At 37.9% G+C, this 72,089-nt stretch overlaps 1 long non-coding RNA gene across 1 annotated transcript; it reads right to left on the reverse strand.

Moving 5' to 3' along the window:
* Positions 1 to 14,972: 14,972 nt before the first annotated feature.
* Positions 14,973 to 17,382, reverse strand: LOC133225833 (uncharacterized). Its single transcript, XR_009729296.1, has 3 exons — positions 17,289 to 17,382; positions 16,164 to 16,275; positions 14,973 to 15,103 (listed from the first exon to the last, which is right to left on the reverse strand). It is a non-coding gene; the product is annotated as an uncharacterized LOC133225833 (long non-coding RNA).
* Positions 17,383 to 72,089: the final 54,707 nt, after the last annotated feature.

A 72,089-nucleotide genomic window follows, 5' to 3' on the forward strand; every position in this document is an offset into this window, starting at 1 on the left:
CCAGGATGTTATAACATCTCAGGAAATCCTGATATTCTATTTCCTTCACAGCTTACTACTTCTGGAATTTTTGAAGGTAACACATTTGTGAAAAGAATTTTTTCTTCTTGTCTTTTTTTTTTTTTTTTTTGGTAGCCTGTCTGTCTTGTAGCTGAACTTGGATTCTTTGGGATTTAACAGCTGAAGATATTTATTCTTGGAAAAGTCTGTCCTTTGTGAAGCAGCAGAGCATATGGATTTGTTAAGATAAAACAGTACAGCAACTGGCAAATTCGGAATTGAATAGAGTGTTAAACCTTAAAACTCAAAAGGATTTTGAAGTCTCATGCTGACAAACTTTGATGCAACAGGCCAATTCCAGTTCTAGTTGTGGGAACTGAATTACTGTGGGAACTCCCTGTCCCTCTCCATCCACAGCAGAATTGGTCTTCTTATGGCAATAAAACTTTCTGGGGTTCTGGTCTTCATTAGGTATATCGTTGCCACAGTGGAGACCCTTGAGTTTCCAGCTTTCATTTTCCTTATCCTCTCATCTTTCCTTTCTGCTTGACTTCATGGGTGTATCTCTTCTGTGAGTTAGTCACCCTCAATTCCTGTTGCACCTAATGGAAAGAAATGGGTATTTTGGGGCTGTGATTCATCAGGGACCTTTAAGATGTCTGACTGAGGTTTAGATGAATCAGGACTGAACGTAACTGACCAGGACTTTGTTGACAGTAACAGGAATACAGAATTATTAGCTGGAGATGTCCAAATTACAGACATCACTGCTCAGCCTGCTGAAACTCACCCTTTTTCTTCATGGGGGAAATTAACGCTGATATTAAAGAGCTATTTCTGTGGTACTCTAAGGGGTTTCCTGGGGGTCTAATGACTTCTGAGCCTTCCGTGATTCAGGCTGCCTGTCAGATCAGGAACTTCGTATGAGTTTGTCTGAAATTTGCTTTTGGAAGTTTTCAGCATATCTGAGAGGGTGAGGCATTTACTCTAACTTTCTTGCTTTTAAAGGACAGTTTAATCTGGCTGTACAATGCAAGACCCATAAATTCAGTTAGCAGAGTGCAGCAAATATGCCCCATTTCAGGCTTTTTAGAAGCTCTTGTTTCCTTTGCTTTCTTCATCTCTTCTTCTAATGAGGTTCACACAGATCTTTATCTCTTGCTTTCTACGAAAAAAATTCCTCTACCCTTTGTTCTTTTTGACCATGTCCCAACCAGTCAAGAGGTCTCACAGTGACAGCTTGAAACTCCCTGGCCACAAGACTACTTCCCCAGCTACAGACCTTTGCTAGCAACTAAGCCAGCTCTTCCCTGAGGAGTGGTTGAACAATCAGAGGAAGTCAAATCCAAAGCCTTTATATTTCTCGTGTTGTCTTCCCATCCTCCACTATCCACCCACCTCCCCTCTCCTTCTCCCTGTTTTGTAAGATTAACATTGTTTCTTCCCTTGCTCATTACTTCTAGCTTGTACATCATGTAATTAGTACAGTTGTTGACTGGAGTGTGGACCATGGTCCATGCCTCTTCTCCAGCCCTTGATCGCTGTTCAATCCTAGCACATTTTTCCTGAAGCGGACCCAGTTGTCTATGGGTAGGATGTGAGGAGGATGTTGACAGGATTAACTGGCTTCCCACTATTCCCATTCTGTACTGACTTCTCTGTCAGCTCAGATGAGAATAGCTTTTGCTTTTTACAAGAAGCACTGGGTCATCTGTGAACAATCCACTCGGTACCAGGCCCATAAGCTTGAAGCCTGGTGAGTGAACCACACAAAGGACCCTCTCGATTCATCATGTCTTCTTTCTCTGCAAACACTATTTTCAGAGTGTATCACACTGTTTTCTGAAAAAACAGAGCAAGAAATAAAAAATAGGCTTTGGAGACTGCACAGCCACTGGCTCACCACCTTCCACAGCAGAAAGCAAATAATCTCAGATTACTCCTCACAAATAAATACATCATAATCAGGCAGAGAATTTTGTGGACACTCAAAACATGCACAGTACAAGCCACTACAAATCAACTTCCACCACTAAAGGAAAACAGTCTTCCAGTCAAATGCTCTGTGGGGAAATGTTTTTCTCATGCATGGAGTGTTTGGAGTGGTAGTTTCAATCTAGGACACTATGCAATAACCTTGGGAAAAAAAAAAAAAACCTACTGCATTTTAGCGCAATCTTTGACTTCGATTGACCTCAAAGTCTATATAGATGATTAGGAGACTGCTCTAAGACACAGGAACTTCTGGATTCAGCTTTTTTTTCTGTAAAAGAAAATAAACTTAGTCCAACATTGTCATGAAACTTCCTTCAGACAGTGACCTCGGCAGAGAAGATGAAACAATATATGTTTTTATTTGAAGATGGTTTAGTATGATATCATTTTAGTTTAATAACTGATGATTTATAATAGCTCCACTGAAGGTAAAAGCATTACTCCTGATTTATGCCAGAAGACAGAACCGAATTTAGCTCCCTCTTTCTGACAGTGATCATTTCATAAATAGCACAGCACTTTGAAATTTGTGGTGGGTCCTTTTTGTTTGTGTGTGTGTCCATATCTGTTTTGGGAGCCTGCAATAATCTTGCTATAATCTGAAGTCCCAAAATACCACAAGAAAGACTGTCTTACAGTGTCTCCAGCCTAGCCAACAATAAATAATTCCTAGGAATACCACAAGGAAGTTGATTTATGGTTTGATTTCTAAAACAAAGAGCTCTGGACAAGGTTCAGATAAGCAAGTAATCTTATGGATGCTTATCTGGAATAAACTGGTATATCTCTGGGGCTTCACTCAAGACCAAATTGACCACAAGATAGAAAGCAGAGAAACTAAAAAATGTATCTCATATGAAAGTACTGAAGGGGTTTAGAATCAGACATGTTTCTTTTCAGGTCACCAGCACATTTCAAAAAACTTAATTCATTTTAGTGTGTTTAATTGTTGTCTGTTCCCCTCCCTCTCATTTTTAATTTCTCCTTTATATGGCTTATGAGCCAAGAGTTTTTAAGACTGTAAGCTTAACCCTGAGTGCATGGAATGTATAAACCAACTTTTCAGCAGTAGGATTTATATGAGGGGGAGAATGCGGGATTTGCCAGGTGCAGACAGATGTAGATGATGCCTGCAGAGCTTTAATACCCTGATGATGGTAACTGTAAACCTGAGAATACAGAGAGACAGTGAAAAAGGGCAAAGCGCAGCACCAATCTGAGCCTTCAGGATTTACAAGTGACAGAATGACAATTTGCTTCATGTTGCATCAATCTACTGTCTTAACCTCTGGTTCTGACTAGGCATAAAAGGAAAATGGTTCTTGTTTGCCCATGAAGCTTAGTTCTGCCTCAGCTAGCATAGGTGCTGTCAATTAATTTGAAACTGGTTTAATTTTATGGCCTAGATTCCACCCATTGCTTTTCAAGGGTAACAATTACTTGTTTGAATCTGAGTAATCTTAGGGCAACTGGGAGCATACATTAACTGGAATGAACGACATTGTGTTTGGATACTGTGCTGTAGAGCAAACCATGGGGAGTGTTGGGACACTTACTAATGGGCTGCAGGGGTTGGAGGGGCTGAGGGAGCAGCTGGGCTAGAGAGGGGTGGGGCAAAGCCACCGTAACTCTTAAAAAAGTTCAGGATAGGTAGCATGGATGCATCACGGCAGCCTTGCCTAAAAATCTGTGTTTGAGGACCTGGTAGCTAGAAGTGGTAATCAGCATATCTTTGAGTTCTTGTTCCTAAGTCCATCTGTAAGGCATATTATATTTTGTATGGATATTTATCTGTACTAAGTATGCAGTAGAGAAACAACCAGAGAATGTTTTGACTTAGTGCAGCATAGGACACATGGCATTTTGATCGAATTCCTAGCAGCAAATGCGGGTGTGTGCATCTCAGGGGTGCCTTTATAATTAAAGTGAAGCTTTGAATGCTCACATCTAGGCCACAGACTAGACCATATGCCAGTCATACATGTTATTCTTCCAGCTGAAACCACAGCACCTAAGGCTTAATGTCTTACTAGACAAAACAGGAAAAACTAATCCTGGTTTTGCAAGAAGGGGCTTGAAAAATAATTCCTTAGAAATAGCCACATTTATTCAAGAGTTTAAAAACAGTCCATGCAGTGTGCTGTACAGGGAGTGAAGAGTGGTGTGGTGAAAAGATTTTGCTTCCATTTGATATGATCTGTATAATTCATTTAGGGCTGTGTTTCCTGTGATTAATCTTATGATCCAGTATGAATGACAGCAAAATTCTTCTGCTGCATGACATAATAATGCAATTCATAGTCCAAATGGAACTAAAGGTCATTTTTATTGTGGTACAAACAGCAAGATGATATTATAAGATCAATATTAACCTGAAAAGTAAAAAAAATGAAAGCTGGGAGAGAACACCTTAGTTAGGTGTCCTTTAATATATGTAGTATAATTTTTAATTTTGTGACTGCACAACATTTTTTCCATCCAGTGCAAAGAACAGGCAGTTCTTATTTACTTAGCTATTTCAGTGGGGGCTTTATTTCCCACTGTGTCTATTATTTATGTTCTCTTAGGCTTTTCTATGTGCTCACAACTCTATAACATGCAATTACTTTACAAATACTATTTAGTGTATCTTCAGAACTTCCCTAGGGCATGGTATATATTGTCCCTGCTTCGCATACAAGGAAATGAGACTTGCACAGAGAAAGGTCAGAAGTACTCACTAATTTCAGATGCCAAGTTTGAGGAATCTAGGACCTAAAAGTTCCTTTAAAAAAAACCCAAACACACAAAAAAGCCCACTAGAAATTACAGGAAAGTAAATAAACAATTATCTTTTCTTGTCCACTGCCAGATGGGTGCCTCTGTCCAAAGTCTTTCAGTTGAGACATGATGAAGAGAGAGAGAGGGAAAATTTTTTTTCCTAAGATTTATTAATTACTGGAAAAGAAAACATGTTACTAGAACTATTACTTTCAGGTGTCTGGGGACTAAAAAATACCTATCTTCTGGCCTCTCCTTAGTCTCAAACAGGATTACAGGAAACTCATTCCAATGTGCTGCCAATGTCTCCTGCCCATGAGCAGGACTTGTATTCCCCTCACCTGTATGGATATGTTTGAGGATAATTGTATTAAAGATTAGAAAGTATTATGCTGATACTGCAGTCACACAGATCACAGAAAACAGGAGGGCTTTGAATTATGCAATTTCTCAATGTTCCTTACATTCACATGATTTGAACATTTGCAATACTCATATTACATGGACATTAATATATTAAAATCTCATAGTAGATATCTTTAACATCTAGAGACATATAAAAAGCTATCCTTTGGTTTCAGTGGGAGGTGTAACTAGATTTGAGGCACTTTTTCAAATAAAATAATAAGTTCATTTCCTCCATTTGACTTCTAAAACTCGAATTTGAGGGTGTATGTTTCCTAGGACATGAATAGCATAATAACTGAAGTGGGATTCTTCCTTCTACACAGGTATAAAATACGTAGCAACAGATGAGGTTTCAGTCACTACAAGATAAAAACAACAGAAGCCTGAACTCAGATCTTGAAAGAACTTACAATATTTGCAAATAAATTTTATGTTTTGTAGTGACATATTTAATTAAGCTTTTGATAACTTCATCCAGAGGGGTCACAGCTTGATAAATGGGTATAATACAGACCCATTCAACAGAGAAGTTGAGGCCGAAATTTGGCAGCTGTTTAATAACTGCAGGAATGGTTGGGTTGACTACTTTCTATGAAAAAAATGTTCTACATGATATATAACTGATGAAGCAGAAAGAACAACAGAATCTGGGCTTTTTCAGTTCTTGGCACCAAAGATGAACTGGGTAGAACAAGAGATTGCTGAACACATTATCTGAACTACAAAAAGCTTCCGGATTCATAAGTATTTTGGAAGCATTTTTCTCAGATTCTTCATTTTCCATTACTCCTTATTTCTGTACAATAAACAGTAAATGACTGATAATGGTTGAAATAACAATCATCATAATCTTACCACACGGAAAAAGAACAAAACACTTTGCTTATACTAAGATATGGAACCAATAAAAAAAAAGTGTTCATGAGAGTCAGATGGAAATTAGATTTCACTCAGTATTCTGTTTCAGTCTCTGATTTTCCCTATGTAAATATGAACTCATTACCTTTCCATCAGAGAAAGTTATTATTGTTATCATACCTGGAAGCAATTCTTATCTCTAATGTACCAGGTCTCAACATCAATACCAGTACAGTCATATGCTGGTCATTCTGTCTAACAAAAAGGAGATTTCTCTTTTAAAGATCTACTGCAGTTGTGAAAACAGGAAGACATGCAAGAAGTAGCATAGGAAGAAAGTGTGGGGTTTTTTTCTAAGTACGTGACTTGGCTAAGCCGGAATAAGTGTGTTGTGTGATATTGTACCCGCTGAAACTCAGCTTCAAAAGAACTGAAAATCCAGGCATGGATTTCACAAAGAAAAAAAAAAAAAAAAGAAAAAAAAAATTCATCCCTCGGGGCAGAAATGAGCCCTTGAACCACTTTGAATCCCCATATCTCAAACAGGTACTTCATTCCAGATTGGAACCAGAAAAGGACACCACAGACAGTGATATTACAGTGTCCCCTGAAGTCACAACAGAAATGGAATAGTGTGTTTGCCTAAAGAATTATCTCACCTGTGTTTTAGTATATGAAGCAATGGTAATATAAATCTGTTCTGAGGACGATTAATAGCTGAAGTGGAGTAGGAGCTGTTAATAAGTCTGAAAGATCAATTATTAAAACTAGGCTCTACTTTAAAAAGTTTTCATACTGAATGAAATGTGCCATACTGTGCAAAGGACCAGGTCTAAGGATTTCTTAAGTCTTTAAATCTCTACTGCAGGGCATGTCTGTTTCTTATAGATCCCATAGGCTTACAGAAAAAGGATGAATTTCATGAGACAAGGGCAGACCAGTCTTTAACAGTACTGCAGAGAGCAACAAACTATGTAAGAGGTAGTGATTTGTTCTCAGACTTGTATTTCTAGAACGTTTCTACTCAACTGTAGTGAAGAAAATCTGCCGTGTCATGGCTTTTCACTGAAGTGAAATGAATATCCTTCAGTTTCTAAGAGAAGCAGCCAAAAAAATGCAAACAGTATGCATAGCTAAGCTGTCAGTTTCAACAAGCAAAATAAAACACAAAATAGGAAGTGAAGTCAATGTTGTTTCTTGCTTACTGCTTTCATCAGAGACCATACCTACAATGGAAAAAAAAATTGAAGAAAAAAACATTTTCTGTTCATTTGTGTCACCTCAGAGTGAAATACATATCAGGAAAGCACGTATATGTTAGAATGAAAAAGCTTGAAATAGTGCAGTATCTCGTGTTACCACTCTGAGAATAAGAATGAGCAAGACAGCATATTTTATGAGGCATCAGCTTCTTCTACTTAATTTGCTTTCCTAGTGCCTCATAGGACAAAAAGAATAAGACAATATGCAGCTTTACAAAAGCACAGCACCCTAGTTGTCCAGGAGATCATGACTACATTATATTTACTATTTCTATATCCTCCTGAAGCTCTCCTTTTACCTTCAGTAATGCCTAGTTTATGACAGAAAAACTGAGCACAGGAAAGAAAGTTTTTTTAATATTTATTTATATTTATACTTCTCTATTGAACAATGCTCATAGCTGTCATTGACTTTGTCTTGGGTCCACACAGAAAGTCAATACAACTCAAGTGAGGCAAAAGACACTTAGTAGAGAGACCCTGACAGATGCTGGGAAAACTCAGTGTAAACAGGTCAGTTCAGAATCAAGGTTTAACGGACTGCATGTCTGAAAGACCAAGTTTGGCCTTTCAGTTGCAAAGCACCAGTTGAGTGGCAAAGGGATCAAAAGTGTCAACCTGAGAGGAAGCAGAGAAAAGTCTTCAGGGCTTCTGGAAAAACTTTTCATATGTGACTTCTTACATACTTTGAGAAAAACTAGCTACCTGCTTTTCATTTTGTCTGTGTTTAGGGAAATAGGATTGTGCATGACTTGTTTGTACATAAACATTATGATTATTTTTCCTAAGCCTGTAAGATCCTGAATTTTGGCTAACCACTTGGCTGTACATGCAAAAAAACCCCATCACAGGTAAAAGCAATGGACCACATGAAAACTAATACTGAGAGGTAGTTAATTGGAATGTGGTAAATTGGGCTCCAACTGTATCATGGAAAAGGGGATTTTCTGCAGCCGAATAACCACAGATGAGATAATATAACTGCAAGGCCTCCTTAACGTCTGTGTAGACAGAAAATAAAAATCTTCTTCAAACATTCTGGTAGATCACAATACAGGCAAAGGGAAATTATTAAAGGTGCCCACAGTATTAATTTACACTTGGAAGTTAAAAAATTATGCAGACAGACAGACAGACTTCTGTAGACAGACTATGGAAAACAAGACTAGGGTCCAGATGATTAATTAGGGCATGCATTCCAGTTTAAGGACACACCTGCAGTATAGCATCCATGCTGCTAGGATGTCCAGTCTCATGAAAACTCAGTGCAGTGTGGTGACAAGAGGTGAACAAAACTTCTAAAGCTGAAGTCAGAAAAGCAGCCAATACACTGGTCCTTGTCCTGTAAGACTTGACTGAAGAGACTCAGTGTGACACTTTTTTTAACAGCCTGAGCTGAGAAGTAGAGCCTGCTCAGTCCAGTTATTCTGAAAAAACGAGAGGTTTTTTGCCCTTCTGATCAGTTGCTTTTATTTTAGCTTTGGCCAAACACAAGAAGTACAAGAGTTTTGGGACTGGGATTTCGTTTTCTTGTGAAATGCTTATTTAAAGCAAAAATAGTAAGCTTTATCTTTTCCCACCATCTCTTTTCCCATTTGGACTGATTTGAGTTTTATAGGGTGAACTGCATTGGTGCTTGTTCACTCAGACTTGTTCACATCTCTAATTTTCCATTAGCCTGTGGAGACATCAGTCTTGTGGCCTCAAGCTGGATCTGTGCATTCATGTTAGCTGACCATGCAAAATAGATAATTGCAATCCACAAACCTTGTTTGTGTATGCAATTACTCATTTTGTAGCTGTAGATGTTGTCTGGTTCACCTCCAGTCCTGATACTAGAAATGTAAATATTTCTCAACTGTTTATAATATGCAGAGCTGCGGTTAGCGGTTAATAAATTAATCATGATGTACTTCAAGTAGCTTATTTGGGTTAGGTTGCACCTAATTTGCCTGCCTCATATATCCAAAACATAGTTGTTAATACTTTGTAAATATATTTTTTTTCTGTGTTCAATGAGCCTGGTCTTATAATCACTATATAATGAACAAAGTACACTGTTGACCACAGACATGATATGTGTACTTTGGGCATGTTATCATGCTAAATGGCCTTATGACCAATAATAAAGTGGAAGTGAAATTTCTAAAGCCCTAAATTTAGGGCTAAATCCCCCTAAAAGTTGCTGTTCCCTTGCCTTAATCATACCATTCTACTGATTGTCATTTTGCACTCTGAATTAATCAGAACAATAGAAGTCACAGTAAATGTTCCCCATCAGGCATCAACATATGTTATCCAGAGTTCCTCTTAAGTCGTGTTTTCTGGATTGACATGGAGAAACAGAATAACCAGAAACATTGTTATGAATGCATAACTCCAGCATCTGAGCATGTGCATATATGATATTTTCAATCTCATTGCCTAGCCCATCATCTTACTAATAACCTTATATCTAATAATTTCATAGTGAGCTGTAAATAGAACCTATTAATTTCTCAAATGTCTGAGAAGGTGATAAATGGCCTGAAACTTCAGGTGCCAGTCAAAGGCTCTGAGACTTGAACATAAGAGACATTTGAGCGCAAAGATCCAGTTGCTCACCAGTGTTTTTCTTGAGAAGTATTGAAGGATTGATCTAAATGCTTAACCGTACACATCATTAATTACTGCAAAGCTGAATTGCATGCAGGGCAAAATAGCCATTTAATGTAATTTCTCTCTTAAAGTAGACATGCTTTCTCCAAGAAGCCTGGAGACACCAAAAAAAGGAAAGAGAATGAGTATCCCAAATGACCCCTGTATTGACATGACTTTGAAACCATCTTTTCAACAGAACGAAATAGTGCCCTCTGGTGTTCTTTCTTTTCATCATTTTCCCGCAAAGCGATTTTTATGTAACAGAAGTGGCTTGCACTTCAATTAGGTAATTTAAGTCTCCTTGCTTAGAGGAAGTGTCTAGAGGAACGCGGTCATGTACTTTGTGTAGCTCAGGTATCAGACATGCAATATGCCTTTCCTTGAATTTCTGACATAAAAATTACATCCTCCCTTTTCCTGGTGGAATCAAAACTAAGACTTGCTCCTTTAAGCCTTAGAAGTCTCTCCAAAGACACAGTGTTCATCACTTCTGCCTGCAGTTGAGACAGGATCACTGATAGTAGAAAGGGCAATTACACAGTGGCTGGATCAGTGTTGTTTGTTTGCATGTATATCTCCCTGAATTCTCTCAGGAGAGGGTTCCTGGCAGGAAACACTTCAGTATAATTTTTTGCACATCAGTGCTTTTACACTGCACTGCATGTCTTCTTATTTGCGTATTATCTGCCTGTATCTGACAGTGCTGTCTATGTCAGCTGAGTAACAAAGACACAAATGACTGAGGGGACAAGATGTACCATTTTTGAGAAAAATAATCTCTGTTAAGAGAAAACCACAGTTAAAATGCTAACTATTTGTAACTCGCTCTGGAGTTGACCCATAATATGGATCCTGTTTTTCTAGTAAGCCACTGCCAGGACATAAGCAGGGTCACTGCATTCAGTTGTCTATTGGCAAATCATAAACGACTAGTTAAAAGCAGGGTGTTCCATTGCTACTATGAGACACAGACTGATGTTCTGTGGCTATCCATCCTGTCTTGTTTGACCTAGTCAACCATTTTCAAGATTAACCATTGATGGCAATTCTGACTGAGTAATTCTGAAGTTAGTTTACCTTCTCTTTTACTCTGTGTGGTATCACAGTGGATCTGTAAATAACCTGAATATACACAGATTTGGGAGCTACTTTCTTACCTGTTAATGAGAGATTATCTTGGTCATTCCTGTTTCTCAGCCATGAGAAACCATTAATGTAAACAGGTTAAAAAATCCTGCAAAGTTCTGAAAATATTTCAAGAGCTGCAGATCTGACCCATGCCACATTGCAGAGATCCTAACAAGTTGTCATGGCTTCTAGTTTGCCTGAAGTATGGCTCAAGTGAGCTGGCACCCACATGAAGCCCATCACATAGACATGTGTGGCCTCAAGGACATGCTACTTAGCACACATTGGCCTTGTGCTGACTGAAGGCTTGTAGGGCCTTATCCTGTCAGAATGTGATACTTCATATATTAAGCAGGTGAAAATGACCTTTGTCAGGGTTGAAAATTAGTAACTTTCATACAGATTCATGTCAGGCTCTGCTGCACAGCTTCCCAAATGTCTCCACCTATGCCTTCCTCATTTGAATTGCCATTGTTGTCCCACCACAGGCACCCACTGCCTCACCACAGCTCCCTATCTTCCTATTTCACCCCACAATCTCATCCTTTCAGTTTTTCCCTGATTTGGTTTAAGCTGATGTACCCCCCTCCTATTGTCGACATCTGCTGCTGTCTTCTCTGCGGGCTGCTGATGGCCATCCTGTTGTGTTTCTTCCACAACTGACAGTCCCAGCCCCTTGGGCAGGGGTCCAGGAAGCAGAAAGCAAACAAACATGCCAACATCAAAGCAGACCCTCGGCAATATGCCCCCACCCCCAGCTTCCCATTCCCATCTGCTGACAATGAACGGAGCTTCCTCCAAGGGAAAGCAAGGGCTTCTGAGCTTTACCCCCTGTGGCTGGGTAGCTGTGCTTTCTGAGCCCCTGTTTTTTCTTCCTTCTTTTCCTCTCAAGGGAAATAGAAGGAGAAGAAAAGATGGAGACATTTTGTTGGAAAACCAGGGCTTTGACTTTGCAGCCATGGCCTGAGTCCCACTGCCAAATGTGAGTTCTAAATGCTGTGTGCCAGCCCAATAAGAGACCTAAAACCATGAACCTGGAGGCAAGTCAACACTAGGCCATTCAACAAAAAATCACAGCACTTAAAATTCCTACTAAACTGCTAATTGTGGTGATGTGGGGGCACCACAGACACAGCCTCATGAAATGTCGCTCCCTGGCAGCCTACAGCTGTGCACCCCCAGGACAACTGCAGACCTAACAGCTCCAAGAGGCCCCTGACCCACCTCATGGTCTGGCCTGACTGAGAGCTAGGAAATATGTTTTGCTCTAGGCTAGGGAATTCAACACACTCAGGAAAATTTCCAGATGCTGTGGCAAACCAACACATGTTGAAGCTCATAAACTTTCTAGGATCCAAAGCCCTGTGGAGGTAGGAAAACTGCATGTTGGGAATGGTCCTTCAGATTCTTGCATTCCTGAGCTATGGGTAGGGGTATTTCTGGGCACCACTAGTCTGCCCAATCCACACCTGTGGTAGAAATTGTCTTAACAGCTTAACTGTACACCTAGTTGACTAGGAGCATTTCACAGCTTGTTTCATTTATTAATGCAGAAGTGGTGAATGCATTCCAGACCCCAGGTCACCTGCTGGCCTTTGCTTGGTACCCACCCAGGAACTTATCAAGCAAAGCATTCAGCCCCAGCAGATGTTCTTGTCTTTGCTAATTTCTTTTTAATAGCATAATCTTGTTTTATATAAGAATGTCATGTATGTTCACAGTGTTGCATGGGTACATCTGCAGATGTAAAAGAATTGGAATTCTAATTTCCCAGCTCCCAGGACAAGTCCTTTTTCAGGTTAAGTGGGAATTGTGATGGCTGGTAGAGCTGATATTTACAGCTCTTGCACAGAAAAGAAATACTGATTAGTGCAATCAAAAAGGACAACAGAGGAGAAAGCGAAAGAATATGATGGGAAATTCCTGTGGCCTTCTTCCTGCTGCTCATATAATTTTTTGTATTTTGCTTTAAGCAACAGCCACTGTAAACACTGAGCTATCATAGAAAATAAAAGAGCAACCTGACTACATCATATCATACTTTACAGGAAAAGGTGTAAGAAATGGCTCAGATTTCCAAGACAGCAGAGACATTCCCATGCAGCTTTCAGGATGCTCCTGCATGCTGGAATTTTAAATATCCTACTCAAAGCGTCTGATAGGCATGCACCTAGTGTGCATGGTGTCATTAAGTTTTGAGCCCACTGGGAATCATCAGAGTCTATTCAAATTCTGTAGGAAGATAGCTTCTGATTTAATTTATATTATATTGCTATAGTCCTGGTTAAGTGCTCAGATATTCAGCATTACAACACAATAGGTCTCTGAAGGATCTAGCCCTCAATCCATAGTACAAATTAGGGCCAGATTCCATTCTCATTTAATACTGGAATAGCAGCAGTTTCTTCTTATTTACTGAGATTATAATCTGGCCTTCTGTATTTTCATGACTCTACTGTACTGCATATTGTAATTTTAGCTCATTAAGTTTAAATAAACATCAACTTAATGCTTAGCAAACCAGCTCTAAGGGAATAGCATTGATTTGCAGCCCAGCTCGTGGCTTTATTCTCTATGTACTTGGCACCTCACCAAGCCTAGAAGGTTATGGTTAAATATAAAGAAAGAAAAACAAAATTTAAACAGCGCCAAAATGGGAGCTCCTATAAAGAAGCTCCCATGAAATAATTCTATATTTTAGTGTTAGCTTTTCCCTCTCAAATAAATAAATAAACCTGCTCCTTCAATCTGCTAAGTTTAAATGATATGGCACACTGTACTTTTAAGGCAGAATTGCTGAGATCACAAGGTAAAAACATGGCTATTGCCCCTTCGAACAGGAAAATGCAACAATGTTTAGGTGGTAAACACTAGTGTTTAGATGGTAAACTCAGACATGAACAAAGTAGAGAGAGAGGAGGCAGAGGGGACTTTTCTCTCCTTAGTTCCCCACCGTTAAATCTTTTCATAGGTCAGCCTCAGTCAGTGGTAGAGTGAGCACCACTTGAGAGTTTCAAATCCCAAAGTGCTAATATCAGGCCTACACCAATTTCAATGTTTTTTTACTGGTGTTGCTTCTTATAGACAGGCTGGAATCTCCCATGGAGGAACAAGACAAAATGGGATCAACGCAGCCCAACATAACTGAAGGCCAAATGTAAGTCAGACAGAACAGGAACTTTTGTTTGGACTTTCTACCTCACAGGCTATACTTCACCCCCAGTGCTGATAGCCATAGGCCAGGATTACTTTCTTGCGTCCTCATTTTTTAATTGATCTTGACATCATTCTACATTTTTTGGTTTTACCCCATTGCAGAAGGAACAAAAACAGGCCCTCAAAAAAATCAATGATTTTTTCTTTCTGAAGTAGGATCCTTGTTACCAGGGCAGCTTCCAGAAACGGGTTTCTGAACACGATACAAACCTATGCAATGTATGTCAACAAGAATTGTAGCTACAGATCAAGCTGGAAGACAGGTAAAATGTGATTCTCTTACAGATTTTCATTAAGGCTGAAAAGGGTCAGCAGTATTTCCTCCCTCCCTCCCCCATTTTTAGGTTCTTCTTATACTGATGTACTTGAGGTTGAAAGAAAAGAAACAAGACAGCAAACACCCAAACCCAAACCCTAGCATGCATGTCAGTATTTTAGCTTTCAATAAAACAATAGAAAAGATAATAACTGCAATACAAGTAGAAACACACAGTCAGCAAGACCCACACAGTGGACCATAACCCAAACACTGGTTTTGCGTAGGGTTAGAATGCTAAACTAGCAGCAGCGCCTGTGCTCAGCCTAGCAATAAATAAACCAATTCTGCCACCTACCGGTTGCTTGAGGTGAATATGGCGAAAACCTGGTTAATAAATGTGACAAGAATGAAGCAGACTGTGCTTCAGTGTATTCAGAAATTCCATCAGGAAAGAAAACAAGCTGCTCGGAATTGTTCTCAGCTTGTCACCATATTTTTTTTCGCTATATAATTAACAAAATGAAAATTTAATGTCGTTTATTTCAGGTATCACCTGATGTTTCCAGCAAAGGTAAAACTGGAATAAAAAATAAAATCAGTTTGATTATATTAAAATATTTATGTTTAAAAAAAAATTTCCTCTCTTACAATTTTGGTTCAGTTGCCAAGTTCCTAAACCCCTTTATTAAGAAAACTCTCTTCTCTCAATATTCCATAAGGTTTATTACCTTCTTGTAACTTCTATTTTTTTTCAGTTTACAAGACATATTGCATTTTCTTTAGCAGAATTTCCTCTGTAAAATATGGGACATCCCATGACAACACTTTCTTAGCCCACATCCAGTAGCAGTGATGCTCTTCCTTTTACTTTTAGATAAAGAGCAACTTTTCTTTCTAGATTTTGCTGTATTTTCAATTAAGATGTGGAAAGGCTGGCTGATGCTTATGCAAATTAAATGCTTCAGAAGCCACTAGAATTGCTGAGGTACCTCAAAGGCTTGTAAGAGCTACACAACTTAGAAGTTTGATCCAGAAAACATCAGTCTTTTGAGTGGGAATTGTACTTGGGAAGGGTAGTCAAGGCAAACCTCAGACGGGGTCACTGATCCAATTTGGAGCAGTTCTTGCTAATCCTGCTCTCAGAGCCACTTTGCAGCCTTGTTTCCTTAACATAAGAGGCTTTTACATCAGTGGCTGGAATAGTTTGAGGGATTGTTGGCAGCATACAGTAGTATTTTTGCTGATACAAACCAACTAAGATGGCTTTTATCCATGTTAGTTTTGGTCCCTTTAATAATATCTTCTCAAACCCACAAAACCTGTGGGTTGAAGGTCTGAATTTAAACTAATATTTACTGGAGAGTACTTACTGAAATCAAATCATGGATATACTGTAGCAACAACTTATTTTAAGATGCTAAACTTCCAAAACCTGAGGGCATCAGTTCTGCACCCAAGATTTAACTATGATAGGTCTTTTAATGCAGAAGAGACCCTCTGATGCCCATATAACCTATGACTCCTTTTCATGTGAAAAATAGATGGGACCACCCATCGTTCTGGCAGTGATTTTACTCCAGAGCCCACGTAAGCCTAACTGTATAAGAGGAGTGAGTAGGAGATTTAGCAGGACTCACTTGCACTGGATGAAATCCTGTGCACCATGCTTTTGCCAGATAGATTACCAGAGACTACATTCTGGATAAAGCAGCAGATATTTCCCCATGATTTCCTATTGTGTAGGACACACTCTGAATAGAGAGGAAGGAAACAGGCTCCTCAGTATCCTGCAGGTGCATTCAGTGAGATGTTACATTGCACTGGGGTTACAGGCAAAGTTCCCTTCTCACATGTGCACTCAGATGTACAAGCACTAACATATACACTGCAGATCCTGTAGGACTTAAAATGGGATGTTCTAATAGTCATTACACATGGCCTAACTAACACCTGGCCCTCAGAGGATGCAATCAAAGTTTCCTCTCATCAGGTATTTTATGTCTTCCGTTAACAGAGAACTTAGCACAGAATTCAAAAGCAGCAAAAGCAAACATGAAAGTTTAATAGGAACTCTAATATAGACACCAGCCATACAATTCAGGCTGAAAGTTGCCAAGGGAAAAAGAAACCACATTTTCATCAGATCTGCATCTGATGTGGATGCTCTCTGCAAGGGAAGGAGTGACACTCTTTATTGTCCTCTGTTGACTAAAGTACACTGGACAGTGACTGCTCTGATATGTAGAACCTAACTCTGAATATGGAAAATGATGTGTAAACATAACCAAGACTAGTTTTGTATCACAAAAATTAAGGCATCGAAAGTACTCCCCACAAGCAGATCTTGGTATGCCATCCTGGAGTACCCTATCACGTAAACAGCTGCGAATATGTCATTCTAACTTTATAGTCATATAGACCATGGACCTCAACAGGTCTGGATAAGGTATTTTCAGGACACCTAGCCTGTTTCTGCCTATTTTATTTTATTTATTTTATTTTATTTTAATCTTACTACCAGAAAAATCCAGTACATTGCCATTTTATCCTCCTCTGACTCATCTGTATCTCAAAAAGAAAACATGAGAGATTATAAAAATCTAAGTAGTAGTGAAGAAAAGAAGCTTGTAGCAACTCAGGCTAGTGGAGCAATTAATCTGACTATAACATTCATATTCTCATCACACACAAAATAGAGAGATGTAAGGTGACATCTATTTAGCCTGCTTCATTGGTACAAAGAAAGTCAAGACCTTTCCAACATGCTGAGTCCTGTCAGCTAACTGCCAGCTCCTGGGGGGGAAACCAGGCAATCTGCAGGTGGGACTGGATCAACTGGGATTTTCAAGCCTGTTCTTAGACAAAGAGGTGAAAAAGGAGGTTACAGTGATGGGACACAGAGATTGCAAGACCAGTTTACAACAGCCATTTAGGAAATAAGCTATGCTGCTTCAATCAGTCTCCAGCACAGCTTTAACAGCAGTAACTACTAAGTCTGTCATCTGTGTTAATTTAATATGTCATTTAGCTTTCCTGTCAAGGAAGACTAAAATGCAAAACAGGGACGTTGAGTTTGTTATAAGATACCGTGACACCAATATTTCTCATATGAGATGATTTTTAAAGTTCTGGAACAGCTTTTGGAATGTTGTAAAAGGCAAGGAGGGTAATTTAATCTGAAGAGAACATGACAAGCAATGCATATGCACTAAGATTATAGAAAGGGGTAAACCGCAAAATCATCTAAAAAGAGAAAACTTCCTTTTAATTCTGAACTTAAACCTAACAGTGCACATACATTATTACATTGATTTTCATAGCTGTTTCTAATTTGCCAACCAAAATTTTAACTCTGTCTTTTTGAGAGTGAATATATTTTCTGTTTCAAATTGATGCTGTCTGAAATGTGAGTTCAGGAAGCTCTAGCAAACACAAGATACATTTTTTCAGTATCAATATTGATAAAGAAGACAGCCAGAGCCCTTTCTGTAGTCATGTGCCCAACTGGCAGAGTCTGTTTGTCTCCATACTGCAAAATGCTCTTAGTCTCTAAACAGGTCTGAATACATGAAAATGGCTGCTGGAATTACCCATGGCCCATATACACCACCAGCTGGCTGGGAATTGCTTGTTACCTTAACCCAGCACCTAAACAGAGACTATTCTGGTAGTTCAAATACAGATAGTTAAATTGTTCAAGTGATTCCCTGACAGTGTTTAATTAACTACAATAGGCTGTGTTATCAGAATTCCCAAATCTACAAGCAGTATTACTTTTCTGAACCTTTTTGAAATCATAACTATCAAGTGAAAGTTCAGGAAACCCAGGAGTATGTTTATTTTCTACCAGTCTCCCAGGATCAGCTTGGAGATAGGCAAATGCATCTCTTGATGGTTATCGTCTGTCCTTCCAGGTGGCAGGAAGTGTAGGCACCAACCAACAATTCAGGAATCTCCCTTTTGTCAGAACACATCTCTAGCTTTTAACACTACAGTATTCAAACAGTGATATTTTTTCACAGACTATTTTTCACAGAAAGAGGACTCATCATCGTAAGTCTGAGTGGAAATTGGTAATACCTAAAAATCCATATGTATCAGAGAAAATTGACTGTTGAAGTCTTCTCAAGTACTAACTACAGAACATGAAGATGAAGCCTCCCTGGTTTTAGAAATAAGACTCATTATGTAGTCACAACAGAATTAAGAGACATTTCCTGTGATAAAGATTCATGTACATAAGGAGTAGTAGCATTCCAATCAAGCTATCTATGTCAATGGATTTCAGCTTATTTTCAGTCACCTTGCAAGTAATAAGCTTGTGAGAGCTGCATGGCACACAAATTATCAACGGTAACATAAATGTCTTGTTTGCCATGTGACCAGCTGAAGCAGATGGCTCAGTAGAGATAACATGAAAACAGGATTGCGTTATGTGTCAGCATGGTCTACCTATTGTTCCAAAGGCATATATGGAGAAGGAGCCAAAAGTTCGAGTGCTTCCTAGAAACAAATTCAAACTTCTAAATTCATAATCTAACAACCACACACTGGTGTCATCACACCAATGTCTATTCTTGAATGTTTCCAGGTCCTCCTGAATCAGAAATGGCTGCTACCAGGTGTATTTAGCTGCTTCTTTTTAAAAGCTGGGCTGAAATAAAAGGACAAAGAAATGAAGAAAAACAAGAAAGAAATTAACTGAATATTTTTAACTCAGGGGAGGTTTTGCCTGAGTTTGGGAATGTGGTTTCATTTAGTTTGAAAGAGTTTTCAGCCAAATCTAAAGAGAGTTATATTGTTGGAATTTGCACAGGAATTTTGCATAGTATTTAACCATCAGACAGTTGGTTTTTTTCATCTGGTTTACATTTGGGATTTGAGGAGGAAGGCATACAGCCTCTGCTGGTGATGTTATATATTGTAAAATCCATATTTAGAGGCAACTTTCATTATCTTGTTTTAAGTACTTTCTGGTATACACTGTTACCGAGACAGAAACTTCAAGCTGCGGAACATTTGAAGGTTATTTCACCTGTGTATTGAACATAATGAACCAGCTCTAGCAGCAGACAGAAAGACATGGAGTACTGTGAGCCCCTTAGAAACACATACTACTTTCTTTTGCTGCTGTGAAGTGCCCAGAATAGGAGTCCTCTGACACTGAAGAGCTTGCAGTATCAAACAAGGCTTTTGGGGTGACTTAAGAGGTAAAAAGCTGCTGCTCAATGAAATCCCCTCTGTATTTTTCAACCAGGAATAATTTTTGTACCTGCTCTGTAAACTCACCAATATCTGGAAGAAAATTCTGGAGCTTGTATTTAACTGGACAACCAGAATGTTTTGCCTGACAAATTCATATTGTCTTCCTACACTTCATAACCAGCCTAAGGTAGTAAAAGAACATATATGCCATGTCTCTCTTCACCTATACCTGGTAGGGGTGAAGAGAGAAAAAAATACACATATTTCACATATTTCGATACTGCAATCTAGGTTTGTGTTGCAATATATATATAAAAGTAAATGATCAAACCTAGCTATCACATACATTTTGAATGTAATCTGGTTGTTAAATGCCATTTGTCAGCTTTCTGAAACGCCGCAGAGTTGTGTGAAACGCTCTGAATTGTCCAAATTGGGATGTCTCGCTTTTTTGTGTATTAGCAAGACCATCCACCAGAGGGTGCCAGGAACACACGTGAGTGTCCTCAGCCGGTCGTGCGTGGACATGGAGGTTCACCAGCAGGGCTGCAGCCAGCCTTTCCTCAGTATAGAGTCTTTCAGGGTCAGGAAGCCAACTCTTGAGACAAATTAAGACGATAAAAGAATCACAAATTAGAAGAACAAAAAGGCATCGAAGTCAAAGACAATGCCCTAACATAGGGCAGGCTGAACTGGACAAACAGAACTGAGCTTGTGTATGTAACTTCTTTCTATGATACATAAATCTGACATAGGAGATTATTTTAAACCATTCAATTTGTATTTTGACTTTGTTAGACCCTTGAATATTTCAAGTTAATGCATAAGTTGTTTTTTCTTTTTCTATTATTGTTATTAATATTATTATTATTGTTTCTTCTACTTTAGTTCCAGCGTCTGATCTATATATATATATATATTTTTTTTTTTTTTTCAGCTCCTCTAGTGTAAAACTGAAAGAAATCCATTCACTGCAACAGAGCTGCAACTGATGTGTCCCAGAATGAGACTGGATTTGGGATCTGACTGCCAAATCTGTACACTGAAGACTGCTGACTATTGTTTTCTCTAATAAAAAAGTTAAAGTGAACAGATTAGGCATTAAGAGCATGAAGCAAAACTAAGCATGAAATGCTAAGTATGGCTGGTCTCCAGCTTTTTAAATCAAGCCCTCCCGAGTGCACTTTATTCTTTTCTGTGAAGTGGGTGAAATATCTTAACAGGATTTCTGTCTCCTTTTCTCTTTCAAGCTTTCTGCCAGTGTCTAAGGAAAGGTACTTCTTTTTAGCCTATGAAGAGAAACTGAATATCTCCACAGACACAGCAAAGATAGTGTTTTCACCATCAGCAGGTACATACACTAGCTTGCCAATAAGAGACCAAGTGCATGAAAACTCCACAGCTTTATGAGTTATGAGGCAACCTTAGGCAGCCTCCTTCACTGCAAGATTCTTCTGTTGTGAACTCACAGGGTGAGATGCTGATACTTTGTTTACCAAGAAATTCGTGTATTAAGAAAACATTTATCCGACCAAAGAGTCTGGACAATTCAAATATATCACCCAAATTATGGTCTTCCCTCAGATTTCACAGGATGAATAAAAGAAGGACACATATAGTTGCAAACTTTCCTTATTTTAGCTCATCCACCAATATATTGGATACATGCATGCTTACGGCTCCAGCTGTGTTGACTGAAGACATTATTGTTACTAGCCCATGTCAGCTGCACAGTATCACCCAAAATCACCAAGCCTGCTAATCTGCCAATCAAGGATCAAGTGTGATGAGACTCTGTTGTACTTCAGTCTGAATAAGCCAGCTGGCAGAGACACTGCATTGAAATAGCTTCAGCATTTCTGGCTTATTTTGACTGGAAAAAGCTAGGGAACACTTGTAAGAGTTATTTTGTTGAAACAGCAGTTGAAGTAGCTGGAGTCCTGGTGAGCAGTTTAAGCTGGTCTGACAGAGCAACTTCCAAGTTAAATCTAGTAAACTACATGGGTCATGAGAGACACAAGTTGCAAAGTCCATTGGACAGATGCAGTCTTAATCTGGAGAACAGACAAAAGAAAAAGAAGTCAATTTTTACCAAAAAAGCAAGCCCAGCATTTATTTGTCCTACATTTAATGCTGGGAAAAATAAATTAGTCTTTATTATGATGAAGCTTCAGAGTTCAGATTAGATGATTTCTTTTTATGCCCTTTCTTGAACTCTTAGTACAGGTGAAAGAATCAGGTTTCCCCTGGTCAAGAAGGAGTTCCCAAAGATCTAATAAAACTGAAGTCAGTTGGCCACTATGTATCAGTTCAAACTGCCAAGAAAAATAAGTGCATTTCAGTTAAAAAGAATAATGTTTGGATTAAGCAGGGAGTAGACTTTTTCAAGTTTGAGAAAAAAAGTCTCTAAAATAATTAGTTGTCATCCAGAAGTCAATATTGGATGTTTCATTAATAATTTGCATAGGGGTTATAATTGACTTAAACTGATTCGTTAATAAAGTCAGTACTAAGTTCCCGATTCTTTCTTCTTCTTAAAAACAGAAATATTAATTTTTAAAAAAGTTTCCCTCTTGATTACTGAAATGTTCAGTTTTCGTGGATCTGCCGTGTGCTCATGTGATTACAGAAAAAGGAAACACCCCCACTTCTCCCCTTCCCCCAAAAAAAAACTGAAACCAAAAAACCAAACATGATCCCAAATCCAGAAAACTAAGCACCAATAAAAAAAAATAAGATAAAATGTATATATCAAGTTAATATTATTTTGTGCCTAGATAACCCAATCTGGAGCTATTTGAACAATCAAATGACTATGAAGAGCCATTATTGTAGCATTGGAATGGCTGACCATGTGCTCTGCAGGACAAATACCGTATCTAAAAATGCCTGACAGAAACATAATGTGAATTTCTGGGATTTATGATGTTATTTCTTATTTGAGCATTTGTGTATACTTCATCCTGCATGTAACATTACCCATATAATGTAAATTTATCGTCAAAGGTTATGCTGTCACAATACATGTTCCAAATAACAGTAGGACAGCTTTTATAACAAAAATAAGCAAACACTTAAAGTATCAAGGGTTTTAATCATATCCACTCAGTCTCGTACTTTTATGCCATTTTACGTAGAATTTTTTTTTTTCCATAGTGGATTGTATCATAACTTTGGCACATGGAATAAAATCAATCAAAACTTTTCTTCAGCCTTAGAATGCTGTTTTCCCACTTGGTAAGCATTTCCACAAAGAAAATGAACAAGTGCTTAGACATAATGGAGGTGAAATCTGAACAATTCCAGGACAAAAAATACACTCGGCTTTCAGGAAATACTCTAATGCATTGTAAGAATACCCTTCAAACACTGTGAGAATGACTTCAACTCATTGAGGACATGGCATATTTGGCTTCTAACAGTAGGCTGCAAGAATACATATGAGTCAAAATCTGGGTTCTCTGACCCTGCTCTCTTATAACCTCATCAATTTGTTTCTATGTGAATGTGATCATATACACATAAGCTAACAAAAATTTTGGCCTCATCTTTAGACCAACCACAAGATTCAAAATGGGGCTGTGAGAGGAGTAGATCAGTCAGAGAATTGGGAGTAAGGATCTTGCTTCAGTTCCCACCCACTGGAGCACATTTTCCATCTGATGTTGAGCAGATGCCTGAGGGATCAGGAAAGTTTTTACCATGCTGAACAGGACTGTTAGCTGATATTATGAGTCAAGCCTACAGCTTGCTGTAACTGAAATACACTCTAAACTTCCCTTGCCTTGGCCACAGCTCCCAACCCCTTGTTTCACGTTGACCCTTAGTGCTTCTCACCCCACAGTGAGCTGTTGCAGGGAGCAACACAGGAAAATAAGTACTGACCTTTCTGCTAATGTAGGAAGGGTTCCTGCAGGGCCAGAGAGGTGTGGGTTCCTGCAAAGGGAGACTGGGGGACAGGATACAGGGGAAAGTTGGCAGGACCAACTTGCTCACAAGTTAACATATAGGCAGGCATAGCCATCTTCTGATGGAAGCCAGAGGTGCAGAAGAAGAGCAACAGAGTTATGAAGGTAGAATCTATTTTTCTACATCCAATATGGAATAAATCCAGGTCTTGTCCCTTGTAAATCCTATGACTTCCATCATAAAACCTCTATAAGATCTAAGCTTATTCCTCTGAAAGAGCTGTGCTTGTTTGGAGCATGGAAGTGACTTCCATTTCATCTCTGAGCCTATATCAGAGTTCTGTATCTTCCCTGGCCCCTGTTCTCAGGAGGTAGTTTTTCATTTCAAGATTCTTTCAGTGTTTCAAATAAACACACATTTAACAGCAAATTAGGGCAACCTTATTGAGGCCTTTTAAGGGCTGAGGAAATGCAATTCCCACAACTTCAAAATTATGGTTGAGCTAAATTTTAATTAACTTTTCCAGAATCAGTTCAAACAGAGTTTGTGAACATTTTTGGATCAGACCTAATATGAATATTTTTGCAAGTAGTGAAATTACATCTAAATCTGGATACTAGGTCATAATGCTATTCCTAAGTGAAATCTTAACATAAAAGGGATTATACTGAGTCACTGAGTTCCTCAACAGAGTGTCAGTGATCTATGTAAGTTTCATTTGACAGAGATAGAAATCAGCTTGAGAACAAAATAGTGAAAATAGTGAGTGAAAATTATGTTTATCTTTTTTTTTATGCCAAAATTCAGAATCCCTAGTGATCAAAAGCTTTATGAATTTGATGATTAAATAGGAGCTCAAGTCCTTTGTGGAAAATTTTTAAATTAAAAATGAGAAGGATACAGGCTGAGCACTCACTCAGAGTGGTCTAGGAAAATGTGATAGAGGTTTCTCTTACACAGTACTCAGCAAACTTTTGAGTGGCTGAACTTCAGAGCTGTTGAAGATGAACCAAAGAAAGACTTCAAAGTGAGAAGAGTATTAAGGGATCTATACTGAGATCAGTACCTGGAACAATCTAACATCTTTCTTACTTGACTGTGTACTCTCTGGAATAGAAGCTGAATTTATACCTAAACCTGATTTTAAAGGCTTGTGAAATATTGCAACGTTAAAATTCATAGCATGCTGGTGAAGAACTATGATAAATCTCACACTGAAGAAAAAAAAAGTTGAGAGGAAAAGAAAGGAACCATGCTAAATTCCATGAGACAACTCCGAACACAGCCAGAGAAGATCCATGTGTGAGGTCAGAATTTTTATATAAATAGTAAAAGCTGGATGCAGAGAAGTTCAGAGGTCAGAGTGCTGGCTATTGCAAATCTCACTCTTGAGCTTCTTGCTACCACTTGAAACACAGAGGGACTTCTTGTCCCCTAGTTCAGGGCTGTGGGTTTTTTGCTGGATGGATAGACATCAGAAAAAATAATTATTAAAGTACCTTGTTTTTTTTTTTCCTCTACCTATCTCCCCCTCCCACATGAAACAGCCCCAGCAAATGCTTTTGTCTGTATCTGAGCCATTTTTGCATAGTTGTGCAGAGAAAAATAACGTCAAGAAGCTGTTTCAAGCATCCCTGCCCAAACTGAATATTTTCTTAACTTTAATATACTTGCCAAGTTGTTTTAATTCTGATTTTCAACCCTATGTCCTCTATGAGACCTCTCAGCTTGGACTTTAGTCTCAATTTATCATACTTTATCTCTTTGTTTCACATTGACCTTCCAAGATGCATTCATAGCAAATGATAAGAGATTAAATGGTTCCTTCTCAAAAAATTGTTCAGCGAGGAATATAAATGATCATAAATGTTTACTTATGGAAAAACAGCAAACTGGGGACCTCTGATTTTTCTCACAGAGACCTGCTATACCTCCATTATTATATTTAATCTATTAAATTATTTTTTGAAAACACTTTAGAAGGATGTGTGTCATGATCAGCATTTGCTTCTAAATGATGAAAAATTATTAAATACCACAAGACTTCAGAACTTTAAAATGCAAATCTACTGCATTTTGGACCAAAAAGAACAAAACACATAAATTCTGTCATTACTGATACAACATATTGTTCCTAGAGACATGCAATGAAAAGTGTACTATATAGGCTGACATTTCATAATGACTTGATTTGACTGGTGTAGCCCCACCTCGAGTACTGTGTGTGCTTTTATGCTTCTCAATATAAGGACATCACACTATTAAAGTGTGTCCAAAGGAGGGCAATTAAGATGGTGAAGGGTCTCAATAGCAAGACTTAGGAGTAGAGGCTGAAGTCACTTTGTTTGCTGAGCTTGGCGAAGAGAAGGCTGAGGGGTGCCTTTTTTGCAGTCTACAACTTCCTCAAGGGGGACAGTGGAAGGGGTGATGTTGATCTCCTCCGATGACCAACGATAGGACACAAGGAAATGGAATGAAGCTGCATCAGAGGAAGTTCAGATTTGACATTAAGAAAAGATTCTTTACTGAGAGGGTGGTTGGTCATTGGAACAGAATCCCAGGGAAGTGGTCACAGCACTGAGCATTTCATAGTTCAAGGAACATCTGGATGATGCTCTGAGTCATATGGTTTAGTTTCAGGTAGGAAGAGAGAGTTCTACTCAATGGTCTTTATCTGTCCCTTCCAAATTGAGATATTCCATTATTCTAATGAACACCTTAACTTAGTACCTCAGTTTTATACAAGCAATTTTTATCTTTAACTTTTCTTTGATAATTTATAAATTAGGCAATTACCTTCTTTCCTCAAAGAAAATACCTTTTGTTTGCAGATGGTCTCCTTGGAGCAATTGCACTATTAGGAAATAGAAAAGCCTCAGGTCTTGGAAGAATAATCCACACATGATGCTGTTCATTCCATAAAACATATATAGTACTCAGTTCCAGATTGCCTTCTAATCCTTTTAAGACAGAGCTGTTGAAAAGAGTGAGAAGCTGTAAAAGGGTGATACATAACAGCCCATTTGTGCATTCTGATTTACCTTTTTCCATTATGAAAATTAAGAAGAAATCTGGTAACAGAACAATCCAACAGAATTAACTGTGAATATCTTTCATTGAACTCTTCAGCAAAAATGATTTATAGAATTCACTACTACTCAGCATATTGACTTTTGTCTTGGGCATATATTTTAAAGAGACTGATATACATTCAAATAGTAGCTCAAGACCATTTAAATTTTTTTGCAAAAGAAAAGCAACTAATCCTCATGCTTCCGAAGATAACTTGAAGTCAGTGACTCAAGTCAAGAAAATCTTCTCATCAAGGCACTCTACAGCATTACACCTTCCAGCCAATAATAGAAAAAGTGTCCTAATATTGAATCAAACCTTCCCAATTTAAGGGCTGAATAGCAGACAGAAGATCCTGGGAACCTTTTCTCAAAAACATGCAGACTTCACCTCCTCGGTTTGTATAAGCAGTCAATTCACCTAGAACTTGCCTGGGTAAAGGAACTAAGAAGTGCAATACATATAGGTTTAATTTATCCATCATATAAAAAAGTTTGAAAGAACCATGCCATTGCAAAATATGGTCTAGCAGCAAAGGAAATACTACAATGCGCATGACCTCTGGTGCTATTTGAACAGATCTTTACAATTATGATTTGAAACTGATTGAACAAATTGTACCAGTGGTTCAGTCAAGGTAAAACAGAAAACATTTTTTTACTACTTTCCATTTGAACTATACTGAATTTATACACCTCTGGAACATCAGTTCAGTTAATGTAACTTCAGTTAATGAACCTTTGTGCCATCAAATCAGTTAAACTTGTAATTTCCTACTATGCCGCTGGATTACAGTAGTGCTATCCTAACTCCACCCCACTCCTCTCCCAAGGTGAAGCTGACTGAGCACAGCAGCAAATTTTTCCTGCTGTTGTAACTTAAGGCAATCTGACACCAATAAAGGTTTGTACTGCTCTGTCTATTTGAGACTGATGTTCAGTCATGAAGATATTACACAATTGTCAAAATTAGCTTAGCATCTGTTTCAAGAATCTTGTTCTCTCTGATAGTTCAGCAGGTTTAGTTGGGCTTTTTTTCAGTAACTGGACTCATTCTCACAATTCCTTTTCCCTTAGGAGACATAGTAATCTGGTAGATAAGATTAGGGTTAGGGTTAGGGTTAGGGTTAGGGTTAGGCCCTTGAGTCCTATCCTGTCCTTTTTGGGGATATCTGTCTCACTTTTTTGCTGAACTTGTGAGTCTCAATAATTGAATTACTGAGGTCTCTTCAAAGAAATAATATGTTTACTTTTCCCTCTTAGGTACTTTTCTCAACTGCCTAAGGACAGCATTTTGTGAGTAGGTATGGAAGGATTTACTATGTACAGTAATGTAATTGTTTTCTTTCCTCTCTTTATACTTCTTTCGATTCAACTTTGTATCCAGTTTCCAGACTGCAATCTGTCAGTGATAAGAGGAAAACTAACTTATCAATCACTCTTGCAAGTGCAAGGTGATCTTGATGGTTCATGCTGTGCTGCAATTAAGTCCAGAGACATGAGCTTGTAGAATAAAAAAATAGTTATTACACCCCAGCTCTATGATGTTGAAGACAATATTATCAAACCTAGCCAGTCTCCAGGTTCCAAGGTGAATGTAGCTTTACAGTTTATTTTTCTCTTTATTTTAGAGGACTGGCTGAACTGATTGTTGAGGAGAGTACATGTACGGCTAATTTAAGGTCAAGATTAAGAGTGGCTAAGTGAGATTATCGAAAGCCTTTCTTCCTTCACTGATTAAAAGGTCCACTTGAGAACATTAATATTCACCAAACTTACGTTGTCTTTTATCAGCAAATTCCTTGGGGTTTTTTGTTAGAAATGCTACTCCTGTAACAGCTTCAGTTCATTTTCCTCTCTTTGGTTGCTGCATACATACACATATTTTGGAAGCATGTCGTCCTTTTGACAAATACTGATTCTTACTTTTAGTAACTAAGTATTTTTAGCATATTTCTAGTAAAGGATTTTCAATTCTGTTTATCTAAATTTCGAAGGCTTACTCAATATAAGAATTTCCCTTACTGAAGGTCATCAACAGGTTTCATGATTTCTGTTCTCAGATTTTGACTTTTAAGTAGAAGAATTAAATCAAATTGGGTTTGTCAAGCTCCATATCTCTGAGTATTAAGTGGCCATCCACTTTCTCTTATGACTAAATTTCAGTTCTAGAAATTGGTCTTCTTTCCATGTTACCTCACTGTTTGCATGACATATGAGCTTGTCCATTACATGAAAAAGCCACAGAAATGGTGAAAAAAATTAAAAACTTAGTGACTGGGATTGAAGACTCGGGTATGGTAGCAATAGAACAAGGGGTAATGGGTCCAAACTTAAACAGCTGAAATTCAGGTTAGATATAAGGAAGAAGTTCTTATTGTGAAAGTGATGAGGCACTGGAATAGGTTGCCCAAAGAAGTGGCGAATGCTTCGTCCCTGGCAGTGTTCAAGACCAGGTTTGACAGAGCCTTGGGCGACATGGTATAGTGTGAGGTTTCCCTGCCCATGGCAATGGGGTTGGAACTATGTGATTTTAATGTTCTTTCCAATCCTTTCTATGATTCTAAGTTGGTAACTACACAGTTTATTATGACAAGGCAAGTGGTTTAAGTCTTCCTTTAAATGAAGAATTTTTGCCCAAACTTATTTTCCAACAGCAATATTAAAATTCCTTTTCTAGCTGGCTTAAATTGATTCAGGAATAATTTAAATATTAAGATGTAGGAAGGAGTGGAAAAGGAAAAATAGACCTCCTGTCATTTCACCAAAATTAGTAGGATACATTGTATATCCTTCTATAGATCACCTTACTCCTTATTTTAGCAGAAAAGCTTTGCTGAATAAGGTATTCTGTACTGTGCATGAGTGATGGTATAATGAATTAGAAAATTAAATATTTTGTTATGCAAGTTTACTGTTAGGACAATATCATAAATTCTTTTAATTCACAACTTTAAAATTGAGTTCTCTGGAAAATTACATATTCTTTCAATATTTCTCTTTTTAATAAAAAAATAAATGAGTACTGGATTTTTTAGAAAAAAAAAATCTCCAAAATAAAATTTTTTCCTCTTTGATATATTTATACAGTCTGGGCTAAATCTGAGTTTAGACCCAAAGTTCTCTGAAATGTATTGATTTATTTTAATTGGTATTCTTGGTCTTTGGACTAGGCACCTTGAAAGCCTGCAATGCAATATTTAAAGACTGCCTAAAGTGGAACTCAAATAGATCTCCATTCTATCCTTTTTGAAAAAAATCACAAACGATATATGCTGGTCTTTCTTGGCTTATAATTCACATTTTGGATATACAGGCACTTCAGATTCACTGGTTTTGACAGTACAGATAAACAATACATTATACAAGAGTGAATTAGTAGTTTCAGTCAAAATCCATTTCAAACCTAAGTGGCCAGTAGAGGTTGCTCCAAGCTATTTCAAAACACAGAATGATCAGTTCCACTATGAATTTAAAAAACAGACATGAGGTTCTCACCAAATACATGAAGGTAAATGTGAGTTTGTTCAGACAGCAACTAGATAAAAAGCAAAAACTGTGAACTATTCAACACTTAGACACTAATATATATATATAACATGGAAGCTAGATCCCCTCAGAATGATCTTAAAATTTCCATTTACTGCAATAGCCTTGCAATTACTCATATGGGTTGTCGTTCTCCTACTGTGGACAAAGGATCATCCAAATCACATTTCATAAGCAAAGTTATGGAAGAGATACACTGGCAGCTTAAAAATGAGATTTTTTGGCAGAAACAGGTATGTTTTTTGGCTAGTCAATAAGTAATGATTTCCCATGGATAGCAATAAACACTTTCCATCACTGTCTCAGACAGTGAGGACTAGAAGTTCCTTTTCCATGTAGGCTTTTTTGCTTTATATTCTACAGATGTGTCATTAAAGAAGTCTTAACAGTATCTATAGACTTTGGCATTCATTCCTGCAGCCACATGATCTGTCATTTATTACATATTACTTTTTCCACAGATCTCTTGTCTGAATTCTTAAGTCTTTTTCAATGACAGCATGCATGAATGGTAGTTTGTCACACAGCTCTGTAGAGAAAAAGAGCTGTTCTCTGTGAACAAGTATACATTTGCTTTATTTAAAAACGTGAAAGGATCAAGTGAATTAATGGAGCAACTCCTGTTCCTTGAATTAAGTAATATGTGCCAGATGTGAGGATCAGAATTTTAGCAGGAAAACTCAAATGTAAATTCTATCTTTGAATCCCATGAGCCAATTATATTGCTACTTCTAATAAAAGTTCAAAATCCAGCATGTGTGGAGTAGGATGCCTACTTTTAAATGACAGAGCAGACATCTCAGAAGCTCAATGGAAAGAAGGTAATTACTTGAGCATTGTAATACTAGTGTGCAAATGACAAAGCAACAGCAACACAGGTTTTGCCAAAGGAGGCATAATGCTATAATTAAACATAACACAAAGTAATTTAAAACTTAGCCTTGTCAACAGATCACACAGTATCTTTACATCCTTATTTACCTGAGTAGAAAAATAATGTTAAGACTTCATATCAGGTATAGGACTCTGATGGCAGTGGTTAAAAGGAAGCAGGAGCAGCAGAAGGCTTCAGGGATCCAAAAGGCAGAATGGCTGAATGTAGTGGCAGAGTACAACACAAACAATAAGTTTTGAGCTATGCTTTCTAATTGTTTTCAGAGACGAACAGTCAAAGATGCACAAAGAAATTCTGGAAACACACTTGAGCACCACCTAGGTTCAACCAGATGTCAACAGACCCTCTATCAGGATATTACTATCAAGGATTCTCTGTAGTACTAATTGTAAAATAGAGATATCAAAAATCTCTAGGAAAATGAATTGTCTTCCACCCAACAAAAAAATCACTGTAGTAACATAAGCTTGTAGTAGGAGATCAACATAAATATGTGAAAATGTTAAAAAATTCGAAGGAGCAGTTGAGTGAAACATTTGCAAGTGGCATTGAGATTGATAATCTCAAGTTAAACGTGCATTCCTTATTTAAAAAAAAAAAAAAATAAGGTAGCACAATCAATAATTACCAAATGTAAAAAAAAAATAAAAATTAAAAAATTGAATAATGTTATTCATTAGGACTGGTAAATGACTGAAAGGTAAAAAGAAGATTCATCAACAAAAAGGCTATTTGAGATAAAACAACCAGATTTTTGTTATTATTTACAGTGAAGGAATTTAGAGACATTCCTACACTGAAGCCTTCCTTTAAAAATGGCTGTGAGGAACTACTTGCAATTGCAATGTCAGTGGAAGAAAACTCAATCAGGTAAACAGTAAGAGCTCTTGAAGACTGGAATTTGAGAAATAAGAGAAAGCAAGTGAGACAAAAGAGAATAAAAAAGAAAACTAACTAACAGAGGTACTCTTGGCCATAGAATGTGGTGGAAGCCAAAAATATCAAGAAAGGGATTAGACAGGTTTGTGAAGGTTAGACTCACTGTGGAGTCTTAAACCTGTTAGTTCAGATCCAGCCTCTGCCCCAGGAAGTCTCGAATTTGCTAATTGCCAGAAGCTGGATGTACAGGGAAAACATTACTCCCTCCTTGCCCTCTATTTAGGAAATAATTTCTCTGCTCCAGATTGAAATTTCTGATTAATTTAGGGAGGAGAACGCCTTACAGATGAGCGTGCCAACAGTTTGGGCTGTAGTCAGACTCTCTATTTAAGAGGATTTGTCTTGGTGGAGCAACACAATTGCAAGTATCCTTTCTCAAAAGCATTCACAAGATAGGAAAACATCTATTATTGGTCAGCTCTATTCTGGACACATAACTACTCATCACAGCGTTGTGAGTAATCGCACATATTTGCAGATGAACTGAGGGGTGGCAAATACTTTCTTATCTCTCATTTATGGCTACAAATTATTATCATTACTTTGTCATTTTTTATGTTGTTTTTCTTCTTTTTTTTTTTTTTGGCGGACACAAAGTATCCACTTTTTTTTTTGGTAGATACTTGTTCTTGATGCCACATTATTACCGGCATAGATGATTCGTAGAGCATTGTGTACACAGTAATAGTCCTTCTGTGGTCTGAAACACCACTGGTCAGAAAGTGGTATCAGGTTTTCTGGGTTTATACTGCTATTTATTTTATAAAATACTGCCTTGTATTGCCTCTATAAGGTCCTTCTATTTCTTCAGCTACCCTGTTTCTCCAGCTACTCTGACCAAATGCTGGAAAGCTATAAAATTTTATCTTTTCTTTCAAATGATAAACTGTGTGCTATGAAGCTCTCTCAAAACTGTTTAGTAATTTAGAAAACATTGTGGAGTCTTTTTTCTTCTGAAGTTTCCATCTCATCCCTTAAACATGATCACGACCACATAACCATCAAACCAATTCAGGACCAACTCCCTTTGCCTGACCTAAATTAGTCGTTTCCCTTTCTTCTGACAGAAGGAGAGTCACTTCAGTGATGAGAACCAATTTTCTGAATGCCAGAATCTTGCTAGTTTTGCCCTGTAGATGTAAAAAATTCTGCCTGTAAGTTACACTCCTCAATGGTCTTCCATTCCTGGAACATTTACTTGATGTGACTGAACTGAGTTTTGGCTCAACTGTCTCTTGGTAGCTCTTATTTCCCATCCTTCCATTCATGTTAGTCTGTCAGGAAATGGAGCTGGTATGGATGGTATGGTGAGCGATAGTCAAGTCTTCATCTGGACTATCTTTTCTCTAGGAAGGTAGATGAGTGCTCCAGGAGACAGCTGTCCTCAGCCCTCAAGTGACTCTCTCTCCATGACAACGTCAAGCATTTGGGCCAACTCCAAAGTGCCTCAGGCCTTCAGTGGTGTTAATTTTGCTAAAAGTCTTCCATCTCCTGAGCTACTTTGTGATCTCCACCACAATCTGAAACAACATGGGTGGGACTTGCCTCACCTCGCTTTGTCAGTGCAGAGGGGTACAGCTGAGGGAAGTCACCCTGTGCTCTACTTACAGTGTGACAGCAGAAAAAGGCATGGTTTGAGCATGGACCATCTGCCCTACTTTAGCTATGTACTTTGGGATAAGACAAAGCATGCGTTGGAACTGCCTGTTTCTTCACATAAGGCAGCCTGTGGAGACTGGTTGGGACGTGGGCTGAATCTCCCTAAGGGAAAACAGTTTCATGGTGTAACCTAGCTAACTTAACAGAAAGTTGCTATCAAATGAGCAAGCTCATTCCCTTCTCTTTACGACTTCAAGTTCCCCCGCACCCTTTCTTTGGGAGTGATTTGTCTGATCCCACAGTGACCCAGCTTCTGGACATAACTGGCAGAAGGGCACATACCTAATTTTTCAGGCCTAACTTCATACTAATTAGGCTTCTAGAACCGGCTCACATCTACAAGGCCCAACAAATACCCAGATTAAAGGAACTAGTGGTGGGAGCACACTGGCAGCGAGGAATAGGACTCAACTTCAGCCACAGAGAGTAGTTAGATAGATTTTTCAGCACCACTTTTTCCATACATTTTAGTTACCATTACAATGGTCACTGTGGAATAGATTTGCCACATCAATCTGATAAATATATATTTCAGTGTAAACACCTTCTCAGCTTCATGCACAGCTGCAGTCCAGTAACTCTCATGTGGGAGAAAGGCTCTGCAGAGTGGCTACCTACCAGGCTGGGCTGGGGAAAAGAGATGAGGAAATGAACACTTAGGTCTGGGTGCCATCTGACTGACCACTTGCAATAAAAAGAAAAGGATTTAAAAATGGATCTCAATGAAGTTACACTAAATATACCACTTTAAGATCTAGCTATAGCTCTGTTTAGCTTTGACATTTAAGCAGCTGGTCTCAAACGTTGATTTCTTTGCTATGTGAGAAACAATGTCATTAACATTTTTGTTTTTACAATTGATTCTAAGCTGCTAAGAAGTTTAGTTTGGATAAAGAGACAAAGATTTGAAAAAAGATGATGTTTTCCATGGAGAGCTGTACCAGGAACTGGTGAAGACTATATGAAGTCACAATGTCATATGGATTTGCTTAGACTGAAGGAATAATAATTCACATGTACACTTTATAGTCTGTGTGCTAAAGCTTAGCACAGCCTTCCTTTAAATCCTGACATGTGTTTTTTTCCTAGCAGAACAGAACCTAAATTCTTGGTAAGTGGTGTAATGCAGTGGTAAAATGATAAAACTCATATTCAGCTAAAATTGTGCTTTACTGCCCTCTTGTTTCTTTTGGCTCAAGCAAGAAGAACAAAGAAAAAAAATGAAAAGAAAGTCTTAATGAAAATAAGGAATGGTGGTGCCAGACAGAGGATGTGACCTGTCAGAGCACTCATCTCAGGAGATTGCTCTAGGAATCCCAGCCAGGTTGGCAGCTACCGTTTGTAGCTTCTTACTCCAACATCACACAAAGGTTCCTAAAGGCAAGCAGTTGGAGATTTTCTTCACTGAGTTTTAACTGACAGGATCCTCAGTCCTTTTAAGAAAAGTGTGTTTTCCAGCAGTTTCTAGTCACAGTCTTATTTTATATTCTAGCATATGGTGCATCAGTGATGAAGACTGAAAGAATTTTGGTTTAATTTAGCTTAAGCAATGCATGTCTGTCTTGTGTGTACTATTGTACAGACGTCTTAGCTATTTCAAACTGGGTTAGGAAAAGTTTTGAGGAAAACTCTAAGGACTGGCAGATGGATGTGGAATTAAAAACTGCTCCAAAGCTTGAGGAAGCCCTAGTGATTTTGTTAGGCTGTTGTTCAGACCTTAAATGACTGACCTGGTCTTTTCCACCATTAAATGGAGGTGTATGAAAGAAGAGGAAGGCAAAGGGAATAACAAAGTCTTGTCAGAATGGCTTCACGTTACAAATGAGCCTCAGGGCTTATGATACATTTGTAATTCTGTGAAGCCCTATTCACAGTAGACTAGATTCCTCTCATTAGAAGGGATCCTAACCTAGGTCTAAACTTGCAAAACATGTAACACATCTTCTCACAGGCATTGATAATGCTTCTGCAGGCAACAGTTGTCATGAAGTATGTCCATTCTCCCTACACTCAGCGCCATTTCCAACCACTCCACCCCCCAAATTTCTGTATAGCAGCTCCAACAATATCCATTAAGAAGTTAGCATTTAAGTCCTAAGCCCTTTCTGAAACATCCATCCAGTTGGGAAAACTGGGAACAGATATATTTCAGGGGAGATGCTATTGAAGAGGTAATTTAAAAATAAGATGGAATACGGATTTTTCCACATTCCTTTAAGAATACTAAGAGCTGCTTCTTGAGAGTTAATAGTAAACAAGATGGTACTGCACTAAATTTATAAAAAATTGTCCTTGAGCACTTTTGGTCTGGAAACAGAAGAAATCTCATGAGAATGGAGGTCTTTTTCTCATGTTAAAATACAGACAAACTGAAATTATCATGAGAGTGGTATGCATTTATCTATGCAGTGGTTTTAGAGGAGAAACATTTACATAGACGCTAAGAAGTAATAAACTGAACAACACTGAATAGAATTTCTTGGCCTCAGAAGTGGGAATATGACTCACTGAATAACCGGCAGCTTGAAGTGTTTTGCATTGTTACTTTTTTTTTCCTTTAGTCCTTCATACACAAAATTATTTGTAATTAAAAGAAGGCTGAAATTACATTCACTGATCTCTGAGCTGATAAAAAAACGTGCATTATTAGTAGTTTCAAGAAATTGTATGTTTTCATGCACCTTTTTATGTGTCAAGTATTGAAACAAATCAGTATTAACTCTGGCTGTGGAGGAAGAGAGGAAACATGTTAGTCTAACTTACATAGCAGCAACTGTGTGTAGGTGCAGGTCAACATTTAAGCTGCTGCTTTGGCCCTCAGAACTTCATCATGAGCTCTGCAGCTAAGCTGTCCTTTTCCCATTGTAAAATAAACGCAGTTAGTTCTGTTAGCTTTGGAGAGAGATCCTTTGACAGACCTTGTTCTTTTGATAGATTTCACTCTTTGGGGAAAGAAGAAAAGAAAGTAATTAAATTAGCAAGTTGGCCAGCTGCAGTGGAAAGGAAATAATGATGGGCTGTGCCCAGGATAGAACAACACACCTATTTCATCTGTGCCAATTTCTGAACTGTCATTTACTTTGATTTATAACCATGGTTTTGAAATATTTTAATGAGGAGAACATAGATTGCTCCAAGATTTGAAATATCCCAGATGTCAAAGCCAATATATATCTCACCTTGAGCTCAGACAATAAAATACATACACCAAGAAAGGGCCTGCATTTTTAATTAATTAAGTTTGTGCAGGAGAGACTGAAGGACTTCAAGAGAAGGGAGAGTCTTCACTAAAATATTGGCCTCTGACCCATGACACAGGATGCCATTTAGAAGAAAAATGTGTTTGCATGCACCCTACCAGGAAAGAGTGCCTACTTGGTTTTGATATGGTGCATCATAATCAACTGTGCACTGTGGTATTCATTTTAGTTCATCCCAAAATCAATTGTCAGATTTCTTGGCACATATGGTGAAGTTATGTACAATGTGCCAGCTCTAGATCCACTATGAGTAAGTGTCAAAAAAAATCTTTAGCTTATTTGTATTGAGTAAACTGATAATTATCAGTTAGCTCTGAAGTCAGGAAAAGACTCCAGTGAGTCAATTTAAGAAAGCAAATGACTCACTATCCTGGTAAATAGACAGTAACTAATGCTACATATAAGTCACTATTGTTTCTTGTTCAGAGGGCAACGGATATAAAAAAGCTTAGGTGATCTTTATTTAACTCTTACTGGGGAAATAAGCATATTTCAGTCAACACTGAAAAGGTAAGAAAATGTAAGCCAAACTGAACAAAATAAGAGCCCATATGCATGCCCCTTTCATTACCACTGTTGAATCAAACCTCTCTTTGCATTAGTGGAATGCTTGCATAAGTTTTATTACTTTCCCATTTCCAGAGAGCACTCCAGCCTGAGCTAAAAAAATACCACAAGAAAATCTGCTCTTACTGAATTTCCAGATGCTTGGAGCAGGTTGGCCTGGGAATTGCAGTGTATCATTCAGACCTCTTCCCTAATTTTCTCTTTGCAAGCCTTTATGATCCTGGTTGATAAGCACCTTCCGGATGTCGTAAGCACCTTCCGGACATCATCTTCACACAGTTGCACTGTCCTTTGTCTATGACCTAGAAGGAGAGAGGGAGGGGAGATGCAAGGACTGTGTGGTAAAATGATTCTGAATATTGGCCTCCACTTCCTTTATCCCCTACATCCCACCCCACCACCCCCCTACCCCACCACCCCCAGCAGTTTCCCAATTTAAGGCTGAGCAGACAGAAAGATGTTGCTGGAAGGAGTAGAGAAGAGCTTCCTGACATATTAGAGATGAAAAATTTAGCTCCCAGAAGAGAGGTCAGAATAGGTGATGGAAGGCATGGCTTAAACAGCAGGGCAAATCAGCTTGGTTTAGGCTAGTTAAAGCAAGCAGTTTGAAAACTGGCTTTGGTTTCAACAGCCATGCACCTTAGCTCCTGCAGCTCAGCCTTTCCAGAAGATATCTCTTCTTTTTCTTTCCCCAAAGGAAAACTGTATAATGGTATCGACTATTAGGCTAAAGCCCAGATCACCAGTTAAGTTTGTAGAGGTGAATTAGGTGGTTCATGGTAATGACTGAGGTTGGGCTGCGAAGTCAGCCAGCCTATCAGGTTTGGGATCAGCAGGGCACATGAAGAGGCAGGGTCAAGACTGTATTTTATCCTAAGTGAGGCCAAGGTAGAGAGATTGTTAATCAGCACCCAAGGAAAGGGTGGCCAGACCTGGCTGAAGCCTCCATGCAGCACTGCATGGACACGCTTTTCCAGTGTCTCCATCTTTCCAGATTTATGTGTGAGAGACAGGAAGGTTCATACATGCTGCAGCAAAAGGTGGCAAATTTTGCAGTGGTTTATAATTTCATGTGAGAGTGATGATTCCACTATTTCTTAGTGTCTCAAATAATCCACCCTTGCCAAGGACAGGTCCAAAGACCAGCTTCAACCATGATCCTTCTGCCAAGCATTTTAACATCCTAAGATTAGATTTTTTGAATGCCTGAAAGATTGTGTCCAAATGCTATTTCAAGCATTTCATTTGCAGACTTGATTTAAATACTTCTCTCTGCTGCTTGCACAGACAACCCTGTAACCTCTCCAGAGAGTGGGTCTGCAGGATTGTTCCCCATTCTTTCTTTCTTAAATGCTATGTTTGCATTCTTCTTGTCTATCTTGGAAATAAAAGTATCCTGCTCAACCACTCCCAGAGATGCACCTAATGCTGTAAATGCCTAACTTAGAGTGAACAAGTGGAATGTAAAGCACACACAATAGACTTGCAGGTAGTGTGTGATCACACTAGAGTTAAATCTGTGGCACACTGGTGAATAAGTATTGTAAAACGCTGCCTTATTCCATATGTATGGCAATTCTTTCATAGCAAGTGAATCCTCAGGTGGTGCAAGCAGTTGCTCTCCTGAATGCTGAAGTAATAATGCTTCGGGCACAACACCGTCACATTTTGCAGACCTCTTCACTGCACTGAGTCACTGCCATGACTCAGAACAGCTCTGGTAAAATGTCCTGAAACCCTCCTTTGCCCACCTGCACAGCCTCCTCGGGTTGTGTCAAGCTTTTACCTGTCATCAAGTGTTATTTAGAGCTGTTGACAAATCTCAATAGGAATTGCCTCCTGCCTTAAAAGATTATATTCATATAGAACTTGGCACTTGCTTATATGTTATTTCAGGAGTTCCACTTCTAGCTCCAACTTAAAACAAAGAATAGCAGAAGGAAGAAGTGGAAATATTTTTTTAATAGTTGGTCAAGATTTTTCAGACCTTGACATGGCTTCAGATTCTATCTAGATCGTCAAATTTGGGATGAAGATTTGAACCTGTTTAAAAGTTTCACAGGAAAGAAAGGCATCAGAGCAGTAGTTAGAACTGAGAATAGGAAGTGAAGTATCTGAATTAGTTTTCAGATATCATCTTGGTATAGCTCTGCACCCATAGAAAAGCTCTGAAACTCTACTACTGTTTCTAAGTAGGTATACAGAAAATAATAGCTATAATTATACCTTGTATAAGGTGTAACAAGTACAGTATTTAATACTGATCCTATTCGCACTGCTCTGAAAGGCAATATAAAAGTAGCTAAACAATGAACAAAAGATATGATAGAGTTTAATTTGCATTAAGGCCCAAATCTAGATAAACACTTAAACATACGCATAATTTCAAGCAATAAGTATTAATGTCTCTCACATATATTGTTATGCATAGACTTAAGTGGTTAACTGGACTGGAGCTTAAAATCTCTACCCTTAAATTTTGCACCTTTGCCTAATATTGACTTTAATACTCTACATTCATAATTTTTATTATAATTAGAGAAAAAATGTTGTACTTTAATACAGTATTTGTAATTATAGAATAGAATCATATAATAGTTAGGGTTGGAAAGGACCTTAAGATCATCAAGTTCCAACCCCCCTGCCAGGGGCAGGGACACCTCACACTAAACCATGTCACCCAAGGCTCTGTCCAACCTGGCCTTGAACACCTCCAGGGATGGAGCATTCACAGCTTCCTTGGGCAGCCCATTCCAGTGCCTCACCAACCTCAAAGTAAAGAATTTCCTCTTTATATCCAATCTAAATTTCCCCTGTTTAAGTTTTAACCCATTACCCCTTGTCCTATCACTACAGTCCCTAATGAAGAGTCCTTCCCCAGCATCCTTACAGCCCCCCTTCAGATACTGGAAGGCTGCTATGAGGTCTTCACACAGCCTTCTCTTCTCCAGGCTGAACAGCCCCAACTTTCTCAGCCTATCTTCATACGAGAGGTGCTCCAGTCCCCTGATCATTCTCGTGGCCCTTCTCTGGACCTGTTCCAACAGTTCCATGTCCTTTTTATGTTGAGAACACTGGAACTGCACACAATACTCCAAGTGAGGTCCCATGGACTTGTGTGCATTCAGTTTTTTAAGAAGGTCTCGAACCAGATCCTCTCCTACAGTGGGCCTAAGGTCTTCATTCTCACAGTCCCTGCGTCTGCCTTCCAAGACTTGGGTGGTGTGATCAGAGCATTTGCCAGTGAAGACTGAGGCAAAGAAGACATTAAGAGCCTCAGCCTTCTCCACATCCAGGGTAGCCAGTTCTCCCGATAGCTTCCAGAGGGGGCCTACGTTGTCCCTAGTTGTTTTTTTATTTGCTACATACCTATTTGATCCTTCAATGTTGGCTCTTCCTATCATTGTGAAGCAGATTTCACCAAGCGTTGGATTTTTCACTCACTAATAGGGAACGTGAGCTGGGTTTAGACCGTCGTGAGACAGGTTAGTTTTACCCTACTGATGATGTGTTATTGCAGTAGTAATCCTGCTCAGCACGAGAGGAACCGCAGGTTCAGACCCCTGGTGCGTGCGCTTGGCTGAAGAGCCACTGGCACGAGGCTGCCATCTGTGGGCCTATGACTGAACGCCTCTAAGAACCCGCCTAGACACTTGTTGTGCTGTCACATCATCGGTCACTTGTGATTGACGCAGGAGATGACAGTCTTGTTCAGAATGCATGGCTAAAGATCTTCCCAAATCTTCGTTAGCGAAGTCAGGCCTTCCTCATAAGAGAAGGAAAATTCCTATCTTCAAACCCGGGCTGATGGAGCTCGTCTAGCCTTGTATGGTCTTCTATGAAAGAGAAGTACACTCTTACAAAACCTACGACCCGTGGACTTTGCTGTCACCATCCTAGCTAGGGTGGGGCCAGTTCTGAGCAAGATGCGCCTCACCTAAAAAATCCACTGTGCAGGCTGGAAGGGCTTACTCTCACTTGTCTGCATGGACGGGCAAGGGTCAAAACAGGATGTGACAAGGTGCATGGGAAGCTGCAAGATCCAGCATTGCATGCGGGTGGACCAGTGCATGGGTAGCTTGAGGTAGCTCAGGAGTTTAGAGTCGTGGTTGGACGCTTCCTGATTGCCTCAGCACCCTTTTTCCCAAACAGATTTGCATATCCGACATGCGCTTGGTCATTGTGCTTGTAGTAAGCATGGTTAAAGCCCTTCCCAAATCTTTGCTCGTGAAGCCAAGCCATCAATCAAACATACCTATAGAATCCCTTCCTGTTGTCTTTCACATCCCTAGCCAAGTTTAATTCTAAGTGGGCCTTAGCTTTCCTAACCTGGTCCCTAGTTCCCCAGCAACATCCTTCTACTCTTCCCAGGCCTACTGTCCTGGCTTCCACCTTTTATAAGCCTCTGTTTTTCTTTGAAGTTTCCTCAGCATCTCCTTATCTATCCAAGGAAGTCTCCTGTCCTTCCTGCTGCACTTCCTTCTAGTTGGGATGCAACATCCCTGAGACTGTAGCGGGTGATCCTTGAATATCAGCCAAGAGTCTTGGGCCCCCCTGCCTTCTAGGGCTATATCCCATCGAACCTTACTAAGCAGGATCCTGAAGAGGCCAAAGTCTGCTCTTTTGAAGTCCAGGGCACTGAGCTTGCTGCACGCTCTTCTCACTGTCCTGAGGATCGTAAACTCGACCATCTCATGATCACTACAGCCAAGGCTGCCCTGGAGCATCACATTTCCAACGAGCCCTTCCCTGTTGGTGAGCACAAGGTCAAGCATGGCACCTCTCCTTGTTGGCTCTTCATGTGCACGTATGCATGTGTGTGTCTGTAGTCTAGGCATCCTTTTTGAAATGCTCTCTGTTCTTCCTGATGTAAGTATTTTCCTGTTGATTAGATCATCCCCATGCTAGTGCATTTACTCAAATAACACGAAAGAATTTAAACAGAAATTTCCTCCCAAAAGAAGCACACAAAGGAGCATGAATCTCACCATTGCTTTTGCATGACAGTATATAGCCCTACAGACCAAAATGACACCAGTTAGCCTGGATCTGAAAGCTGTGCAGGTTTGTTAATGTAGTAGCGCCTTTTTAGCAGGGGTTATAATGCTGCTTGCACACAGCACAGTGCTTAATGAAAACAGCTGCCCTTCAAATCACATCTGGATGGCGTTCATGTGCACATGGAAGGAGCATAAGTCTCTTTGACTTATGTCACATGGAGTGCACATGGAAGGAGCATAAGTCTCTTTGACCAGTGGTTATGGAGACACAACAGCAGTCTGACATCATTAACACCAGGAAGTCTTGATATGAACTTCTAAAATTCTTGGGGTGAGAGCTATATTTAGGACTACTGCATGTAGGTGTGACTTTTATCCAAAGAAGTACTGTATGTTACTTAAAATATACTTAACCAAAATTGAATTTTATTTAATTTTTTCATTTTACCAAAACATGAAACTGTTATTTCATGGCTTCTTGCTTTGAATTTTCAAATAATTTTTAAAAAATTGAAGTAATGATGATTTTCCCTTATATCTGGAATTAAATGAGACTATTCCAAAAGTTTCTAATAAAGATGAGTGGATCTTACACGACTTGGAATTCTAGCTTAATTTCACAAAGAGCTCAACTCTTTATATGTTTATCTGAAGTTCCTTTGAATGAGTCAGATCTTCAGGCAATATGCTTGTAGATGCCATAAGTGTGTCTTTCTCATGATCAGTTAGTTAGCTTCTTTTCCTTGGATGCCCGCTGGAACCTGGAAGCATGATATTCTTTGTCTGATTAAATCATAACTCCCACAGGAGAAGGTCTTTATTTGAAAGTATCAGCAGCTGGAGAACTTGCTGTCTCTATAAGCCATTCCATTTGCTATTTAACTTTATTGGAAAATCTTGACCTGTTTCCAAATTGCATATGTGTAAATCACCATTTTATATTTTTTTCCTTTTGACTTGAAAGCTTTAACAGCTAGTGGACCGTACTTTATCTCCAGGAAAGTACTTAAACCACATCAACACTTTCTGCCCTTTCTGTACATTCTTCTTAACCTACTTTCTTTGCCTCCTCCCATACGGTCTTTCTAGGTATTGTCGAGAGAAAGAAAATATTTGAGTAACAATATTTTTAGTTTCAAAGTTAGAAAGGGTCCAAGTAACTCTTGGTATCACCAACAGTTTAAAAATCCTGTCTTCTCTCTTTTGCCCCATCAGACCCAGTTTTTATGAGCCACTTCAGGAATTCCCCCTACTGTAATGTTTCTTTTCAATCTCTTAAATTATTTGAATCTAAATCCTGTGAAACACTTCAGGACAAGGTCAATCCTCTTCTTTGTTACTTTGGCTTTTCATATATACAGTTCTCATCCTAGGGAAAAAAAAATACTCTAAATTCAGTGGTAATTCCAATTCTCTCTTTGAATATCTTTCGCAAATTTCTTTGGCAAAATTCTTCGGCAAATTTCTTCTGTAAATGCAAATACAATTGAAAGGGAGAAGAATGGGAAAGAAGAATAAAAAAAGTTTTCAATAAGGGTATTTTTCTTGATTTTAAGAAAAAAAGTAAAATCTTTTCTCATTTGTATTTCCATTGTAGAACAACCTAGGATCAGATAGGAGCAGTACTTATATGCACATCTGTTATAAGTTCAACTTGGTTTAATATTTTGGATCTGTGTTTCAGTTTCAAATGATCCTGTAGCGTAGGTGTTTTGTGGATCCAGATAAGTTTAAGAGCTGCACGTTAATGGTAAGACCTCAGGGGGTTCTGTGCCTCCATTTCTAATGACAGTCAGTTTAGCTTATCCCAAGTTTGCCTGATAGATTCAGGAAGGAAAAATTGGATTGAAATATTCAAACAAACAAAATTTTTCATCAGATTTATATACCTCATGCTTTGGGTTGAATGATGACTGGAAAACTTTGTTGTGACCTTTTCTGTTAGCTCTTTTAGTCTTCAGTGAATCACAGAAACCAAATAATCTCTTAGAAAAGTCTCCCAGAAGTCTAGCTTCATTTTTCTTTACTGAAGTTTGATTATATTCTTACTTTTTTTTCCATTGCTTTTGTGACTTTATTTTATGCCTGTGTCCAAAAACACCATTGAGAAAAATGATGCATCTGTTAGATACTCAATCTAAGATGAATCTGGAAAAGAAGTGCATTAATAAATTTACTGCTACAGACAGTACTGAGGGTGTGACAACAAGAAGTCGTGCTAATACTTGTAGAGCATGTTCCTCTTAAAATACACGTAGTTTAACTTAACTCCTACCGATGCTGTGTAAGAAAATGTTGTGAAATACTAGTATCTTTCATCACAGACAAGTTTGTGACCCAAATAAGGGCATGAGAATTTAGAAGAGAAAAAATGCAGAAAACAAAAACGAAGAGATGCTTCAGAGGTAGCAGCAAAGACCAGATTGGAAAAATATTAAAATCTGTATTTTTACTAAAAAAGTTAGCTGAGCAACTGGTGAGCACCAATATGCCATTAGTATATCATGACCATTCTGTGGATTGTCTGCTCAGAAATGCCCTGTTTTTTATATTTGTTTTCATACTTTTAAGCCAAGGAAATAATAGAGATCACAGATGCTACATTATCACAACTGAACTCTGAAAAGAGTGACACTCCTAAAAAATGGTGTATAAACAAAAGTAAATTTGTACCTATTGAAATGTCAAGTAGGAGGCACTTCCATAAACTTTGAAAACACAGTATATTATGTTTCAACAAAGTATTACAATTTGGCATTTTTATTTATGAACTATTTTGCTCACCAGTGACTGTGAAAATAATTCACTCCTACAAGGTGCTGGTATCAACATATTTATTTTGGAAGAGAACAGTGCAAACCTTTATATTTATTCAAACTAAATCTGTAACAAAATGTAAGAATGTATCTGCAGTGCAACTAGCATCAAATAAACATGTAAATGGTTCACTGAAGAAGAAAAATCCAGACTATACAGAATAATTTGTAGCTTCTGCAGATTAGTCAATAAATGCAAACACTTTGATTTCTTCCTTCAGGTGTTTTACTTGATAAATGAATAGAAACACTTTTCTTTTTGACAAAACGAAATTTTGTCATTTTCCAGTGTCCAAGATAAATGGCCTTGCTAATCTACAAACTCCTGACATTATTTGTAACAAAGATTTACCTTAATTGAAACCTCCAGTTCCTGGAAAACACTCAGTTCTTAAACCCTTTTAATCTAATCACAGCACAACAGTATCTGAAGTTTCCAACTTGTAGAGCTTCTTTCAGATTATTTTTCCTGCTTTATTAGAAATTTGGAAATATGCCAGTCTAGAAAGATCTTAGCTGCAAAGTTTTCCTTACTTTTGTGCCTCTGAGAGTAAATGAGGTAGCATTTGTAACTGGCTACAAAATGAAATTTCTATGACTCCCTTCCAGACCTCTGATTAAAATCTTCTTTTCCACCATCTCCCCCAGAGGTGGTGGAAAATATCATATTTGTAAATCAGTGAGCAAAAAATTGAACACCAGGCAGATTTACATTATTTTGGCTTGCATAGCAGTTATTTAATTTACATTAATATGTAATGACCTTAACTTATTGTCCAAGGTTAGCTTGTGAATCAAGGTAAGCTTGTGAGTACTCGTGACGGTAGGGGTAATGGTTTGCAATGCCTTCAGGAATACTAAGCAGTGTATACTTAGATGCAGGTTCCAGAGCGTACATGGAAATTCTATGCACTATACTTTTGGTAAGTATTTTGAGAACTTCATCCATTTCCATTTGGAATAATTCTTTTAAGTTGCACTAGCAATTTTCATTGTTGTGATTGAAACAAAAAACTTAAATATCAATTTCTTTTGTTTAGAATTGTAAAAATAAAATTAAACATCCAGTAAAAGTTCACAACAATATTGAAATGATAATATTTTACTGTATTGTAGGTTTACTGATACACGATTTCCAGGAAGAATAAAAGACCAACTTTTCTGACTCAGGCAGTCTTTTCCACTCCTAAATTCCTATATTGAGACCTTTGTACAGTAAAAGCAGTGTAGAGGCTGTGAATTTAACCTTAGTATTATTATCAAACATAGTTTAAGTAGAGAATGTAGAAAATGTTGCTTGACAAAGAATGATTTTGCGTTGCAATTTTAAAACAAAACTTGACATTTTGAAATGTCTAATAGTTTTCAACTGTTTTCACATTTTAAATAAAATGAAATTATAGATCTATTAAAATAATTTAAAAGATCATCCACTGATTTTCTCAAACATAATCATTTACATGTCTTATTTGGCCATGTGATTTTCACTACTGCAAGTAGGAGTTGCTTGACATGTACATTCTGAATTTACACCTAGAAGAAGAAGCTGGCTCAAACTGTGTGCACCAATAGGTTAAAAAGCCATTTCTCCTGTGGAAAATTAATATTATTTATTATGTTTTGGAGGTATTTTACATGGTTTTGGGATTTTTCTAGGGATTTTCCTGTGTATACTGAAATACATTTGATTGAATTAAGGTAGAATCCTGAAGGTCATGTCTAACCATATAAACTTTTATTTCTTCATTACCTGGCACAATATAAGAAGCAGGTGATATTTTCCTCAGCTTCTCATCCCAACACAACCTACAGTTTATTTTGTTCTCTGAAAACTAATTAATATGTCTCTGATGGAGTTCTCATGTATTTTCCCTAAATTACTTACCAACTGTTTTGCCCACTGTGGAGGTCCCATCCAAATTAATATACCATAAATGCACTATTCCCTAGCTCACTCACAAGAACTTGTACCCAATGGATGTCCTGAAAGAAGAGAGGAATAATAATTGTCTTATAACTTTTATTTATGCTTCTTTTTCATTCTCTCTTTCTTCACTGCCTCTTTTTCTAAGCCTACAGAAGACAAGAAATAACTTGGCTGTTGGTAAAAACCTACACTGATTTAAAATAAATTTAAATTTTGTTTTACTAAAACTTGGATTTAAACAAACTTGGAACACTTGGATTTAAAACAAATTTAAACTTTTTCCAATAACTCAAATAATATGCCAATTGCAGGATGAGCTCAAAAAATGATTGCTTTAGTTGACCCTACTTATAACAAAGACAATACTGACACTAGAAAAGGATTCACAGATAGATTATGAGGAAAATAGTAAAACACAATAAAAAGATTAAGACGATCATCAGTAATTGTGATAATTATTTAAATGCAATTGACCTGCAGATATATCTTCAAGGCTCAATTTTACCATTTACAAAATTGCAAAAGAATTTAAACCCAAAAAAGTAGCATGCTCCCTTAAAACTGTTCAATATTTCAGTTGATTTCCAAATACATATTTTGTTATAATATATAAATTGAATAAATAAGATCAAATACCAGAACACAGAAATTTACTATACCTTTGATTCAAGTATAAGGCCAATAAATCAACAAAACCATCACTAGTAGTATTGCAGAGATGTAGAGTTTATACATACATTAAAAATCACAGTGAACTTGTCACTGAACAGGAACTGTATTGAATTTGAATCATAAGCTCTTTTGGCTTTACATATCAATATGTAATAATTAGATTATTAAAATTTGACTCATATGTATATATATATGGTGTAGATTTTTATCAACTGCAAAATGGTTTCATGACTTCAGTAATATTTTGCCTTGCAAATGTAGTCTCAGGAAAATACACTAATTGCTTCCTTCTTTAGTCAGTTTTAATAGATACTGTTGAGTAATGGAACAAAAGTACTTAGGATAAAGTGTTGCCTTAAGACTTTCCTTGTATTCTATATGAATTGTATCATCATGTCAAGTTGGCTCCCACATAATGTCATTTGAAAAAAGGGTGGTGTGAAAAGATGGGGTGAGGCTAGGATTGTTTGCAGAATTTTGTTTCTTCTCCCTGGGCAGCTGTTCATGGCATTTGTTCACCTGCTGCGTAAATGTTGTGAAAGAATATGGAATGTTGAAAAGATGCTAAACTCAGAGATAATATCTGAGCAAATGTCAGTGTGCTTTCAAGCTTAGAGTAATCAACAAAAAAGATTTATTTGAAAGGCATGATAAGGGTGGGGTTGTCTGCAGTTTTTTGTTTCAACTGGTCAAAAGATTGCTAAGGCAGTGACTAGGGCAACGCAAAAACAAGGAATGAGCCAATATAGTATATACATATATTACATATACTACCTCTTTTACATCAGCTGATATGGCAGAGCTTCAAATCCCCTAATAGCTTTTCCACTTGGCCCATGGAAACTTAGTCAACCTTAACTTCAGATGGAGTGAACACCCGTTTCAAGGGTTCAGTTCAGCGGCCACAAGCAGTCTAATGCAAAGGAGAATTACAATATGTCAAAACTACATAATATTCCTGGAAACTCAAGCTAATGTCTTTAAGTAAATGGGTAATATCTGTCTTTTTTCCACTCCTACTTTTATTCTTTTATTTCCTTATTTACCTGGTTTTTGAAAACACAACTGTGCATACACTCAGAAAAGGATTCCTAAAGTGTCACACAAAATCAACCTCCTTAGCTGGCTTTTTAAAGACTTATCACACTGTTCAACTCTACCAAATGATTTTGTTACTTATCAAAAAGTAGTTTATATATTTTTATTTCCTGTGGTTTTGAGTTCTGGAACCAGATGCCTCTGATCTATCATGATCCACTTTTAAAGAATTATCCTATTATCCATGATTTTTGTGTAAAATAATACATTTTACTTAGTGTCACTCAAAATGACTGATTATTTTTGAGAGTTTCTCAGAAGCAAAAAAAAAAGAAAAAGGAAAGAATCAAATCACACATAAATCTGTAAATGTTCAATTAAGTAAAACATAAGCTGAGAAAAATGAGAAGGTCTGGACTCACTGAGGACCAGTGTCTTTCAAGAGCCTTTAATTTTGGTATATTAATGAGTTGGCCTGGACACATTTAAAAGAATGGAAATCTTTTAACTGGTGATGGGAAAACCAACAAGGGAAGATCTGTGACAAGTATCTCTTCAGCTCATACACAAATAAGTAATGACATTGGCTTTTCATCAAAGAAGCATCTTTCTATGAGAAAGTATAGGGCCAGGATTTCCACATCTATGAATTAGGGTTACTGAAATTATGAAGTTCAAAACCAGTCTATACTACATTTCTGTAAGAAATGCAAACATTTTCAGGCAGCTAGCTACAGGTTTTTATAGAAATTAATAAGATTGTAATTTGAAAACACTGCTTGCTTTCATCTTTGTCCTACTCTTAAATGTAACTTTAAACATTTGTGCAAATGAGTCACTGGCTGAAATGTAATAGTTTTGCCAAAGGTAGAAGTCAAACAAGGAAGACAGATTAAGTGTAAATTCTTGGGAGCTGGCAGAATTAACTAAAATTCTGTTTAACAACTCAATTCTGATATTATTAATGACTTGTCCTTGCCAAATTAGAAAAAAAAAAAAAAATTGGCTGTGGATTTCTTCTAAAACCATATATCCTATTAATTTTAATACATTTTCAGCTTCATCAGTGACAATACAATGGAAAACTCATTGAACATTAAATAATCCATAAGGTGTTATATGGATTTCACTTCTTGAGAGAGAAAATTCATAAGGAGGCTTCTCTTTCAAGCTAATTGTTCCATAAGGGTGAAATCATCAATTTAGAATTTCGGACAAAAATCAAAGCATGTCTTATTTTACTGACATAGTAATTTGGGGTTAATCCTTTCTCCCACTGAAGTTGACAGTTAACTGTTGCTGACTTCAGCAAGAGCCTAACCAGTGCTGCAGTCTGGGACAATAAAATAGTCTTCTAATTGCCCTTACAGAACAATACTCGTGGACTTGGAGCATCACTTTGTATTTTTCTTGGACTGATATCCTTCAGCTTTGCAGAGACAGTTAGTTAGCTGTGTAAACAATGCCAGATATATGTACTACATTAGAACATCCTAAAATTTGAGTGATTAATTTTGCATAGGTGTTGGCTAGATCCTAGATCTACAGAAGCTTGTCAGTGTTACATTCAGCAATAATACTTTAGTACTGTGAATAGCTTTGGGAGCATGTTGGCCTGGGTATGTTTAAGAAAACAACTATATCCCAATCTGACAAGCACATCTGTCTGTGATATATGAATGTTTTTATCTTTTCACATAAAAATTCATCCTATACACAGATTTATATAAAAAATAATATTAGGAATATAGAATCATAGAATAGCTTGGGTTGGAAGGTACCTTCAAAGGTCATTGAGTCCAATCCCTGTTAAATGAGCAGGGATATCTTCAACTAGACCAGGTTGGCCAGAACCACATCCAGCCTGGCCTTGAATGTTTCTACCACCTCTCTGGGCAACTTGTTACAGTGTCTCACCATACTAACTGAAAAAAAAATTCTTCCTGGTATCTAGTCTAAATCGCCCCTCTTTAATTAAAACATTGTCCTTAGCAGCAGGCCCTACCAAAAAAGTTTGTCCCCATCTTTCTTATAGGCCCTCTACAAGTATTGAAAACCTGCATCAGGTCTCCCTGGAGTCTTTTCTCCAGGCTAAACTCCCACTTGTTCAGCCTTTCCCCTCTAGAAGTGTTCCATCTCTCTGATAATTTTTGTGGCCATCCTCTGGACCCTTTCCAACAGCTCCATGTCTCTGCTATACCAAGAACTCCACAGCTGAACACGGTACTTACTGGGGGGTCTCATGAGGGCAGAATAGTGGGCAAAATCACCTCCCTTGATTCACTGGGCATTTTCCTTTGGTGCAGCCCAAGATACAGGTGGCTTTCCGGGCTGCAAGAGCACACTGATGGCTCATGTTCAGCTTTGTATTCACCAGTATGCCCAAATACTTCACTTCATCTCCACATGTTTTGTGCCACAATATGAACTGAACTCAAGACAGTATTCTACTAAATCATGGTCACTTATCGTATACACACTTTTATTACTGATATCTTCAGCTACTGATAGTGCAGATCAATGCATTTAATCTCATACAATCAAATTCTTGGTACCATTGCCATATCTAACAATTTATCAAAAGTTTCTTGCTGAAAAATCTCACATTGGCCTTTTAGATATAGAAGTTTTATATTGGACTCAATAAATGCTATTTCTTCACATATATTTTATCTCAGACCATAGTTTAGTCTGAAAATCTATGACCACATGTCAAGATGGATAACTTTGAACATATGTTGGACTAATGTTTTATTTAAAGCTTGGAAATATTATGCATTACTTGACTGTGTGTTCATTTCTAATACCCTTTGGATTCACATTTCTGAATTTTTGATTTTGAATTTCTGAAGCATAGTGTTTTTTTTAATTTAAGTCGCAGTTTACTTACATGAAATTTGCCTCTCAAGAACAGCATATTGTCCAAAATAATAATGACCTTAAAACGTTCCTTAACTCAAAATGTGGTTTGTTAAAGTAATAAATCACTTTGAGAAGTCAGAATTATGCTTTTTGACCTGAAAGAAAGTGCAAATGTCACCAGAATATTTTGCCACATTCTTCTTCCAAAAGTTCTCTGAGGAAAAAATTCACATATGAAACTTACAACTCTTCCACAGATTTAAAATTATTTATTTCATTGCACCTTCTCTATGCTACCATATGTAATCCCTTTTAAAGTGGATACTGTAGGATATTTCAGAATAATTCTGAAATTTATTTTTATTACATTTTTTTTATGAACTCTGGGCTACTTTCTCCTTCTACTATTACTAATGTTCAATAAAGACTCACTGACAATGAAACATTTTTATTGTCATAATATAATGATACTGCTGCAATGAAGAACTTTCAACACCATTTAGTTTAAAACTGGAAAGCCAGAATAAGTTCTGTTTTAAAGTTGTCATTGGCTTCTTGGCAAATTTAAGGTTATAAAATTAAGGTGTTTTGAAAGAAAAAGATTGGGGAAATAAAAAGTAAGATTTATCTCTTCCTAAAAGATTTAGAATACCATGGAATATTCAGATAATATGTAAAACTACGGTCCAATGCTGTGGTCCAATACTATGACAATGATCCGGAAAAAATTTTATCATAGAATTGTTTCCTATTCACACAGGTAATCTCTTAGAAGTGGCAGATAACTGAAAGCTACTGATAAGAAAACTCAGTAGAAAGCTAGTTTTATCTTTATTAGAAAATGAATCTGTCACTTCTATTCCTATTCAATAGGTGTAAAAAGTATTTACATTTTTTTCCTATATACTTTAGGTTAAAAAACAAACAAACTAATGTTATCTCTCTTTTTTTTTTTTTCCTTCCCTTTTGTCTTCTTTTTTTTCACCTTGCACTTTGGGGATCTGTAAAAATACTGAGCAATTTGTATATGAAATCTTTGCATGTTTTTTTTCCCCTATAAAGGGAAATGTACTTTTCAACCTGAGAAGTTCATAAAAAATTTTACAGAGGGCATTTTACAGGATCAAACTCTAAGCTTCTTTTATGGAAGAAAAAAATTCAAGAAACTTCGGGCAGTCTTCCAGTTCAAGTTAATTTCTTATGCTGTGGTTCAACAAGAGCAACAGTCTAAGAAAGTAACCAATAAACCCTTCCTCACATGAATGAGGCTCAGCAAGTTATAAGCACAGGGATCTTCCATGCTGCAGTTTTTATTACACAGCAGAACCTTTTGAGAATACTTAAGTCATGAAAAGAGTCTCAACTTCAGGCAGCCCCACTGACAACAGCATTTTTCAATGCTTACAGCATTATTCACCAGAACCAGGGATAACTTGGCTACAGTGCACATTTGATGGAATCTCCTAGGAACCCCATAGCCTGAGCTACCTGGCAGTGCAAAAGGGTCCTTGTCCATCCCTTCCTAAGACGACGTGTACCGGAGGTCCCCAACAGCTGAATGCCAGACAAGCACAGGTACATCCCTATTACAACTCACCACAAGCTTTCATCTCTGACCTGGATGCTCTGGAGCACTATGAGCAGTGCAGGTCATGTTTACAGGATTTTACTGTGTTTAAAGCAGAAAATTAAGGTCAAAGTTTGTCCTTATACCTAGGCACAACATGCAGCTAGGCACAATAGCAAAAGACTTTTATTTCAATCTGTTTCAGATCCTAAAATAATGCTCTTCTGAATACAGAAAGTCCAGTGTAGGCCACAGAAGCTCACAGGTATCTCAAGATCACACAATATATTGACAAGATTTTGTCTTTTATAAACAAGTCTTGGCTAGAAATGAATATGCTGAAAAATAATTTAAATAGTTTTCATTTCTCACTTTTGCATGCAAGGAATTCTCCCAATATATTTCCAAAACTCTGACAGTAGTCTCTACAAGCAAAAATGGTTTTCTTATCTATTAGCATTTACAGGGAGTTGGGCATCGGAGAGGTTTTTTTTAAAGGTCGGTATGGTTTATATGCCCACAATATATTTAAAAAAATCCCCAAATCAAAACAAAAACCATAAGAAAACTCCACAAAATTCTCACAAATAAGTTTGATCATGTATCATTTGAATTCTATATTGATTTACAAATAGTTTGAATTATCTATAGATATCAAGCATTACTTTAGAGAAAGGTTCCTTTCTGTTGCTAACAGATCTTGAAAATTCAGTTAGAATTTATCTCTTGCAACTAGGATTGCTTTCTTAAAAAATAGAAATGGTAGCTACAAAACACCATATTTTTTTTCTTTTGTGTCTGGAGGGCAATGAAAGGCACCTGCATTATATGTTTCATAAATTGACCTTAAAGTTCCATTTCAAGATCATTCTTTAACTCACCAGTACAGCACAAAATATAAATATTATGGTCCTGTGTGCTCCTAGGTTGGCTGCATGTTACTTCACTAGTGTTCAGTTTTTAAAAATTAAGTAGTTTTATATGTCATCGTTAACTCAAAATTGCTAGGTTTACTTCTGAGGTATTTACAACTTGGTGATAACTTGATACAAAACTTTATAACATGTAGTTTTATAATTTCTTGAAACAAGTTCAACTAATCAAAATACTACTTTCATCAGATACGTTACAAATGGGTTTGTCATCTGCACTTCTGGCAAAGGAAACTTTTGGACTTTACACATCTGTTGTCTAGTGAATAGACCTGCTACCTCTCTATATAGTGTGTGTGTGCCTGTGTGTATATTAAAAATTCCCTCCAAAACTGTGTTCACTTTTCAGTCAAACATTCAGGGCTGAAATGTCCTTGCAGCTAATAAGAACTGAATCGAGAGATATTGCAGTCCCAGTCTTGATATTTTTGTCCTCAGGCTGCAAGAGTTGGGAGAATATACACTCAGTTCCAGAGAAAAACCCCACATGTTGGAACTCTTACTTACAGCTCTGGTTTTGGCAAAATATGCATGGACAGTTATTTTCTTCTCCCTGAGAAATGCTGACAAAATATAAGCCATATTTAACCAATGATACTGGGGTTACATTTTCTTCCGCTAGCATGATGTTAACCTACCCATGAGCCAACCACCTCAATTTAGGCTGTGGAGTACAAGCAAAGATAAACTATGTCATCTGCAATTTTAACCAGTGTTTCACTAACTCATCAGAGGTCTGCTGGCCTTCTTAAGCGTAGTTTCAAGTGAGAAAATCTTTCCAACTTTGATCTCTTTCCTTGATATTTCATAGGTCTATTGAACAAGTGTTTGCAATTTCCTCTCTTGCCTCCTCCCCCCCTCCCCAGTTCATTGCCTGTATTCTGCTACGTACTGTTATATTTGTTTTCCCTTCAGTCTCTTACTGCATCCCAATGTGTGCCCTCTATTCCACACTTCGCGCCAAGCCCCAGCTGAGATGGACTCAGGTCTTCCAGCTGTGCTTTCTCAGAGAAACAGTAGAAACTCTCGCCCTTCAACTCCCCCCAGCACTCACCCAAGTGTAGCTGCTGCTCCAGAACTCACACTGAGAGGCAGAAAGCATGACAGCTTTTTTTTCTAGCTAAGGTTGCCTAATAGGTGTCAAAGGACTTTGTTTCTGTCTCAGGAGAAACCGAGCAGATATTTCTCCTCTAGACTGAAATCCAAAAAAATAACCCTGCTGAGCAGCTGAGCAACACTGGGTCCAGATTACAGCCAAGGGTAATACTAGGATTTATGAAGGGTCTGTAAGTCCATGAGAGGCAGCATGTTACTGGATATACTGGCTAACAGCCAAGGTAAAAGGTCATTAAGGGTCTGTGGCCTATAAGGCTTACTAAGGTTTGCCCACACGTTATTTGCATGGCTGCTGTATCCTGCAGTCATTAACATGGGCCATTGTGCTAAATGCTGCACAAACACAGACCCAGAAGATGAATCCTGCCTTAAAGTTTCCCCTAGAGAAAGCCATGAAGGAAGGGGAAGACATTGACTCCACACAATACAGAAAACAGTACACTATATTCTTCAGCATAGTATGGCAATCCTCTCACCTTCTTAACTAGTTCTGGAAGGAAATGTAGCACTGTCTTGTCCTCAAAAAAGTATAGTCATGATTTCTATGAGAAGAAAGTGTTTTCTGACCATGTCCACTATAGCATGGGTTCATACAGGGCCAGCCAGTGTTACCTAAAAATCTATATCAGCAAATCTGTCCCCCTCCCGTTTTCCAGCCAATGTGTATAGCTTGTTTTAAAGTACTAGTAACTAAACAGCATGTTCCTTTTTGGTTGGCAGCACAAATCTAGATGCCCATCCAAGCATGAGGGTGGGCATGGACCCAGCACAGCCCAAGTATTTGCTTATAATTCATCATGGGGACTGACACAAACACAAATCAGCTCCGACCAGCACCTGCTTCAAGGCATTAAATCCACTTTAAATGGGGAGGGAAGAACAGCGATAGCACAAGATTTACCTTTTGATTTTTTTTATTGCAGCAGCAACAAAGAATGTTTCAACTAAAAGTAAGGGGGCTTTATTAATCTCACGTTTTGCCTAAAAAAAAAGTTCCAAGAAGATAGATTAAGTTACACAGGTCTACACTAGTTTAATTTTAAATACGATGTTTTAACACTAGATATTGGATACAAAATTAGCAAACAGGTGAACACAAAAAAAAAAAGTAGAAACAGTAACTGGAGATCTCATTGCTTTTTCAATCTCAATTTCTTCATATCTTTCTGCATAAAGATTTTGAAACACTTAACCAAGTTGTCTGTTGAATGTATTTATGCTTTTGGTAATTTATCCCACATGTTCAATGCTATTTACTTTAAAATCTTTGCATGCAATCTCCTCCTGTTTTCAATTCCATCTTTTTTAAATTATGCTCTCTTTTTCTTTCCTTGTCTGGATCAAGTTCATCCTATTCCCTTTAAGAACACTAAAACAACTTTATCTTTTCTTTTTTTTTCTTTTCTTTTCCTTTTTCTTATTTTCACTATACAATCGCATTCTCTATGATGTACTCTCTGTCTTGCAGGCTATGTTCCTCTCTCTTCCCTCAAGCTTACAAGAAAAGTTAACTTACATTTTGCTCAACTCAGCTTTTTGAAATTTCAATGGCACATGAAAAAAAAATCAGTATTTTCAGGAGTCCTTTCCCCTCCATTGTGGTGGTGCTCATAGGTATGAAGGAAAAAATATACAGTAAGGATGGTGAAACACTGGCATAGGTTGCCCAGGGAAGTGGTGTATGCACCATCTCTGAAGACATTCAGGGCCAGGCTGGACTTGGTTCTGGACAACTTGATCTAGTTGAACATGTCCCTGCTCATTGCAGGGAGGTTGGACCAGATGACCTTTGAAGGTCCCTTTGAACCCAAACTATTCTATGATTCTACAGTAAGTATGGTGCTGGCAGAGTCTGCTTTCAAGGCAAGCTCACATCTATCTGTATTCATGCAGGCAGCACTGCCCAGAGACCCATCTTCCTCTATCACAGTCTGGGTTTTCACTGAAGTGCTCTTCTGCAAGGACAGAAACCCTGCTTTTGTCAAAAGGAGGTACAAACAAGGGCAGTGCCAAGCTCTCCTGATACTAAAATATGAAAGACTTAAATATGTCAAAGTCAAAGTCAATGATTCTATGTTTTTGTCTTGTAATGGGAAACAGATTTTCAGAATGTCCCAGTTGAGAATTCAGGCCTATGTACAAACCCAGAATCCATATATACGTGACCTAGCAGTTAGAGTGTTCATTGAGCCCTGATTCCTGGAAAAAGTTTTTCCAGTCCTGGTATTGTCAGTTGTCTGCGTGTCTTCCTCTCTTCCCCTCTCTACGCAAATCTTGAATCCATCTAGAGAAATTAGTTTTGCTGTTAAGATATCTGAATAGATATTGCTCAAATGCCTTCAAAATGTTAGGACAGAGCAGCAGCAAAAATGTAAGGCAAAGTTCGTTTAAGTTCAGTACCACTTATTTATACCAGCTAGGATCTCTGTACTTCTAAAAATTATCTAAACTGTCACCTTCAGTTGGCCTTTAAATAATTAACTATTTCGCTCTAGCAGAAAATCTCTACTGTAGACCATCAGCTGCCAGTAAACTACTTACTCTTGCTCCAGGATAACTGGACTGATAGTTGCAAATTAGATCAGAAGTGATGAAATTCTGGCATAGAAGCTTTTTTTGCTGAGGTCAGGCATGCCAGAGTTTTACCAGTAATCTCAGTTCAGTTCCCAGCAGAACTAGAAAATTGTTCATTAAGACTTGTCATGGTAGATTGGATGTGACACTCTAGTTGGCAGACTTGCGAAGAAGGCTACAACTGTAATGGATCGGTCTAAATGAATTTTTCTTTCTCTGGTTTCCTATGTTAGGATGGGAACAACTGATTAAATAGTATTAAGACCATTACCACCTACCACATGGATCTTACCATTACCTGTTTTAGAACTATACTGCAGAACTGAACTTGGCCTTCTGAACAGCAAGTTAAAAAAACCCATGTGCCCACGGTATATGTGAAAAATCACGTTAGATGGTGAATAGTATTTTCTATTTCCAGAGATATCATTCTTCCAGAAGAGCCAGGCAGTCTCATTCCTGTCATTCATGCAGTATCTTTTGCTACTTCTAAGTTTGAATTTTACAAATAAAATAAACCTCAAACAGATTCTTTTGGATATCATCCTATCCTTGTTGTCCTACAAAATAACACTGATTGCTCAATCTCAGTGTGATTTCAGAAGTTTTATCATTGTGTAGGAGAATGAATAAAGTTTTTCAGAAGTCACAGCAATTTGTTTTAGTCAATGTCATCTGTTTGTATCAAAACTACATTAAAAACTTAATGTATATTATTTACCAGGTATGATTAAAACAAGCCCACAGCAAAAGGAATTTCAGTGAAGTTGGAAAGACTGAAAACATGTGAATTGAATTACTTAAACTCATTAGAAGTTTAATGTTTTTGTCCATAAAGCAGAAAATTTTGTCCAGACTTGCAACTACTGCCAAATTTCTTCAAAAATTGTAATGTGAAAAATTAGTTTCTTTGCAGAAAACATTAACGTAATAGACATAAATCTATAAACATTTCATTGTAGATATCTGAAGTGAAATTAATGTCTGCAGTCTAATTTCTACAATGAAATCCATCTTGTTTCAAAAGAAAAATAAATTAGGGACTCTGTTCATCTATGCGAGTACTGTTAAGGATGGACTAAAATGGCTTGTGAGAAAAATGCTACTTGTCTAGAAACAAACACTGTGTAGACCAATACATGACTAATAGCATCTACTCCCACACAGCACAGACATAACAGTAAGTTTCAGAGCTATGCTCAAAGTCTGATGAAGGAGAAAAGAGAGGTAAATTTTACTCAGACCCGGAAGATTAAATCCTTTATGCTTTCACTTCATTTTTTCATTTTAAGGCTGTTATCTGGGTTGTTGATGTGGTGAATCTCTTAAATGTTTATTCCTATGTTCTTACTAACTGACAGAAATGGAGATAGAGGAATGTCTGTGGGTCAAGAGGGGTGACAGTACTCAATGTCAATAAAATCAGAAATGTTCCTTTTGGAAGAATAAGATTAGGAAGAAGGTTGTGTCTTCATTCCTGCCACAAGTGAAGTGTGCTAGCCGGTTTCAGAACTTCCCTGCTAAGCACCTGCTGCTTATACTTCATGTGCTCCTTATTTCTCCTTGTGCTCTTGGGTGTTTTTTGGAACAGTGAATGTGGGTTGTACCTCTCCTGCACAAAATAACCCGAATTTTTATAGAGAATCAAGTACTATGTGTCATGTCTATATCATCCAGCATGTAGCAGTAAAAAACCTGCTCCCAGTCCAGGTCAGACCACCTTCCATAGCTCAGCACTGAACCTTGCCAGTACAGGTGATGGACCCCAAAGAAAAGAAAACTTACATGTTGGGGTAATTTGAAAAAGCTCCAAGATCAAGGAAATGAAAAAAAAAGGCACATAAAAGAGATACTGAACTACTAATTCACCTTCTTTTTTCCCCTAATCTTTCTGTAAGTTCAGCATTTAAATTGGACAGAAGTATTAACTCGGTGTTTTTATTGGATTAAAACATTCCTGACTTTTACAGAGTCCAAGGTAAATATTTTAAACAGGCCGTTATCGGAACCTATTTTCTTGATGGCGTTGTTATTTGTACATCTTTTTTTTCTACTGGTCAAAATACCTAATCCATCCAGGGAGGAACAAACCATTCTTTAAATCTGTATCAAAGTAAATATTACCTTTTTGAGGGTACTGTAGCATAATTTCCTGTGCCTGTGTGGTATCATAATTCAGAAGGAACTCCAGGCTTAACTGACAGCTTGAGGAAGAGACAGACCTTTTTATTTTGTTTGATTGCACTTGTTAAAGTGGATTGCTTTCAGTCATGGATTAGTTTCAAATTACATGATCTAGGGTGAGACAGCCCTTCCCATGGCAGGGGGGTTGGAAGTAGATGATCTTAAGGTCTTTTCCAACCCTAACTATTCTACGATTCTATGATTAACATTTCTTCACAAAAAGAGTAATGAGAAGTTGAAGGGTCTCTTGCTAAACACATCTTAATGCTGAGCTGAACTGCATTAAGGTTGACTTTCAGTGTTCTAGGTAACAATGCACGGAACCTAGTGGAACTATTTCCTGAAAAAAATAATAAAATTCCCATAAATCTAACTGATGTTATTATTGTTATTGAAGGAATGATCTCATGGAGGGTTGTGAAAAGGAAGCAGACTCACTCTGGTGTCCAGAAGTGAGGCTTTATGTCTTATCTGAAAGATTGTGTTGTCTTCCTTTTCCATACCATATGGGATATTTGGCAAAACATCTCTTTTACTAAGGCCTCAAAGGGTGAGCATTTAAAGCAGCTCACAAACATGTAGTTGATCTCCTTGCTCAGGGCCTTTGAGAGAGTGAAAGATGTTTGGAAATGTTTCATAAAGCAAAGGTAAGAATCTTTCAGGTTCACTAAGACCACAGGACATAGACTGTGTGATGTAATCCAGATGTAACTCAGACTGGCACTTTTATATGGAAAGCCTTTTTTTTTTTTTTTCCTACTGACAGAAAGGAAAAATATTTCCCAGAGAAATCTGAGAATTATTTAGCAGTTTCATTCCACACTTCCCCTCACCTCCCTCCTCCAATAACTAGTCTGGACTTTTTGGTACTGATGTAGTTGGGAAATCCAATTGCTTTAGAATAACAGAAGTGACCTCAGTAAAAAATGTTAATGAAGATTCCCTCTTATTGGAACTCAGACAGAAGAACTGCACTGGGAGAAGACAGGGGAAGAAACACTTTTATTCCTGTCTACAAATCCTATGCAAGTTCTGGAAACCAGCATCCCCTTTATTCAAGAGATATCAGTAGATTTTCCCCCTTCATTGTTTAGGACCTATACTGGAAAATTTGTCCCATGTGCACCCCAAATGCTTAACATCTGGAGAACAAATAAAGGCAAAGCAAAATATATTTCTACGAAATTTTGAATGCTGTGGTTTTATAGACCAATGTAATGCTTACAGGAGAGAAGCCAAACCACCCCACGGTATTCAAGAATTTGCATTTACCAAGATCTTCTCATAAACCACAAGGTATTATTTCTGTCCTGGCATCCTGGATCATAAATATTGTAATTGAAACAATTTATAGGCACTACTGTAGATATATATATATATGTATTTATTTATTGCACTAAATTCAGTGATTACTGTTTTGGTGCTCTTTTAAGATCTCATGCAAGATGAGACTTCAGGGGGCTACATGCCTTGTTAAAATGTCCCTGTATGGTTACCTTGCATTAAATTTACCAGCAACTTACTATAGATTAAGAAGTACCATGCCTGGACCAAAGAGTTTATACACTCAATAAGCTACCAATCTACTTCATAACAAAAAAATCAGGAGGACTGGAGGTAAGGGAAAGAGAAAAGAAACCATGGAGAAAGGAAAAGTTAGCTGACTGATCTGGAGACACTGTAGTAAAAATAAGTTATCCACTCTTAAAGTCTGCTTTACTGTTTAAGCTCAGATTTACACACAGTTTTAGGTGGCTGCCTCTTTTTAGATAACCTTGATTCAAATGGTAATTAGAGAAGACAGCATGAAATAAATGTAAAACAAAAAAAGCTTGATATAGAGATATTATCAATGGAGTCTGCCACGACAAGTAGAGATTATGGGACAGACAGAAATGGAAGAAAATGAAAAAAGTATTTCAGCAGGGCAAAAAGACACCAAGAGCTGTCAAAGAAAGGTGATAGGGAGAAGACTGATGAGAACAGTAATGAAGACAAGGAAGAGGTGAAAGTAATGGAAGTGGTTGGTCATTGCCTTGGTGAATTTAAGCAAGTAGTTTAGCATCAAGCAGAAATATTTGGAAGGCAGGGCATAGTGTAAAAGAAGAAGAGACATATCTGGAGAGACAAATTTGTGTTATAGACTTCAAGACATTTGCAATGAGATTATTCAACAGAAAGAGATTAAGTGTTCAAAATCCTTTGTATTTTGAATACACTTTCAATCCAGTATTCAATTATGGGTAGATAATTTTCATGTTTTGAAGTGTGCTACTGAAATAAAATAGAATTAAACTGAACTTGATCCACAAACGTACACTTTAGTAGCAGGCTATTAACACCATTTTTATATTTAATTTTTCAAAAAAAGAAATTTAAATAGACCATTTTTTCCCAAAGGAAATTTTAGAATTTATCAGTCATTTCTCTTTAAATTGTGAGCCTTAAAAAAACCCCACAAACAGCAAAACAAAATGTACTAAGAGTGGCTCTCCATTGCCATGTATATTACATTCAAAAAACGAACAAAAAAACTGTTTCAATCTTCTCAGCTTGCACCATGATATACATGATTACAAAAAATACTGACCAATAGAGAGTGAGGTTTATTGTTTAATGGGGGCTGTCCAAAGAATCTTGCTTGATAATGTGCATTCCTCTCCTGTATTATAAATATTTTATATTGTCAGGTGTCACGGACAATAGTTTTGTTGTCAGTGAGCAATCATGACCACTATGTACAACTTTTCATGCAGTCAGAATTATTTTTACAATCATAACTTGTGCTTGGATGCTTTTACGAATCATCTAAGCCATGGGTCCCCCCCTGTGGTGGGTTGTTACATAGAATAATGTTCTTCAATAATGAGGGCAGATGCTGCAAACGTATTCCTTCCCAGTCTTGCAGAAAAGAGAAAGGGGGAAAGCCTTGCTATAGCAGGAATTCTTCACCTGTGGCAGCAGCACTACATGTAGCCCAGTAGAACAGGCACAGCAATAGCCTGTTAGATATAAAGAACGAAGTGTTACTCAGCTATCTAATCAACTGTACTTTTTCAGCATACAGAAAATAAGGAATTTCTTGTGACCTTTACCGTCTTTTTGTAAACTGAAAAATGTCATGTTTGATTTTGTTCTAGAATAAAAACCATAAAGAAGCAGTTAAAGTGGTGTCACACTGCATATTTCTTTTCTGATAAAAACGGTCTACCATGCTACCTGACATAGAGACACTTTAATGCATATTGTACTTGGATGTGGGCATGTCTGTAACAGGCACCAAGCTTGAAAAGTTTCAGCTGCCAGAAATTTAATGTTATTCCACAAAGAGAGGTAATCTCTTTCCTTAGATTAATGGATAATTAGAAAGGACAGTTGAGTTCTCAGGCTGAGAGTCACTGGTTTACACAGATGTACTGTACTACTGGTTCATAACCCACTTTTTTTAGCACTGTATGTGAGGTACATATTGACAAAGACAGTTCATTTGTAGTGCTTTATTTTATGTTTTTATATGCAGAGGTTTTTGAGACTCAGCAAGCGTTTTAGGAGTTTAAATTTGTACGACATATAAAGAATATTGTACATTAAATACATCCTCAAGGGCAGACAGATACGTGCTCAGTATCCTTACATGCTACAGGTTTTTTGAATTTCTAAGCCATGTTCCTGTCATATTTTCTTTTCTTTTTTTTCTTTTCATTGGTTATATCGTTTGATGGAAAAAGCCCCCACAACAGTACTTGGCAGCAGTGTATGATTTTAGAAGAAGCATACATAAATTCTGTCTTCATTTTTACTAGTAGAGATCTAAGAAGAGAATTATTCACAGAGATACATCTTGGCTATGTTCCCATGGCTGTTTTTTCCTTCACCATAGGAGTTCTTTTTTTTTCAGGTCTTTCGTCAGAATCTAAAGAATAATCAGTCAGTGGTCTATGGAATATGGATTTTGTAGTTTTAGTTGATTCCTGTATGAAAAGAGTCAATATCACAAGGGAATCATCTTACCTTTGATATTATTGGCCAAACATAATAATGCTGAATTTTATGTTGATAAAAGGATATGGAAAAATAAGCTCCAATTCATTTCACTGGTTATAAGATTAAAGGTGTATCAGGAGAAAAATATAATGAAACTTGCATAGCTGCTGACTTCCCTTAGTTTTTCTTGGGGCTAGATAATGGATTTCACGTGTAAAGTGGGCACTTACATTCCTTCAGCACTAATTTGACTTTTCAAAAATCTCCTTCTGATCTAATGTAGATTCAGTGATGGCATTGACTTCAGAACAGACTAAGGACTACATCAAGAAAAGCCTTATGGGTAGAGAGAATATAATTTATCAGAAAGTTGCTGTAGCTGGAAAACCATTCAAACTCTCAAGCACACAAAGCTTTGTTGGGTCATTTACTTGTTTTATCAAGTATCTTTGTAGTAACAGAACATAATCACACAATTAATTCTGGGTTTTTGTTCAGATGCCAAGATACTAGCTCTTTTAAAGGAATCACAGTGCCAAATTAACCTTCTATTACAAAGTAGAAAATACATCTGTATGTGAAAAGCATTTTCTGATTGCTTTCCAGAAGTTTGCATACCCCTTCTCAATTCTTTCCACAAGATCCAAACTTGAATTTCAGTGACATTACTCATTAGTATGTTAAGTTTTTCAAAAGTCTTCTAAAAACTCAAGGATTGATACAAACACAGCTGTTTTAAACAAACAAACAAAAATAGTGCAAAAATATACATATAATAATTACCCAATTATCTTAGAGACAGGAATTTGATATCCAGGAGTACCCAGTGAGTATGTTAAGTAATACGCTGTGAAAAAGAATATTACTGAGGCATATACTAAAAGCCAGAACTGAGTCTAATCATATTCAACTCTGGATATTCAACTCAAAGCTGATTTTGCGTTAAAGAAAGTGCAGTAATTCTTTAAGGCCATGAGAACAATTAGATATGATCAGAACTGGGATAAAACTGTGGAAAAACCTGAAAACTACCAGAAGATTATTTTCGTAGTTTTTTTTGTTGTTTTTTTTTTATTTTTATGTGTGGTGGATAAGTGAAAGCTTACAGTTTAAATTGTATCACCAGTAATGGTTGAAAAAAAATGATTGCCCAGGGAAAATTCATGAGCTGAAAGAGGAATATTTAGAGCTACTGAGGTAGCATGAAACTTGACCTGTCCCTGATTTTTATCACACCCATTTAAGGTTTTTCAAAGACAGATGTTTCCGTTTTAAAAAAGGGACTAGAACTGGGCCAGAAACTTAATACAGGACATCCTAGATATGTTTATCTCTGAGTGAATAGAGCTAATGCCATACAGTTCAAAAGGAGCTGACTTGGAACTTTTGAGGGATGGTGTATTTTCACAATGCAGAAAAGTGACACCTTGAGTTATATACACATTGCTTTTAAAATGTTTGTTTAAGAAAATGTATACTTTAATATGATAAAGTCTCTTCAGACTTCTGTCAAAGTAAATCTCAGTCTAATTGTGTTCTAAGCTGTCTCAGTCTCCTAACAATCAGGCTATGGGTGAGGAGGATTTTAATAAAAACGCAGATTCAACAGCGTATATGCAGTTAGTGGATTTGAGATTGCTTTGACATACATCAGGAAGTAGAAAAGTATCATGCAAAGGTCTAATAGAATAAGCATGTCAGGGATGTCAGAATGAAGTACTTTACAACTCCCCACTTACATTAATTTTTCCATAATTAAAAGTAAAGACATCAGAAGGACAAATTTAAGAGTGCATTTCTTTATCTAAAGGGATTTAAATTTAGAGCTCCCTTATCTCACCAAAAAAGTTTTAGCCTACCTTCAGGGGTACTTAAAGCAGTTTGGTTTGGTTTTTTTTTTCTCAAAAACTGTGTTGAGAAAGCTTTAACTTGACTTAAACCCTAAATTTTGAGCTGGCCTTCCTCTCCTGTGAGGTTCCAAAATACCTAAAACATTACAATCTTTTGCATAGCTTTTCATTCCCTTTTCTACACTTTGCTCCTGAACTGTGGAATGTGAGTTGTGGGATCCACCCATCATGTAGTGTTAGACATCTAAACTGCAGTTGTGAGATAGTCTCATGCAGACCAGGGCAAATAGGGAAAGACAAATAATTCAGCAGTGGATTTCCCTGATGTAGTAGATATCTCTGTCAAAATGAGATTAACTGCACCCAATAGAAGCCCGCTTTTCTTCATTCTGACTGTAGGAGGAATCCCCAAAGCTAGCTCAGATATAAGGATCTATACTGGGGAACATTAACCTTGATGTGTGTGAAAGTCTGTGTTCTTTTTTAGAAGGAACATAAACATGTCAGTATGCTGAAAACAAAGCATCTGGGGACACATTCTCATCACTCTAGAAATGACTGAGGAAATAAACACAAGCAAAGAAAAAAAAGTCAGTAAAGAAGTTGTAAATGCATAAGCAACTTTCCTGTGTGCTTCTGAATGACCTGGGAGACAAAGTGAAAGCATATATGTTGGCATGTATTTCTTTATATGGAGATGGCACTGGAAAGAATGGAGTAAGTACAGTGAAATCCTTAAATCACTGTGGTTAATGTCAGTCATTCCAGGGGATTTGGCAATATTGGTTGGAAATTTCTTAAGTGGCACTTAGTTTTCCATACTGGCATATTGCCTCAGCTAACCAGAGCCATCTCATACCAGTTTAATTGTAAAGCTAATGCATCTCATACTGAGATGGCTTTTTGCGAAAGTCTTTTTGTGAATGTACAGGGCAGAAAGTACAGAGAACTGCGTACAAGTGGATCACACAGAAGTGAAAATATCTCACTTCTGTTGATGCAAAGATTCAGATCTTTCTGCAATTTAAACATTTTGGCAACAAAGGTTTAACAACAGGCATCTCTGAATCTCTTGGAGATTAGCTAAGGGAGAGTAATGACAGGAGATGGGAGGTTTCATGACATATCTTGCTTGGTGCAACGGCATTCATGTTCTCAGTCATTCTGCACTTCACAAAGACAGTCCTGAAATGGAGACCAAACAAAATACTGACTGGCCAGAAGACAGGAAGGTTTTCCTTTCACACAGTCACAAAGAAAATTCCCAGAAAGTCTATGAAAGAGGAGACAATTAATAGAAACTTCCACTGAAATTTCAGCAGTTAAGTGACAACTATGTGAACTGAAACTCGACCCAAAACATTTATAAATGTCAAGGGATTCTATAGTTACGTTGCAAATAAAAGACAGACTAGAGACAATGTGGGCCCTCTCTGGAAGCTATCAGCAGAACTGGCTACCCTGGAAAAGTCTGAGGCTCTTAATGACTTCTTTGCCTCAGTCTTCACTGGCAAATGCTCTGATCACACCACCCAAGACTTGGAAGGCAGACGCAGAGAGTGTGAGAATGGAGACCTTGAGACCACTGTAGGAGAGGATCTGGTTCAAGATCATCTTAAGAACCAGAACGTACACAAGTCCATGGGACCTGATGAAATCCATCCGTGGGTCCTGAAGGAGCTGGCGAATGAAGTTGCTAAGCCACTGGCCATCATATTTGAGAAATCGTGGCAGTCAGGTGAAGTTCCCAAGGACTGGAAAAAGGGAAATATAACCCCCATTTTCAAGAAGGGGAAAATGGATGACCCAGGGAATTACAGACCAGTCAGTCTCACCTCTGTGCCATGCAAAATCTTGGAGCAGATTCTCCTGGAAGGCATGCTAAGGCACATGAAAAACAACAAGGTGCTTGGTGACAGCCAGCATGGCTTCACTAAGGGGAAATCCTGATTGACCAATTGGTGGCCTTCTATGATGGGGGTAAGGAACTGATGGACAGGGGTAGAGCAGTTGATATCATCTACCTGGACTTGTGCAAAACATTCGACACTGTCCTGAATGACACCTTTGTCTCTAAATTGGAGAGACGTTAATTTGATGGATGGACCACTCGGTGGATAAAGAACTGGCTGGATGGCCGCACACAAAGAGTTGTGGTCAATGTCCAGCTGGAGACCAGTAACAAGTGGTGTTCCTCAGGGATGGGTGTTGGGACCGGTCTTGTTCAACATCTTTGTTGCTGACATGGACAGTGGGATTGAGTGCGCCCTCAGCAAGTTTGCCGATGACACCAAGCTGTGTGGTTCGGTTGATACGCTGGAGGGAAGGAATGCCATCCAGAGGAACCTTGACGTGCTTGTGAGGTGGGCTGATGCCAACCTCATGAAGTTTAACCATGCCAAGTGCAAGCTCCTACACCTGGGTCGGAGCAATCCCAGGCACAGCTACAGGTTGGGGAGGGAAGAGATTCAGAGCAGCCCTACGGAGAAGGACTTGGGGGTGCTGGCCGATGAGAAAATGAACATGAGCCGGCTTCAGTGTGCACTCGCAGGCCAGAAAGCCAACTGTATCCTGGGCTGCATCACAAGGAGCGTGACCAGCAGGTCAAAGGAGGTGATCCTGCCCCTCTACTCTGCTCTTGTGAGACCCCACTTGGAGTATTGTGTGGCAGGGGGGTTGGAACTAGATTATCTTAAGGTCCTTTCCAACCCTAACTATTCTATGATTCTAAACCATATGGGTTTACATGTGGTTTTAATACAAAACTCATGGAAATGCAAATGCTAAATGTTGATTTGAAAATAATAAATATTTTAATAATGAACTTATAAGTAATATGAAATGAATTCAAAATAATGTGCAATAAGAAACTTTTCCACAGCAAACCTGTAAAACATTTGCCCATAAGAATATCCAATCGAATTTTCCCACTGAATTTACCTGTTCTGTCTCTAGACTTGAGGGACTGGTCATTGGCAGCAATGCTCACTATGCAAATATTTATTTAAAGGATATTGATTTGAGGCAGAAATAGTATTGTGGTGAGAAAATACTTTGCAAGTGATTACTCTGCATGTGGCCTATAGAGCTGCTAGTCTTTGTTTTTAATGGCACCTTACCTTAATGTTTTGATCTAAAGAAGAAAATGGGAACAAATCAGTGGAACAACCCCAAAATACTTGTGCCTTTGGGAGGGAAATCAGTATTACACCACTTCAGCGGTTTTGGGTTTAAACATCTCCTTGAGACATTTGTCTGAAAATGCAACGTGGATTTCCATGACTTCAATTTTTCCATAATTATATTCCCTCCCTTCATATAAGTGGATGCTTTTCTGTTAAAAGTCTATAGCAGATGTCTAAAAATCATATTCTGGATATGACATTCTCAGTTATCTCAGCAAACCCTAGTAAGTCAGCACTGACCCTTGCTATTATCTCCTAGAGATATTTACAGAAGGTACAGTAATGCTTAAAGCAAAACAAAACAAAACAAAACAAGGAAGCAGTGAAAGGACTGAGTTACGAAAGACTGAGCAAGTTTGTTTAAAATAATATTGGGGTTGTATTATCCAGAAAGCTACAGTGGTCATAGCAGATATATTGCAGTGCTCTGCATTTCTCTGAAAGTGACAAGTTCTGAAGTAATTTGAATTTGAACCTCTACTAGAAATGAATTAATATAGATATTTCCAGAAGAACTTAAATATATGAATATGCTAGTAATTCCATTGTGTCTTATGGAGAGGTCCTTGTACTGTACTAATAATACTGTCACATTGCCTTACCCAGGTTTGACCTCCTCTAAATATGACTATCTACCAGCACAGTGTCAAGCCTCAGCTGTTTTCCTAAAAGCCCTTTCAGTACCCAATGAGGCTTGATTATCAGGGAATAATTAATTCTGCTCATATTTATCACCTATTTGGACAGAGGGTCGCTTATCCCCCAGGAATGTCTCCCCGTTGATTGTACAGTGATGGATACACTTAGATGAAACAGTTAACTTTTAGGTAGCTAAATGAGCTGACATAAACCATGGCAGACGTGTGCATTCTTTTATCTTCTTCCTAAAGGAAGGAATATATAGTGTGACACGTGAATTTTGGATGCATGCAGTATTTTATGAGTTTGTTTTGGCTGGGGATTGTGTTTGCTCAGCTTTGCTTTCAAGTTTCAATAATAGAGGAGAAATTCAAGAAATACCCTTATACAATATTATTATTTCTGCAATATTATTATTTCTGGTCTTTGGGGTGCAGCTTAATTTTTAAGCTAATATTATGAATATGCACTCATGACTTTTGGATGCTGGAGGTAACTATACAAAATCATTTTGCAGGTTGTGGCTATGAGCACCAGCAGGCACCAGAATGCCTGATAGAAACAAAAAGAACACACTTTCATTGTGTTTTTATACTAGTATATTCCATGTACAAGTAGTGCAATTCACTTGCTAATTAACAGGAAGCAAAGAAGTTTTAGAGTTGGGAAAATATAAATAGTCTTTAGTTTTATTTTGCTTGTGACAGGCGATTCATTGCTAGAAAAATATATTGAATTCAAAGCAAGTAATTCATGTTGCTGTAAGTTGCTCTAACAAAGGCTTTACTACATTAAAAATTCTGCCACACTCAACAGTTGATTTCTGGTTTGGCCAAGGGTTTAGATACTGCTGATGCTCTCTCAAATAAAGCTGGACTGAGCTTTTATTGTTAAGTAAGATCTACACAATAGTCTTGGAGAGATATTCCTCTCTGAGCTCAGGGGAAGAGTGTTATGGGCATGATGTGCACTGTGTAACCTTAGCCCACATGGGGGCAAATCCTGCTTGAGTAAAATCCAGGAGCTATCTCTGTTACTGCTGTTTTGCTGCCCTGCTATAAGTGGCAGGTGATTATATGGGATTGTCCTGGGTTTAGCAGTAGCAACCCTGACTTCCCTCCAACAATCATCCCAACAGATAGAACCAGACTATCCCAACTTTGATAGAACCAGACAAGTTCTGCAGTAAGGGAACGATCAGCATCAGTAGGCAATGATCCAATACTGCACACAGCCTCTCCTGCTCTGAAAGACTGTTACAAGAGATGGAGCCTGACATCATGGACCAGATGGACTCAGCAGCTTTATAGGGACTAGTCCATGTACTAAGATAGGAGTGCACTTAGATAAGAGTGATGGTATATTGAAAATGTGGGATCTGAGCATGACATAAATTGTATGGAATAAGGGATGGATAATGTCCTGGGTTTAGCAGTAGCAGTCATTTTTCTCTTTCTTGGCAGCTGGTGCAGTGCTGTGTTTTGACTTTCGGGCTGGGAACAGAGCTGATAAAAATGATGTTTTGGTTTGGCCAAGGACTTTCTGAGCCTCATGCTCTGCCAGGGAGGAGGGGAAGCCAGGAGGAAGCAGAGACAGGACACCTGACCCAAACTGACCAAAAAGGTATTCCGTACTACAGAACGTCATGCCCAAGAGGTAACTGGGAGTTACCTGGAAGGACTGGGGGTCTTCTGGGTTGGACTCATTTCCTGCAGGTGGTATCGTATTCTCTTCCCTTGTTATTTTCTCTTATCATTGTAGTTGGTGATAGCGGTGGTGATTTGCATTGTACATTGGTTGCTGGACTGTTCTTACCTTAACCCGTGGGACTTGCATTCTTTAGATTCTCCTCCCCATCCCTCTGGGAGCGGGGAAGGGGGGGAGACCCCAGGGGGGAGACATGGGCCTCGACTGCTTCCAGCCTGGCACCACTCACTGGGAGTGAGTGCACAAGCTGTCTGGCTGGGTTTAAACCACGACAGGGATGTTAAGTGTCAGCACTGCAGGCAGGAACTCAAAGGCAGCCATTACAAGGTCACTTCTCATCACCCATATGTACAAGCAATGAGGACTGCAATAGCCTCACTGCTCATACAGCTGCCTAAAGTCACAGGCTGGAAGAACCACACAGGAAATGTGAAGCTGGGAAGTGTCTTTGGTAGG

Source organism: Neopsephotus bourkii, unplaced genomic scaffold (genome assembly GCF_033783945.1).
Source record: "Neopsephotus bourkii isolate Nb327-2 ecotype Australia unplaced genomic scaffold, CSIRO-AGI_Nbou_v1 NB_1767, whole genome shotgun sequence".
In the NCBI taxonomy this organism is placed as follows: Eukaryota; Metazoa; Chordata; class Aves; order Psittaciformes; family Psittacidae; genus Neopsephotus; species Neopsephotus bourkii.